Below are 72,089 nucleotides of genomic sequence, written 5' to 3'. Positions count from 1 at the left end.
TGCTCTTCTGAGATGCTCACAAGGGCCTTCAAGTCAGAGAGATGTTTCTGGAAGGATTAGCTAGCTGTATTTACAAATCACACTCCACTTTTAGGACAATCGTTAAATGTCATCCCTATGGACCATGGCTCCTAAGCTCTGGGACCTTCCAGGGACAGACAGCCAATGCAGATTAGTGAAGACCAGTGGAGGAGCACAGGGTGAGGGGAAGTTATGAAAGGGCCCTTCAGAGGCCAGACTCACAGCTATGGTGGTTTGTAGACATTAGGAGGTCTTCTCTACCCTGTGCCCCATCCCCCACACTATAAAACTGATAGAGTGTGGTAAAAGTTAAACAAAAACTCAAAAGCAACCATCCCAGGGCTCTGGACATCAACAAAAGGCAGACACCACATCAAAAAACATTAATCATGAGAAATAGCTAGAACTTGAGGCAGGGGCAGAAGAACCCCCCAGCCGTCTTTGTCAGCTCTGTGCCCGGCTGCACCCTCTTCCTTGGATTTTCAGACACTTTCTTAGCAGGGAGCCCAGCCAGTATAGACACCAGCCTTGCTGCCAAGAAGGTAAATCAATTTTGGGAGAGGGCACCCCTCACCCCAAGACACAGTATTGACAGTAAGCTATAGAACTCACCAGAAAACAATTGAGAGAAAGCCCAGGCTTTGTAAACCAGAGGTTGTGGTCCTGGCTGGGATGGGAGTAACCGGTTGTGAACTGCACAGACATGGTCACAGGGAGACCCAGAGGCTCAGTGGGTTCCACGTATCCAGTGTGCAAGTGATGGTTTTGATGCCCTGCTTAATAAAGCCTCCCATCTCCTGACCACTTCATGTGGAGATGACTATCATTTGCTTTCTTCCTTTTTTGTGGTCCTGAGGATGGAGCCCAGGGTCTTGGGCCTGCTGTACAAGAGCTCTATTACCAAGCCACAGCTCAATGATATTATAGTGATCTTCCTTTCCTTTGGTTTTGTTTTCAAAACCATATTCTTTTTTACTAGGGTGGGGTGTCTCTCTATTATTTATCCCTAGCTATCCTGGAACTCTCTGTGTAGAACAGCCTGACCTAGAACTCACAGAGATCCACCTGCCTCTGCCTCCGGAGTGCTGGGCTTCAAGGTATATGCCACTTTGCCTGGCTTTCAACATCATATTCTGAAAGCAGTCATTGAGATTGTTCAAAAACTTAAATTCCAATGTTCAAACCAATTAGAATTAGTGATGATGAAAATGTACATTTTTATCCCCATCAGTTGGGGGCCAAAGTATTTCTTTAAAATGCAACCAAATAGCATTCAGTATCTATAGATCATGATCTGATCTCACGGCAAGCCTCCCTTGAACTTTGGATCGATGTAGTCAATTGTATAGGGAAGTCTTCCTTTCTCAGTGTCTCTATGTGTCTCTATATCTGTCTCTGTCTCTCTGTCTCTGTCTGTTTCTCTGTCTGTCTGTCTGTCTCTCTCTCTCTGCGTGTGTGTGTGTGTGTGTGTGTGTGTGTGTGTGTGTGTGTGTGTAAGGGAGCATGAATGGATGCAAAGAAATTCTCAGTTTTTTATGATGAAGGATTCTGGTAGCCATTTACCTTGTAAGTTAAGAAACTGGGCATCTTTCTTATCTCCTTAACCCTTTGTCCTACAAAAACACGTTCAAGGTGTGCCTGAAGAACCAGATGCATACTTTGCAATGCCCAGTGCAAAAAAAAAAAAAAAAAAAAAAAAAGATCAAGCTATCAACTGCAGATCTTCAAACTACAAGTGGGGCCCTTCTGACTGGGCAGATCACGTGCTCAGAACGTGCAGGGGTGTCTCCTGAGGTGGCACAGCTCTTAGTGAAAGATCACCCCTTCCCCAGGTGACTTTCTTCATGGGAAGAATTTTCCATCATTCACTCCTCATCATTTTTCTTCTCAGCCATTCTCCGAGGACTTGCCCCAGTTCTCTGGGGTTCTGAACTTTGGCTCCAGTTTCCTGTTTATCCATAGCTGGGAGGTGTGGGTGAGGCTTGCTTCAGTGAGCGTAGTAAACACAGCTCCAGCACGGCCTCTCCCACCTGGCTCCTCCTTCTGTGGTTGACTAACTTCTTGAACTCAGCTGGGTGTGGTAGGAAAATCATAAAGGTCCCATGAAACAGAACAGCGGGCAGGAATTCCTGGCATGCGCTTCCTCTCTAGTCAATCTTTTTGGTTTAGTGGGTTCTGAAGGGTAGATGGAGGTAACTCACCTGCTGGGTAGGGCCAAGTGCCAGCCACTCCTGTGAACCCTGCCTCCCTGGCACTGGCTCAGAAAGACAGAGCACACGACCAGATTAGTTTATTTCTTTATTCTTTCTCATCCTGACTCTTTGCCTGTTTCTGGTCAACCTGGACATTAGGCACTGGCACCATGCTTTGGGGTACACACAGGGTCTCTTGGATGTTAGAAAGCTTCATTTTTCCTAGCCAGGTTCCCTTCAGGTATGCCAAAAGGCAAGGATAAAGATTATTCCCAAACCTTCTTCAGTGGTCTTCCAAGCTGCACCTTAATCCCAAGGTTCAAGCCTCTTCCTCTGAAGTGCTAGGCAATGCTGTGGGGAGGGGCTTTGGAGGTGTATATGTGGGGAGCAGAATGATAAGTGACCACTTTGAGAGGAAGTCCTTTGCTGCTGTGGTTAAGCCTTTAGGATGACCTTGAATCCTGGGTCTCCCAAGAGGATGGTTGAGACAGCTAGGGCTTGAGAGCTGTAGGGATATATATATATCCCCCACCCCCATATCTTAATCCCCCAAGCTTGTGGTTATGCTAATTTACCCAGCAGAAGAAACTTTTTACACCCCATTAAGTGAAAGCTCCTGGGTAGGGAGACTGCCTATGCAGTCTATGTTATGCAGGGACCTAACAGATCAAGATCCTTCTCAAGGGGAGGCAGGCTTGACCATAAGATGTAACCAGGAAACAGAAGCTAGATTGATGCAATTGCCAGCTGATTCCTAAGTCAAAGAATGTTGGCAGTTTCTAGCAGCTGGCCAAGGATGAGGGAAGGAAACGCAATTATTTCTCTTGCATCTTCCAGAAGGAATGCAGCTTTGTCCACACCTTCACAGCTTAGGGAAACCCACTGCAGACTTCTGACCTCTGGAACTGAAAGGCAGTTTTGTATCTCAGTGGTTAAGTCCTTAAGTTTGCAGGTATTTGTCTTAGCAGCAACCAGAAGCTAATACGTTCTACATCTGTGGTTAGGGAGCTTTCTGACTCTTCAGCTAGAGATTTCTTCCCCCTTCTGAGGTGTTTTGCTTTAGCGGGCATTACGCAAGCCTATACAAAACATTTGAAAGAACATCTAAAGTAATGATGTACTTGCTGTTTTCTGCTGGAATCCTATGTGGAAGTCTAACACAAAACAGAAGTGCAGCTTCTTTGTCAGGTTGGGGACCCACAGCAGAGGAGGTGGAGGTGGCAATGATGGAAAGGCAGGCACTGTGTGTGTAAGATTGATTGACAACTTCCCACACAGACACACACGCTTCGTCTAAACTGGGTGAAGCTTAAGGTACCATCATTGTGAACGAGGTGCATAGGTATATTTTATTTGGGGTGCTCAATGCAATATGAAAGAATAGACTTCATCTCCAGGCAATTTCTTTTTCAAGATTCTCATTTCAAATCTCGTTCTATTGGGAAGCTTGAGCAGGAAGGTCATGTCCCTTTCTTCCATGCTGGTTTTAGTCATAACTAGTTTTTCATAGCGATTGAAGTTGGCTTTTGTAGTCTCCTGAGTCCCTGGGGGAAGTCCCTCATCCAGGGCCTTTTCCATCCGATGTTTTCCTGCTCACTTTAGAGTCCAGTTCTGCAGAGAGCAGACGCAGAGATCTCCCTGTAGCCCTCCGTTGTAGCTGTCTAGAGTAGAGGACATCCTGAGACACAGAGATCAAATAACCTCAGGGTGAAGAGGGCAGCAGACACCCAGCTTTTCCTGTCAGCACTGACATTCTCTGGGAGGAGGCCAAGGGCAACATAAATACAGCCGGGCTGTGAAATCAAAGCGCCTTCTAAACATAAGCAAACAAACGGAGTGGGCTGGGATTACTACTCCCTTATTAAAAGCAACCTAGGACAAGACAAAACAAACAGGAAAGTGGAGGAGGGTTATTAAATGTAAATTCATCTCGTAGAGGAAAATTGCTAGCGTGGTCACTTCGTGAATGGACACAGAGAGCAAACTGAAACTCATGTATAAGTAATATTCCCTTCGTGTTGACTTAGTAAGCATCAGTTTAGGGGCATGCTAAGAATGCAAGTTCCTGGGACTGCGGAATGGCTCAGTGGTTAAGGACTTCTGTGATAGTCTGAGGATCCAAGTTCAGATCCCTCAGAACCCACTTAAATGCCGGGTAGGCATGGCCTCCCTCCTGCAGTCCCAGCCTCTGGAGGCAGAGGTAGGGGATGCCAGGAGCCTCTGGCTAGAGCACCGGTTCTCAACCTCCCTGATGTTGTGACACTTTAGTACAGTTCCTCAGGCTATGGTGACGCTAACCAGAAAATTATTTTGTTGCTGCTTCCTAACTGTGATTTTGCTATTGTTATGAATCATATGGTAAATATCTGATATGTGACCCCCAAAGGGGTCGTGACCCACAGGTTGAGAACTGCTGGGCTGGTGCAGGTACTCGTATTACCGGGCTCCAGGGTTGACTGGGAGACCCCGTCTCAGTTCTCTAGCATCCTCCTTTAACCCTCTATCTTACCTGACTTCCACCTGCGGTAACAGCCCTGCTTTCCCTCCGAGCAGGCCAACTGAGGCTCGCAGCCACTGCCGGTCCCCGTTGCTCAGGCCAAACTCAGAGTCCGCAGCAAGTTGCTTACTTCCTGGTAATAACTCTGGTCCCCACGAGGCCTGGAGGCACGATCCTTGCCTTTCAGGCTGGATCTCTTGTTGATTTGTACCCACTCCCTGTGGTTCCTTTAACGGTAAGACTCTGGTCTCCACTCTTTGCCTGGCACCATATGCGGAAGGGTCCGTGTGGGTGTTCAGAACTCACCACCTCTGGGCTGGATCCCCGGGCAAATGGCATACCTTCCTCCAGCAAAGATGGCTGCAGTTTGAGAGGTGATTACAGTAGAAGGCTGGACACCCCCACCCCATGCATACAGAGCAGGGATGTCTGGCCAGTGCAGAAACCACACAGTCCAACCCTTTTCCTTCCTGGCACTTGCCTCCCTGCATCTCATCTGCAGCCTCTCCGCCATTCTGATGTTATTCTGACTTCTGCCTTGCGAAAGCTAAAACTCCCTGGGCAGCCCTCCAGTAACAGGGTCATCCTTCTTCCCCACTTCCAATACATATGTGAGACATATATAGAATAAGGCATGTATGGAGGCTGGGGAGATGGCTCAGAGGCTAAGAGCACTGGCTGCCCTTCCAGAGGTCCTGAGTTCAATTCCCAGCAACCACATGGTGGCTCACAACCATCTACAAGGAGATCTGGTGCCCTCTTCTGGCTTGCAGGTGAACACTGTATATATAATTAGTAAATCTTTTTTAAAAAAGACATTTACGAATACAGGATATTTTCTTCCTTCCTCCCTCCTCCCCCCCCCCCCCCTCCTCCTCCTCCTCCTCCTCCTCCTCCTCCTCCTCCTCCTGTAGATGTGCTTCTGCGGTTCCTCCTCTCCGCAAGAGCCTACTTCTCTGCGTCCTGTCTAAAGACTTTCTGTTCTCCTCCCTCATTGGTTGTAAACCCAGCCACATGACCTCCTCGTCATTGCCTGTTTGTACAGACCTCCAGGTCATCTATGGTTGGTATTGAAATTAAAGGCGTGTGTCTGCTATACTGGCTATGTCCTTGAACACACAGAGATCCGCCTAGCTCTGCCTCTCAAGTGCGGGGATTAAGGGCGTGCCCCACTACTGCTTGGCTTCTGCTCTGGCTTGCTCTGACCTCAAGGCAACTTTATTGACATACAAATAAAATCACATTTCAATACAAATAAAATATCACTATCTCCTCCTCCTCCTCCTCCTCCTCCTCCTCCTCCTCCTTCTTCTCTCTCTCTCTCTCTCTCTCTCTCTCTCTCTCTCTCTCTGTTTTCCAAGACAGGGTTTCTCTGGGTTTTGGCGCCTGTCCTGGATCTTGCTCTGTAGACCAGGCTGGCCTGGAACTCACAGAGATCCACCTGTCTCTGCCTCCCGAGTGCTGGGATTAAAGGCGTGTGCCACCACTGCCTGGCAGAATACAGGATTTTTTCAACAAAATTAATATGATATATACATACATTTGTTTTATATAGATATAGATATATACACACTCTACCATATATGTGGTGTATACACACACACATACACACACTCTACCATATATGTGGTATATACACACACACACACACACACACACTAATATATATGTGGTAAAAAAGAAACATAGGTACATTGTGCCATGTGCAAAAACAATTATTGGAGTTTTGTGAGGGAAATCATGGAGCCGGCAAACTTCCTCCTGCGTCTTTGTTTTCTCAGTCTCTTGTGGAGAATTGTTTTCTCATTGACATTGATTCTTTTCACAATTTTTTTAATGGAAGGTTCTCTCCATGCAGACAGACTGCAGCTTTGTCAACACCTGCTTAGACACCTCCGCCTTCCCGCCTGCCGGCCTCCTTTGATTCTTTCCCTCTCTTCTGCCTTTCCTCCCTCCCTCTCTCCCTGCTTCCCTCCCTCCCTCCCTCCTTCCCTCCTTCCCCTTCCTCTCTCCTTTCTCCCCCTCTCTCCCTCCCTCCACTCCCTCCCCTCCCTTCCCTTCTTCCCTCCCTTTTCCTCTCCTTCCTTCCCTCTTCTCCCTCCCTCCCTCCCTCCTTCCTCCTCCCTCCCTGCCTGCCTTCCTTTCTTCTCCCTCTTTCCTCCCACACAGAGTTGTTGAGCCTTATCTGTACCAGGTTCCTCCATCCTTACAGAGATGCAAAGGATGGAGTGAGTGCTGTTCTCATGCAGTTTATATTCTCGGAAGGTGCCAGGGGGGTGGGGAGGAGGGGTGGGGGGGGGGGAGGGAATGGAGGAAAGATGTGAAGGAATGAACCCTAGAGTTCTAGGTGTCATGAAGAGAATTCAGATAGGATGGTGGGAGGAAGGACGACAGGGCTTCAACCAGGAAGGCCGTCCAAGCTCTGAAATCAAGGAATCATTAATGCTGACAGCGGTGGGGGGTGGGGGTGGGGAGAGGGAGCACATGATGGCATTCAGGCAGAAGGAAAATGAGTTTAGAGGACAGAAATTTAAGATCAGAACAATCAAACCACATAAATGTGTCTGTATACATATATATGAATTTATATGTGTCTGCACACATGTGAATGTATGTATGTATGTATGTATGTATGTATGTATGTATGTATGTATGTATGTATACACACACACATACGGAGTCTGTGGGTGTGTTATTCATATCTCCACTGAAATAGGCTACTGAAAATCGAAGTTGATGGTGGAGAAACAGCAGCAGAGACAACCAAGAAATGTCAAGCGACTTAAGGGAGCAGCCAGTGCTGACTGAGTTTCTCCCTGAACAGTCTCTGTAAAGAAAGCAAAACCAAAACAAAGCTGCTCAAACTCAAATCATGACAGTGACCCAAAGCTAAGCAATCCCACCTCTCCTCCCTCGGAAATGACTGCTCAGCAGCTCCTCCTGCAGCCAAAGAGACTTCCGGCAAGGTGGCCGCTGGTGCATCGGGCACCTCAGCACAGGAAGATAAGAGGTTTGGGAAAGAGTCCTCATGGGACCCCACCGCCCCCCTGACAGTTCAGACAAACCTTGCCATTAAACGCTAAAAAACCCACCAACAGTGCGATGTTTGAGCGGATTACTTGCTATTGACTATTCTGTGGGAACATTTTCATGATTTGGAATAAACCAAAAGTTTAGCGACATTTCTTAAGGTCCCCCCCCCCCCAGGCCAGGATGTTTGACATGTTTGTTCAGTGAGTATATGAAATTATACTGCTGGCCCCACAATAGGCAGGAGTCATAACTGGAATGTTTTTACCTTCTAGTATTAAACTTTCGTTTAACCAAACTACACATATGTCAAGTGGGTACATATCATTACATTCTCACCAGAATAGATTGAGCGGCACCACACAGGTGTCAGAACTGAAGGGTGACCTTAACGGGCCGATGAGGCGTCACCTTCAGGATTTCCTCCCTCCATAAAAATAAAACACATACGTGTTTATTACCAGCTGTAGTAAAGAACGAAACCATGGCTTGTGATACCACAATTAGAATTAGAGATCTTTGTGACTGGCACTAGAGGGTAGGGTAGAAAGACGGTTCTGCAGGCCTCAGAGCGCATGTCTGCACCCCGAACCAAGGACTGTCTGGCCCCACAGGTCCGTGTTGCCGAGGTTGAGAATTCCTCCTGCAGTTCCCATCCCAGGGTGAAAACCAAGGAGATATATTAACAGCAGGCTACACGGGCCGCTGGCTCTACCCCTGAAATCAAAATCAGCAAACAATTGTGTTTATGAGCTTGGTCCTTTCTCCTCTGCGACCATTTAAATAGCTTGACTGTATGACGCACTAAATTGGTTATTTTTATTCTCAAGATTAAAAAGCAAATGGGCAGATAGCTCAGCCGTAGAGGTCTTGCCTAGCGTATGCAAGGTACTAGATCCAATCCCCAGTACCACCAAAGCCCCAACAACAAGAAAAGTGACTTTTCCCATCAAGTAACCTGAAGCAAGTTTTGGTTACGATTTCAATCCAGAGGCAAGCAACTACCGCCCTCTGCTGGAGAATCATGTAACTGCTACATTAAGTGTGGAGCCGTCAAATGAACTTGGATTGCCATTTAGCAAGTTTGGGGGATCGCTCACTTTCACCTTTGAACATATAATTGCCTCCAAGAGTGGAGAGCGTATTGCTTTATACAATCAACTAATATTTTAAATAATATTTTTTCTTTAAAAATTCACATATTTATGCGTAAATCCATCCACTCCTCTTGCCTTCACGTCCTCTGGTTGTTGTTCTAATTTCCTGAGTCCAATTAGTACTGTCCATATGCACACGGGTATGGGGACACCCCTTGGGGACATGAGCAATCTACCAGTGACCATGTCCCCAAAGGACAGTGACCTCTCATCAGCCATCAACTGCCAAGAGCCCTTCTGTGTAGCCAAGTACAGCTACTGTGAGTTGATGCACGCACAGGATGTCCCATCCAGTGACATCCACAGCTCTCCTCTCCTCCACTGGCTCTTACGTACTTCCCTCCCCTCTTCTAGAAGTTTCCTGAGTCTTGGGTAGTGGAGATGGATACTGATAACCTATCCAGAGCTGGACACTTGAAGTGATCTCTACTTGGCTTTTTGACCAGCTAAAGGTCTCTGCATTAGCAACTCCCTGCACCAAAAAGCAGCTTCTCTGACCACAGTTGAGAGCAGCACACACATCTATGGGTAAACAGGAGTATTTAGAAGGCAGTTTGACAATATGACCACTCAGAAAAACAACAGCAGTGGGTCCCCCTTAGGGTCTCTGACCTCCCCAGCTTTGGGCTTCTGACCCGGCTTAGAGGACTGGGCATGACATTTCTCCTCTTGAGCAAGCCCCAAATCCAATCAGAAAGCAGTTTCATACCCTTAGAACTGTCATGCCACAACTACACCAATGAGCATATGCTGCCAGCGGGTCAGTATCATAGCTTTCAGAGTCCAGTGCTGAGTAAGACACTGAGGATTTTCTCCCCAAGAAGCCTCTAAAGCACTTTCGGCGCTGTGTAAGCTAGTTAGCAGGGGCAGGGTTTCCTGGTCAGTGTGAGATTGATTTCTTTATGACTGTGCCCAAAGTGAGGGTATCTTCAGCAAGAATCTTACTATCTAGCTATGGTGGGCAACCAAGAGCAATGGTAATAGCCTGTGTTATTTTGGGAGCCTCTCAGGCCTCCATGACCAGTACTCATAGGGAGGTAACATGTGGTAGGCATTGAGATTTTCCATAACAGCCCAGGTCTTCTGGGAGCAGCGTTATCTTCCCAGGGGAGGTACTTCTGTTTAAATTCTTCTTTTAAAAATATTTTAATTTGCTTACAAACCGGTGGATTTCCATAAAAGTTCTTCACATATCCTTAGTTTGGTCTAACTACCAGCAACCCTCTTTCTTCCCCAGTCCACCTATAGCCACATCAGATTTAACCTTGAATATCTCACTATTTCCTTGGTGTCACGTGTGTTGTGCGATCCCTCTCTGACTTTTGTCTTGGGTTAGAAATCACAGGTTTCCATATAGCCTTTCTATATCTCCCTTCATTTGGTGAAGGCTTCCACTAACATCTCATTTTTTCATTCTCTTTATGTTTTTCTTATATAGGACCCACAAGGTTTATGTGTTATTTGATGATAATGAAATATTCTGTCCCTCTCTAGGAGAGTGGCATTAGTGAATAAAACAGCATGAAAGTTTAATAATAGGACACAGAAGTAGACCCTAGGATGCCTTAAAAAAAAAAAATATATATATATTTTATTTTTGATGGGCTAGAGAGATGGCTTAGTGGATAAAGTGCTTGTCAAATGAGCATGCTCAATTTCCAAAAACCTCATTTAAAAATCCCATGCTTGGTGGTGCAGGCTTATAACCCCAGTGCTGGGGATGTCTTCTGGATTCTTTGGGCTTGCTGGCCAGCCTGCCTGGTCTACTTGAACAGTATCAGGTCAGCCAGAGACTCTCACAAAACATGACAGCCAGCACCTGAGGAACGACACCTGACATTGTCCTTTGGCCTCCACATGCATGTACACACACATGAGTACACACTAACACACACACACACACACACACACACACACACACGCACACACGCACGCACGCACGCACGGCTGGGAGCACATGTAACTTTTTGCTATCCCATGGTAAAATTTATTTACCCTGAAGGGCAGGCCTCCACACCAACACCCTGCATCAGACCCTTCAATCTACAAGACCCACTCCCTACCCCAAATCTACCCATCCCCCTGTGACCTCAACAGTTTCCTAAGACACAGAATCTGCCAGCTCCAATTAGACCAAGAGCTCCAATTGGTCCAAGAGTGGCCACCTGGGACATAAACACAGCAAGCACAGATTGGACCAAGAGCAACTCCCTCAGACCTGAACATCACAATGTAGAAGCAGAAGAAAGCGGCCTTAAAACTAACTCTATGAAGATGATAGAGGCCTTTAAAGAGGAAATGAAAAATTTCCTTAAAGAAATTGAGGAAAAGACAAACAAAAAATTGGAAGAAAACAATAAACCCCTTAAAGAAAGCCAAGAAAACCAAGAAAAAGCAATTAAAAAGGTGAAGGACACAGTTTAAAACCTGAAAATTGAAATAGAAGCAATGAAGAAGACACAAACCAAGGAAATGCTGGAGATAAAATCTGAGTAAACAAACAGGAACTACAGATGCAAGCATAACCAACAGAATACAGGAGATGGAGGAGAGAATCTCTGGTGTGGAAGACACAACAGAGGAAACAAATTTGTCAGTTAAAGAAAACACTAAAGCCAAAAAGGTCATAACACAAAACATCCAGGAAATCTGGGACACCATGAAAAGACCAAACTTAGGAATAACAGGGATAGATGAAGAAGAATTCCAGCTCAAAGGCACAGAAAATATATTCAACAAAATCATAAAAGAAAAATTTCCCAATCTAAAGAAAGAAATTGTTGTGGATGGTTGGTTGGTAAATAAAACACCGATTGGCCAGTAGCCAGGCAGGAAGTATAGGTGGAACTAACAAAGAGGAGAATTGAGAGAACAGGAAGACAGGAAGAGACACAGCAAGCAGCTGCCAGGACAAGGAAGATGTAAGGTTCCAGTAAGCCACGAGCCATGTGGCAAAGTACAGATTAATATAAATGGGCGGAATATAAGAGTAAGAGCTAGACAATGGTAGGCCTGAGCTAATGGCCAAGTAGTTTAAATAATATAAGCATCTGTGTGTTTATTTTATAAGTGGGCTGTCAGACTAACAGGGCTTGGCAGGGGCTGGAAAGAAGGTCTCCAGCTACAAGAAATACCTATGAAGATACAAGAAGCTTACAGAATACCAAATAGGCTGGATTAAAAAAAAAGTCTCCTCACCACATAATAATCAAAACACTAAACATACAGAACAAAGAAAAAATATTAAGAGCTGCAAAGGAAAAAGGCCAAGTAACATATAAAAGCAAACCCATCAGAATAACACCAGACTTCTCAGTAGAGACTATGAAAGCTAGAAGGTCCTGGACAAAGGGTATGCAGACACTAAGAGACCACAGATGCCAACCCAGACTATTATACCCAGCAAAACTCTCATTCACCATAGATGGAGTAAACAAAATGTTCCATGATAAAAACCAAATTTAAATAATAACCATCCACAAATCCAGCCCTACAGCAAAGCAGTAGAAGGAAAAATCCAACCTAAGGAAATTAAGCACACTCATGAAAACTCAGGAAATAGATAATCCCACACTAACAAATACCAAAGGGAAACACAACACTACCACCAAAAAATAACAGGAATTAGCAATCACTGGTCATTAGTATCCGTCAATATCAATGGTCTCAATTCACCTATAAAAAGCACTTACATTACTAAAGCTTAAATCACACATCAAACCCCACACACTAGTAGTGGGAGATTTCAACACACTACTCTCACCCATAACAGATCTACCAGACTAAACTTAACAGAGACATAAAGGACCTAACAGAAGTTATGACTCAAATGGACTTAATAGATATCTACAGAACATTCCACTCTAACACAAAAGAATATACCTTCTTCTCAGCACCCCATGGAACCTTCTTGAAAATTGACCACATGCTTCGTCACAAAGCAAATCTCAACAGATACAAAAAATTGAAATAACCTCCTGTGTCCTATCAGACCACCATGCCTTAAGGTTAGATTTCAATAACAACAAAAACTACAGAAAGCTACAATCTCATGGAAACTGAATAATGCCTTCCTGAAGCACCAATGGGTCAAGGAAGAAATAAAGAAATTAAGGTGGTGGCGGCGCACACCTGTAATTCCAGCACTCGGGAGGCAGAGGCAGGTGGATCTCTGTGAGTTTAAGGCCAGTTTTGTCTACAGAGCTAGTCTAGGACAGGCTCCAAAAGCTACAGATAAACCCTGTCTCGAAAAACAAAAAACAAAAACAAAACAAAAGAAAACAAAAAAGATTTCTTAGAATTCAACGAAAATGAAAGTGCAACATATCCAAATCTATGGGATACTATGTAAGCAGTGCTCAGAGGAAAATTCATAGCACTAAATCCACACATAAAGAAGTTGAAGATATCTCACACTGATGACTTAACAGCACACCTGAAAGCTCTAGAACAAAAAGAAATAAACTCAACCAGGAGGAATAGACACAAGGAAATAATCAAATTGAGGGATGAAATCAATGAAATAGAAACAAAGTGAACAATACAAAGAATCAATGAAACAAAGAGTTGGTTCTTTGAAAAAAATCAACAAGATAGACAAGCCCTTATCCAAATTAACCAAAAAGAGAGAGAGAGCATCCAAATTAGCAAAATCAGAAATGAAAGGGGAGACATCACAACATACAATGAGGAAATCCAGAGAATCATCAGGTCATACTTCAAAAACCTATACTCCACAAAATTGGAAAATCTAAAAGAAATGGACAGTTTTCTGGATAGATACCACATACTAAAGTTAAATCAAGACCAGATAAACAATTTAAATAGACATAACCCCTAAGGAAATAGAAACGGTCATTAAAAGTCTCCCAACCAAAAAAAAAAAAAAAAAAAAAAAAAGCCCAGGACCAGAGGGTTTCAATGCAGAATTCTACCAGAATTTCAAAGAAGAGCTAATATCAATGCTCTTCAAACTGTTCCACACAACAGAAAACAGAAGGAACATTATCAAACTCTTTTTATGAGGCTACAGTTACCCTGATATCCAAACCACACAAAGATGCAACAAAGATAATTATAGACCAATCTCTCTCATGAACATTGATGCAAAAATATTCAATAAAATACTGGCAAACCGAACCCAAGAACACATCAAAAAATTATCCACTATGATCAAATGGGTTTCATCACAGAGATGCAAGGATGGTTCAACATACAAAAATCTGTCGATGTAATACACCATACAAACAAACTGAAAGAAAAAAGAGCCCCACATGATCATCTCATTAGATGCTGAAAAAGCCTTTGACAAAATCCAACACTCCTTCATGATAAAGGTCTTGGAAAGATCAGGAATACAAGGAACACACCTAAACATAATAAAAGCAATTTACAGCAAGCTGACAGCTAGCATCAAATTAAATGGAGAGAAACTCATAGCAATTTCACTAGAATCAGGAACAAGACAAGGCTATCCACTCTCCCCATATCTATTCAATATAGTACTCAAAGTTCTAGCTATAGCAATAAGACAACAAAAGGAGATCAAGGGGATACAAATTGGAAAGGAAGTATTCAAACTTTTGCTATTTGCAGATGACATGATAGTATACATAAGTGACCCCAAAAATTCTACCATGGAACTCCTACAGCTGATAAACACCTTCAGTAAAGTGGCAGGATACAAGATTAACTCAAAAAAATCAGCAGCCCTCCTATATATAAATGATAAAAGGGCTGAGAAAGAAATCAGAGAAGCATCACCCTTTACAATAGCCACAGATAATATAAAATACCTTGGGGTAACACTAACTAAACAAGTGAAGGACTTGTATGATAAGAACTTTAAGTCTCTAAAGAAAGAAATTGAAGAAGATATCAGAAAATGGAAAGATCTCCCATGCTCATGGATAAGCAGGATTAACATAGTAAAAATGGCAATCTTACCAAAAGCAATCTACAGATTCATTGCAATCCCCATCAAAATCCAAACACAATTCTTCACAGACTTGGAAAGAACAATACTTAACTTCATATGGAAAAACAGACAACCCAGGATAGCTAAAACAATCCTGTACAATAAAATAACTTCTGGAGGCATTACCATCCCTGACCTCAAGCTCTACTATAGAGCTATAGTAATAAAAACAGCTTGATATTGGCATAAAAATTAACATGTAGACCAATGGAATTGAATTGAAGACACTGACATTAATCCACACACATATGAACACCTGATTTTTGACAAAGAAGCCAAACTGTACAATGGAAAAAAGAAAGCATCTTCAATAAATGGTGCTGGCATAACTGGATGTCAACATGTAGAAGATTGCAAATAGATCCACATCTATCACCATGCACAAAACTCAAGTCCAAGTGAATCAAAGACCTCAACATAAATCCAGTTACACTGAACCTGAGAGAAGAGAAAGTAGGAAGTAGCCTTGAACAAATTGGCACAGGGGACCACTTCCTAAATATAACACCAGTAGCACAGACACTGAGAGCAACAATTAATAAATTGGACCTCCTGATACTAAGAAGCTTCTGTAAGGCAAAGGACATGGTAAATAAGACAAAATGGCAGCCTACAGAATGGGAAAAGATCTTTACCAACCCCACATCTGACAGAGGACTGATCTGCAAAATATATAAAGAACTCAAACTAGACATCAAAATACCAAACAATCTAATTTAAAAAATGGACTACAGAGCTAAACAGAAAATTCTCAACAGAAGAATCTCAAATGGCTGAAAGACATTTAAGGAACTGATCAACATCCTTAGTCATCATGGAAATGCAAGACAAAATAACTCTGAGATACCATCTTACACCTGTCAGAATGGCTAAGATCAAAAACACTGATGACAGCTTATGGTGGAAAGGATGTGGAGCAAGGGGAGCACTCCTCCACTGTTGGTGGGAGTGCAGACTTGTACAGCCACTTTGAAAATCAGTATGGCAGTTTCTTAAAAAATTGGTAATCAGTCTATCTCAAGACCCAGCTATACCACTCTTGGTCATATACCCAAGCAATGCTCAATCATACCACAAGGGCACTTGCTCAACTATGTTCATAGCAACATTATTCATAATAGCCAGGACCTGGAAACAATCTAGATGCTCCTCAACCAAAGAATGGATAAAGAAAATGTGGTACATATATACAATGGAGTACTACTCAGCAGTAGAAAACAATGACATCATGAAACTTGCAGGCAAATGGATGGGACTAGAAAACATCATCCTGTGTGAGGTAACCTGGACTCAGAAAGACAAACATGAGCCTTCATCAAGTAACTGATGGAAGCAGATGCAGAAATCCACAGCCAAGCATCAGAGTGAGCTCCAGGAGTCCAGTCTAGGAGAGGGAAGAGGGATTCTGTGAGCAAGGGGCATCAAGATCATGATGAGGAAACCTACCGAGACAACTGAACCAAGCTAGTGGGAACTCATAAACTAGACTAACAGCTGTGGAGCCTCAATGGGACTGGACTAGGCCCTCTGCATAAGTGAGACAGTTGTGTAGCTTGGTCTGTTTAAGGGGCCCCTGGCCGTGGGATCAGGATCTATCCCTGGTGCATGAGCTAGTTTTGGGAGCCTATTACCTATGGTGTGACACCTTGTACAGCTTTGATGTAAGGGGAGGGGCTTGGACCTGCCTCAACTGAGTGTACCAGGCTTTGCTGACTCCCCATGGGAGGGCTTGCCTTTTTGGAGGAGGGAATGGGGGGGGGTTGGGAGAGAAGACTGGAGGTGGTGAAAGGAGAGAAAAGAGGGGTGTCTGTGTTTGGTATATAAAGTGAATAAAAAATTTCTTAATAAAAAAAAAGAGTGTACCACCTCTGCCATGCTAAACTCTTTTAATTACAGCATTTCCCGTTCCCTTTCCTCCCTTCAGCCTCTCTCACATACCCTTCCCTGATCTTCAAATTCATGGCCTCTTGTTTTATTAGTTGTATTGCATGCATGTGTGTATTTGTAGATACACAAATATAGCCTGTCACACATATTTTTGGATAATCTAAATCTGATAGGGAATGGGCTGGAGAAGTTGCATGAGCAACTTCCCTGGAGCTGGAGTTACACGTGGTTGTGAGCTACTTGACATGGGTTTTCTTCAAGAACAGTAAATGCTCTTAACCACCGAGCCATCTTTCCACGCCCAGTGCTGCGTGTGTTAGAGACTTTTGAGCAGCATGAAAGGACAACCAATAAAAAGGAAGTCTTCCTCACTCCTGGATCCAGAGGTGGACACCATTATCCATTCTGTGTATCTGTCCAGGGTTAGGCAGTGCACAAACACAGATACTATGATAGTTAATTTTATGTGTGAACTTGACTGGGCCGCAGGATGCCCAGAGAGCTGGTTACACATTGTTTGTGGGTGTGCCTCTGTGTTACTCACTTTCCTTGTCACTCTAACCAAATACCTGACCAGAAGCATCTTGAAGGAGGAAATATCTATTTTGGCTCATGCTTTGAAGAGATACAGCCCACCACAGCAGGGAAGGCATGGGGGCAGGAGCAGGCAGCAGCTTATTTACATCATAGTAGATAGGAAAGTACAGTCATAAGTCAGACATCTAATCCCTTTCTTCTTTTCCTTTTTTATCTCATCCAAACCCCAGCCCATGAGATGGTGTCACCCACATTCAGGAGGTGTCTTCCCCCTCAGTGAATATCTGAAATGTCCTCCCAGACACACTCAATCTTCTAGGTGATTATAAGTCTAGTCAGGTTGGCATGATGAACTATTTCAAGGCTTCCTTTGTCAACCTGACATTCAAATGCATCACTTTAATCCATATTATTTCATACTTGACTCTCATAGGCTCATGGCCATCTTACAATGCAAAATGCATTTAGCCCAATTTCAAATGTCCCCATAGTCTTAACAGTGCCAACACTGTTCAGAAGATCAACGTCCCTTCTGATACTCATGGAAATTTCTTAATTTTCCTCTAAAAATTAAAAAGAAAAGTCACATCTTTCTGACATACAAGGGCACAAAGTGAACACTTCCATGGAAAGGGAGGAGGGAGGAAGAAGGACATCAAACTCCTGCAGGTGTGTGTCCAGCATCAGGGGCTTGGGCAGTCCCACCTCTCCAGCTCACAGTGGAAACATGGAGGCAGGTTTAGGTGGCCAGGAGCATGTGGCCCCTTACATCTTAGCAGACCATGAATGTTGGGACTCAGCTCACTTTTTACATTTTCCTCTTCTCTTCCACCCAAGGCTGCAACCTGTAGGCTGGATTTTTTTCTTGACATGATGGTCTCTGGTTCCATGGATATGGCCATTTTTGAGAATGCTGATTTGAGTCTCTGGTCTCTTTCCTGCAGAGTTGTGCCATTTGATTCAACCTAGAAAAGCATGTGTTCTTCCAATTCCCTTCTTCCTGTCTCCCAGACAACTCACTACAAGGTCAGTGGAAATGGCTGTGAGTTTCTGTTCATTTCTGGGAGACATGTCTTCCTGCTACTGGGGTTGAATGCACTCCAGCCTCCTGCCCTAATTGCTGCCCTGCACTTCCCTCTGGTATCATTTTTGGAGTTCCCATGACCTCTTCTTCTGTTGGTATTTTAGCCTGTGTTTGCCCTGAAGTCAGAGCTTAAGACCCAGGTTTGCATGTAGGTGGTTTATTCTGTAGGGTGATCCCATGGGACAGGAGCAGAAGGTCACACAAGTGGAGGAAGGTATACACCAAGGGTGAGCTATTGAGTTGGCCACTGCAGAAGGCAGGTGGGCTCCATCCTGATGGGGCCATCCAAGGAGCCTACTCCATCCCCTGGCAGTCAATGCTTATAACAATGGGTGGTCAGCCCCTTGTACTTCTGTGATGAGTATGTACTTTGGAGACTCCTGAGTTGCCATCTGTGCAAATGAGTCCAAGATGGCCTGGGAAGAGACGTGGCTTGACAGAGAAGCTATGGGGTTATTTGATTTCTGGTTTCTACATTTTCTTTGTTGGTTTATGCATTTGTTTTGGTGTTAAAAGGGAAATAATGACAACAGTTCTTTGAACTACCTGACTGCTAGTGGACAGGCTGTCTGTCTGTGACAATCATCTTCCTCCTACTTCACCTCCAACACCCTTACCTGGATTCCCTTTTCATCCCAGGTGGGTTGAAATCCTGGTTTCTATACCCCTTCTTCTTCTTTTATATTTGCTCCATTGGGATGGACATTTCTCCTATCCTTTCTGAAAAAGGCAGATGGAGGATGTCATTGACTTTATGATATACATGCCTAGATAACATCCTTATTTTTATTGCCACATTCTATGAGAAGAATGGAAATCATATTTCTTGGTTATTTTGGAGGGATCTACTATCTTGTTTTCTTAGTTCTAGAATTGTTGTGAAGCCCAAAGCTAAAGCCTTTATCCTTAAACTTTTGAAGTATTTTTCTCCCCACTCCATACAGTCTGAAGAATGATTTGTGACAGCCACACTTCCAGTCTTTAGTGACTGGCTTTGTTAAGTATGTAGCAAGCCAAAATAAAATATTAAATAGTAAGTGATAGATAGATGATAGGTAATATATATAGATAGATGATATAGATAGGTAGATAGATGGATGGATGGATGGATGGATGGGTGGGTGGGTGGATGGATGGATAGACAGCAAAACATCATCAAATCTGGTTCTCAAAACATCCAGCAGAAACTGCTTGGGAAGCCCTGTTAGGGCAGTCAGCTGGTGTCCCCATTAGCATCCCAGGCAGAGCTGAGCCCTTGGGTGCAGCTTCCATATAAAGGAATACCAGCAGAAAGGTGGCACCATCAAATTCGGGGCTTACAAACACCCAGTAGAAACCAAATGGGGAAGCTGAGGCAGTCAACTGGAGTCTCCAGTTGAATTTTATCTCCATAGTTGAGTTTCCCATGGCTGAACTTCCCACTGCCAGACTTCAGGCTTCTGGTTTCCACTGCAGGCACTTTTATATCATTGGATTAAACAATAGGAACCTCTGTTGGAAATAGTTCCCAGCTTTTCTCAAGAACACAGTCTTATTAGTCTTGAGCTTGTATTGCTATTCTCTTCCCTCCTGGTCACAAGAGTTGGGGGTGGAGAATTCATCCCGTGACAAGGGGCCTTGGAGGGTATTTCAAAGCAAACAAGATTGAATCTGAAATTGGCTGGGGGTGAGGGACAACCCCACTTCCAGAGCCAGCATCTCCGTGAGCACAAACAACAGACACTGATTTGCCAATATAATGCCCATTGTGATCCATATACTTCTCCCATCAGCTTCCTATATCTTCTCTCTGTTCATGTCCTGAGATTTCTCAATGATTCAACCTTGATGTGGGTCAATTTTACCCATGCTCTGGGCAGACATGTCCTTTTAGCGTGGTTGCTTGGATTACTTCCTCGAAGGCTTCTTTCTCCCTCTCCTCTGTTCTTAACTTGGGAATTGATCCTTTCAAATGTCCCTGCCCCATCCCTAGTGTTTTGAGTTTCAGCTGTTTGCAAGAGATTTCCCTCAGTTCAATATGACAATTTTATTGAATTTATGCCTTTAAAGAGCATTTAGGTTCTTGTATATTTCTTCATATACATATAAAATCACATATGATATATAATATCTAAAACATAGACCTCCCTGTACAAGTGACATGACTCAGTCAATAAATGCTTACCTTGATAACAAAGAGACCCGAGTTTAAGCTCTAGAACACATTTTTTAAAAGTTGGGTATTGTATTAATCAGGGTTCTCTAGAGGAACAGAATTTCCATCCATCCATCCATCTATCTATCTATCTATCTATCTATCTATCTATCTATCTATCATCTATCTGTCTAACTAAAGCAAATTTATTAGAATGGCTTAGAGGCTGTGGTCCAGCTAGTCCAACAATGGCTGTCTACCAATGGAAGGCCCAAGAACCCAGTAGTTGTTCAGTCCATGAGGCTGGATGTCTCAGCAGGTCTTCAGTATATACCAGAATCCTGAAGAAGTAGACTCTAATGCCAGTGAAGAAATGGACTTGCCAGTGAAAGCAAGGGCAAGCAGGCAAAGAGAGCGAGCTTCCTTCTTCCATGTCCTTTATATAGGCTGCCAGTAGAAAGTATGGCCTAGGTTAAAGGCGGATCTTACCACCTCAAAGAATCTAGATTAAAAGTGTATCTTCCCACCAAGAATGATCTGGATTAAAAGTGTGTCTTCCCTCTTCAAATGATTTGACTATGAAAAAAAATCCCAGGGGCTGGAGAGATGGCTCAGTGGTTCAGAGCACTGGCTGTTCTTCCAGAGGACCTAGGTTCAATTCCCAGCACCCACATGGCAGCTCACAACTGTCTGTAACTCCTGTTCCAGGGGATCCAGCATCATCACACAGACATATATATATATATTCAGGCAAAACCCCAATGCACATTAGATAAAAATAAATAAATTATTTAAAAAATCCCTTACAGGCATGTTCAGCTGCTTGGGTTTTAGTTAATTCCAGATGTGGTCAAGTTTATAACGATGAATAGCCATCTCAGATGTGGAGGTGCACAAGTTTTGGGGACTGAACTCAGGCCACGCCCACAGGGCAGATAGCAGGCTGTCATCTCTCTGACCCACTTACTTTTTCCCCCTCTTCTGTGTGCTTTGTTCCTTCCAAATCTCTTTCTTTTAGTATTATCTTCCACGCTCGACTGTCCACAAATGTGGGAACCCCAGTGGTTGACTGCTGTGGTTAAGACTTTGCCTGTCACCGTGGAGTGATCTGGCTGGGTCACGTGTAGGGAGTTTGGATGAGACCATCATCTGTGTGTTTTTCTCCCATATGCTATTTAGGCTCCCTTGAGTGTGTTCTCTCAAACTGTTCACCATAAAGCGTTATCATCCATTTACAAGGGCCCGTGGAGGACGCGGTATTAGACACGTGTTTCCCATCTGCTGCTTGGCTGTTCACAAGCACTTCCTGCAATTTCTCTCTTTCCCTGCATTTAGTCTCCTAATTCCCACATTTCTGTGTCTCTGAGGTTGAGAAAAGTGGTCTTTAAGAGCTTGTGGTAAAACGGTAAGGAAATGTGAAATAGCAACCAGATCACCAAGCTAAACAACTCCAGGTGTTTGTGAAATAATTTATACAAGACAGCCTGGAACTCTGTATCATCAGTGCTGTATAATGATATAATGCATAAGATGCAGACTACAACAACACACTTCATATCTCCAGTGAGGACCAATGAAGTCCTCAGATGCTCCCAGCTCTATGCAGAATCTCTGTGATCTGGAGACAACGGATGCAGTCTGCTCGGATGAGTAGGGACCTGAATACTGTAAGAAGTGCTTGCTGCATGTGAGTTTTCCAGATGGTGAATGACTCTTAGTAAAGTTCTAAACAACAATGAAATGAGTGACTTTTCAACTTACATAGTTAAACTTCTAGCACATTCTGTGTATAGTAAAGCCATGCCAACATATTATAAATTATACTTCTAAATGGAGTTATTTTGGATTTAGACCACTGCACCTGTCTAAATGAGTCCCGTATGGTGTGTAAGATACTTCTTTGGCCTGGGGGACTGCCTCATGTTTTATGAGACATTTTATAGCCCTGGCCTTTGGTTGATGAATGCTTGTAGTGCCTCCTAGTCTCGGGCCATGAAAACCTCTACACTGAAATCACAGTTGCCCTGACCACTGGCAATTCTTCCAGTGAGACTCACTGTAACCCTACTGCATTCTACTGGTCTGGTTCCCTGTAGAGGGCATATCCCAAGATCCTTGGTGAAAATTGCTCCTTTGGAGGACAGTGTTCTCCGAGAGAGCTTACTGTTAAGCTGTACCTGGGAAGTGGTCAGGCATTAGTACCCTCTTATAAAAATTAGTATGTGGGGCTGGAGAGATGGCTCAGAGGTTAAGAGGCCCTACTGCTCTTCCAGAGGTCCTGAGTTCAATTCCCAGCAGCCACATGGTGGCTCACAATTATCTGTAATGAGATCTGGCACCCTCTTCTGTATACATAATAAAAAAATAAAAAAATAAAATAAATAAATAAATAACTTTAAAAAAAATTAAATTGTGGTCCGGGCTTGCTTTGTAAAAGTCCTGGGTATGGGAGAGGTGGGTGGGAGGAGAAGGAAGGCTGGCCATAAATTAATCAATTTTAAAATGTGGTAATGGACCCATGGTAGTGTTTTAAAAATAATTTCTTGGGGCTGGAGAGATGGCTCAGAGGTTAAGAGCACTGGCTGTTCTTCCAGAGGTCCTGAGTTCAATTCCCAGCACCCACATGGTGATTCACAACCACCTGTAATAAGATCTGGCTCCCTCTTCTGGTGGGCAGGGATACATGCAAACAACACTGTATACATAATAAATAAACAAATCTTTTTAAAAAATTTTTTTCTCTTAATTTTTTCCATGTGTTTGGAGTTGTTCACAAAATAAATAAATAAATAAATAAATAAATAAATAAATAAATAAATAAATAAATGATAGATAGATAGATAGATAGATAGATAAAAATAACCGTTTTTGAGATGTGCCATTTCAGGTTAGATCCCTGTGCCTGCGGGTAGGGGTGGTAGAAGAAGCATATTACAATAAATATTGATGCTATGAATGGCAGAAATTCCAGGAAGGCCTTCAGATGCTTTTCTACGTCACAATTATTTCAAGACAGTGCATTTGAGGGCTTAAATAAACAGCCTGTTAGGGACACTGGACACTCTTTCCCAATTCCTGCTAGCTTTCTAGACTTCTCCAAGGTAGACTCCTCGTCTTCTATAAGATCACATCACCCCTCACAAGGAAATTCTGGCAATTATTTCACCACCAAGGTCCCCATAATTTATTTTAAAAAGAAACAGAATCAAAGCTGTAATCAGTCTTTAAAAGGGAGCAGAGGCAAAGTCCTGGAGGATGTGTGATTCATGGCAGCTGGCCTGTTTGTCTCAATTCCCTGTGCATGCTCCAGGACAGCCATCACCACAGCGGGGGTGGGAAGTGCGTTATTGGAACCTTTGCTGCCGCGAAGATGGATGGCTTCTAAGTGGGACCTCTTCTCCTCACAGTGACCAGGCGCGATATTGAGCAAAATAATGGTCAGAACAAACATTGCCAGGCCCCTAATGAGAAGCTGTTGACAGAAAAATTGCTCTAACATTCATCAAAAAGCCAATAAATGCCAAGGAAGGGAGCAGAATGCAGTGGTTGGTAAATTCCTCCTCAAGAGGACTCTGGAAGGGATCTGGGGCAGCACACTGCATTGCCTTCTCAGCATCCCCAAAGATGCCTCCAGAAAGCCTGTAACATCAGCGGGTGGTGTAGTTAGATTTTCCTACCTGGCCCACAGTCAGGACAAATCTCTCTTACCCACCAGTCCCACAGTCGCTCAGACCCAACCAAGAAAGCACACAGAGACTTACATTGTTTAGAAACTGTATGGCCATGGCAGGCTGCTTGTTATCTACTTCTTCTCTCTTAAATTAACCCATTTCTGTTAGTCTATACTTTGCCACATGGCTTGTGGCTTACCAGTGTCTTTACATGTTGCTTTTCATGGCTGCGGCTGGTGGTGTCTCCCTCCAACCTTCTACTTCCCAGAATTCTCTTCTCTCTTGTCCCGCCTATACTTCCTGCCTGGCCACTGGCCAATCAGAACTTTATTTACACAGAGCGATATCCACAGCACTTTCCCTTTTCTTTTTTTTTTTTTTAAGGAAGGTTTTAACTTTTACATAGTGCAATTACATATAAAAAAACAATTATCAAGCAAGAATTACAGTTACAATATTAAAGAAGATATCCTATCTATCTTATATTTGTGAGTCTAAGGTTTTATATCTAATTTATCTTTTATCATAACTGAGGAAATTATAACTATCTAGTCTTCAACCACATCAAAGACCTCAGAAGGATATAATATTACCTGAGAACTGGGAAAAGGATGTAAGCATTTTTTAGGAGTCTTGCAAGAGTAGACAGAGACAGCTGGCAGCCTGGACAGTCACCTAATGTTCCTTTGTAAAGTTGGGGCGTTTGTCTTCAGCCCACAGGGCTAGAGTCTCTCGGTCACTTTTCTCAGTGTCCTGTAGAATGTCTGGCCGTTTCCTCTGCAAAGCAGGAACCTGAAGGACCATTTTGTCAAGCAAAGTTTAGTGGTCACCTTTCTATGGGTCCTGCATGTCCAGTTGATCAAGCAGTCCAGGCAAGAACAATTTCTTGCCCAAATGGCTATTTTTGCCAAGGTGAAGATAAGATATGAAGTGTCTTCAATGCCCATCCTCGTCTCTGAAGTAAATCGGTGCTGCCAGAAGCAGACATGTCTCACTGTCCAGAAAGTCTAAATTTTAAAAATGTTTTAAATGCCATATTCTGTAGGTCTTTGAAGTATTTGAAGATTACCTATCTATCTGAAATATCTCTATGTATATCTAGAAGACTTAACTAACATGGCTATGAGTATGATTATCATAGATGACTAATTATTAATCTATTTTTAATTATCCATTTCAATTTAAAATGAGCTATACAAACATAATACCTTAAACACGAGTAGAAATATACACACAGTATAACAAAATTAACTTTAAGTTTGTATCAATAGACTAAAATCTATACCAATGTAAAACATTTTAAATGAGTTGTTGTTCTTTAGAAGTAAGTTCATTAATCTACCCATTCATCCTATTATATCTATATCATATTCCCCTTTCTTCTTTAGAAAGAGATCGCATTCATAATCAACCCAATTTAAATAAAAATATTGGTTTTTCTCTGTCCCACACCAGAGGGCTCTTCTAATTGGGACATAAGAAGCTCTTAACCTTTTCTTTTAGCAATATGTCTGGGTTTAGAGAAGGAGTGAGCCAATTCCATCTCCAAAGCCAACTTGATAATTTTGGGAATGTGGGCGTAGTTTGTCTTACTACTTCCTGCTGGAGGGGGGCGCTGTATCTTATGGGGACACAAAGAAAATTTTAGGATTATGGAGTAGTCCATTAGGGTGAACCTCTGAGCCAGTTGCCTTGAAAACATTCTGGATGTTGGATCATCTGGGCCATGGTGTCATTGGAGACCTTTCAGGTGGTCTTGGCTGATCAAACCTGATATATCTTAATCTGGAACAAATCCACAGCCTCTGGCTTTCTGTGGAAACAAAAGCAGAGACTCCTTTCCAAAGCAACATATCCTTATATCCAAATTTTGAAGTCAAGGTACCTTTAAAATTTACATACTTGTTTAACTCAACAGCTTTTACGATCAAATCTTTTTCTGCAGTTAAAAATTCCAAAGACAAGACAAACCAGATTCTCTTTGTAATATCCATCTTTATAAGACTGAAGCGCAGCTGTGGCTGCTGGCTCCGCCCACCTCAGCTTCCCAACATGGCAGTGGTACAGTTTACCGCCAGCTCTGAGTCTGGAGCCATGTGTACCATCAACTATCAGAAGCAGTTCTATCAAAGCAGTGCATAACCCAGAAACTTTTTTTATTTTTTTAAACTAGCAAAGGCTAAATCCAGCATGCAGCAGAGTAAAGTGCCGCTTGTAGACTCCTCATTCCCGCCACATTGCAGGTCAGACACACACGCCAGGAACCCGCCATAGTAGCTGAAACCGGCAGGCTGCCGCTAACTTGAGAGAGACAACTAGGAAGCTGTTTGTAGCTCCGTCTTAGAATCTTTTTTCTCAGGTTTTAGGTGGAAATTCTTGCCAACACGTTGGGCGCCATTTGTAGTTAGATTTTCCTACCTGGCCCACAGTCAGGACAAATCTCTCTTACCCACCAGTCCCACAGTCGCTCAGACCCAACCAAGAAAGCACACAGAGACTTACATTGTTTAGAAACTGTATGGCCATGGCAGGCTGCTTGTTATCTACTTCTTCTCTCTTAAATTAACCCATTTCTGTTAGTCTATACTTTGCCACATGGCTTGTGGCTTACCAGTGTCTTTACATGTTGCTTTTCATGGCTGCGGCTGGTGGTGTCTCCCTCCAACCTTCTACTTCCCAGAATTCTCTTCTCTCTTGTCCCGCCTATACTTCCTGCCTGGCCACTGGCCAATCAGAACTTTATTTACACAGAGTGATATCCACAGCAGGGTGGCTTAACTGAGTAGTTTTCATTTGCTTATTTTTGAGGAGAGATTATCAACCAGGAGGGCACTCCAGCCTTTGGTCAGAGGATTCTGTACTGGATACCAACAGTAGCTGGATCTCTAGCTCAGTCACGTGGCAGACTGTGTGAGGCCCCATTTTGGAAGCTTTGTAGGAATGAAGTACTTTGTTGGCTAACAAACCACATGGATTCCTCCACGTTTCTGGCATTCTCATTGCCCACACTACTCACTGTACAGCTAACCCTATTGCTTCATGATAGCACTCCTTCTGTGGTGAATTTTTTTTTTTTTCTAGGAGGGGGGATATTTACTGACTGCCAAGTATGACTTAGCTTCTTGACTTACATTGATTCCTGATGGCCATGCAGAAGGAGGGTCTTGTGTGGGGGAAATTTCTTTGGAAAGTGATCACAGGCAACAAGAGCTTGGGGTCAGAGGAGGCAGGCAGGGATGGGGCAGTCAAGGTTGTAATAACAAACAGATCTCCTAACTAGGCTCAGGGGTGGATGGCTTGAGAAGATCTGGACAGTGAGTGCTGTCAGGTATGAGATTTCACTTGGAGGTGTCATGATTTCAGTGTGAGATGGCCCATATGCTCATGTGTCTGCACACTTGGTCCCCAGCTGGAGGGTCTGACTGGGAAGGTTGTGGAACCTTTAGGAGGTAGAACTCACGGGAGGAAGAGGGTCATGGGAGGTAAGCCTTGAATTTTTCTACGTGGTCCCACTTCCTATGACTGACTACCTCAGAGTTTTGCCATCACATCTTCCCCGCTGTGGTGGAGTATGTCCCCTCGAACTACAAGACAAAATGAACTCTTCCTTCCTTAAGTTTCTTTTTGGGTATTTTGTCACAGCAACAAGAAAAGTGACTAATACAAGGCCTGATAAAAACGCTCAAAAATTGATTGTGTTACACCGTAAGAGGAGAATAAAATTGTATGTCTTATATTTTTGGTTGTGAGCCTAGCCTTTAATGGCTGAGCCATCTCTCCAGCCCTAGAATTGTATGTCTTAAGTGGGTTCATTTTGTAGCATGAGGATCATATCTTTCTAATGCTATTTGTGTGTGTGTGTGTGTGTGTGTGTATGTGTGTGTGTGTACATGTAGGTATATGTACTTGTGTATGCAGTGTGCATATGCAGGTGTGTGTGCATGTGTGCATATGTAGGCTAGAGGTTGACATTGGGTGTCTTAATAGTGTCTACCTTATTTTTTTCTGAGACTTTGTCTCTATGAATCTAGGAATCTGCTTGTACTATGCCATCCACCCCCAACATCCCTATGTGTGCTGGAGCACAGATCCGTGTCACCATGCCCAATTTACATGGGTGCTGGGGACACAGTCTCAGGTCTTCATGTTTATGAATCAGGCATTTTTTCTAACTGAGCCTCCCCCCACCCAGCTCCCTAATGAAATAAATATTATTATTTTTAAAAGCACCAGTAATTCTACTACCCTGAGGAGTCCTAGAAACCTATAATATATGTAATAAAAATGAGGCCTCTTCCCTGAGACACCCTCTACTCTCTTCTAAAAAAATTAATGCTGACAGAATACAATGAGTTACATGTAATATCATATTTTGTAACTGTGTGCCATACTTTCATTCATAAAACACAGCCAGTCTCTGTCTTCACAAGGGATTCTAACTTACCGTTTGCTTTTAAAGATTTTGTAGATGTCACTTTTAAGATGAAGCAGGCCCATGTGTCCTCTATCACGTTGATATACTGTTCTGTCTACAACACTGGTCTGTGTTTTGGGTTTTATTTTTAAATTTTTGTTCCAACAAAATTGAGACTTTATTTCCCTAGATAAGCAACTATGTCACTTAGGTTGTCAAATAAATAACTTTATACTTGCCTCCCCTGATTTTGAGGTAATGGGGATGGAGGCCATGGGCTTGTGCATGTGAGACCCTGATACTGAGCTGTAGTGTCAGCCCTTGGCTTTGCTTTTTTTTCTTTTCTTTTTGATATTATAATATAATTACACCATTTCTCCTTTCCCTTTCCGCCTTCCAAACCCTTCCATGTATTATTGTGTTCTTTCAAATCCATGCCCTCTTTTCATTGATTATTATTACATGCAATATATATATATATAATATTCTTATATATATATTCTTAAATGTAATCTGCCCAGTCTGTATAGTGTATAGTGTTACTTGTTTATCATTCTCAGGGCTGACCATTTTGAACTGGATAATCAGTTTGTGTGCTCTTCCCCAGGGTAGATTCTCTTGCACACTCTGAGCATTCCTTTGTTGCCTGTGGTTCTTTGTGTAGGGTTGAGCCCTCGTGGTTCTGTTCCCACCCCATCCACTTTCAACCCTTGGTTTTGTGAGGTAAGGTCTCCTCATGTAGCCCAGGCTGGGCTTGAGACAGATTGGCTTTGAACTTATGACCGCCATGCCTCTGCTTCCCAGGTGCCAGGAATACATATGTGTGGTACAACACCTGCTCTGTACTTCCTTTTCAGTTATACGTTATGAAGCTGCAAACCTTTGTCTGCTGGGTTGAGGGGAAGCATCCCTCCTCTCAAAACCTGGAACTCCTTGTGTGATGTTGATCAAATGTCTGACAGAGAAAAAATATATGGAAGGCCCTGTGACAAACATCTCTGAGGATAACTGAAAGATGCTTGATATATTAATAAGAGGAGTGTTTTGGAAATTCAAGCTGGCGGTTGTCCATTTTGCTTAAACGGCTTGCTAGTGTCCAGATGGTGGCAGTCTCTTCCTTGAAGGTGTTGAGTCAGCTTTGAGGATAAGTAGACCCATTATCCTCAAAGCTCAGAGACCCCTACAGAGCAGAGCACATGGGGCTGGCTCTTTAGAAGGCAGCTGGATGGAAATTTGGAGAAAGAAGATTATACATAAAATTGATGTTTCACCAAATCATAAATTTAAAATGAACTTCTACAAACCATCAAAAAAAGTTGGAATTTTTCTATTTTGATCCTACTTCTCAATTAGAAATCACACATGGCTCCCCACTGCTTAGCAGGAATAGCTTAAACTCCCTGGCTTTTTATCCTGGGAATCCTGGGACTCTGAGCTAATCCACAGGCCCCCATGGCCTCCTTGAGCAGACATCACATACCTAGCCCTCCAGGGACCTTCCATGCCTTCTGCTGCCTTTTTCCTGGCTCACATTTCCATGGTCCACAGTTACTCATCCAGCCAGCCTTCGTGAGGCTTCTCTAGCTGGCAGGGAACACTTCTTCCTCCAGACTTGGCGCACAGGTCCCTCTGTATCTGAGGGCATCTTCCTTTGGTTTCTTAGATACTTAGGGTTTTGTTATCTCCTCCAGGAGCACATAATAGAGAATGATTTAGGGTGAGTGTACAGAGGACTTGATTCATTCTGACTCTAACAAGGATGTATCACCTCACATAAGAAGACACCGAGAGATAGGGGAATAGGGTCACACCCAAGTTCTCACCTCACTCTGCTACATTTACTGGGGAAGCTTTTACCTCCCAGTTGTTCCCTGTGCAAGATGTTCATAGCCAAAACATGAGAGACAGCGCATTACTTCTATGGAGGACAGACCCAGGATCCCAGTGTGTAATCATCCCTTGTGCCTGTCTTCCCCATGACCTGCTAACTGATAGAATATGACAAAGGTGATGGGACATGCGTGAGTTCATGCATGTGCTCATGTTGCACAAGACTGTAGCATCCATTTTGCTAGGGAACACTGCAAATCACCATCTGTGAAGAGCCACACATGGTCAACAGCCAACAAGAAACAGACCCTCAGCCGAGCAGTGGTGGTGCATGCCTTTAATCCCAGCAATTGGGAGGCAGAGCCAGGAGGATCTCTGTGAGTTCTAGGCCAGCCTGGTCTACCAAGTGAGATCCAGGTCTTGAAAAACCAAAAAAATAAATAAATAAATAAATAAATAAATAAATAAATAAATAAATAAATTTAAAAAAAAAAGAAAGAAAAAAAGAAACAGACCCTCAGTTTAGTAGTCTTTAAGAAACAAAATGTAACCCACAATCACAGGAGATTGGAAGTGATACCTTCCCCTGTCAAATCTCAAATGAGACTGCAGCCCTGGCTGATCCCGCTCTCCTGTATGTGTGTGTGTGTGTGTGTGTGTGTGTGTGTGTGTGTGTGTGTGTATGGAGTATGGGTGCATGTGTGCATGATCTACATGTGGAGATCAGAGAACAACTTCAGAGCTGGTCTTGGGCACCTTTTTAAGATGGCATCTCTCACTGGTCTGGACCTTTGTTAGCTGGCCTGCAAGCTTTCAGGATCCCACCCATGTTCCCCTGTCATCTGGTTAATGCTGAGACTGCAGGTGTGTAACACTGTGCCCTAGATTTATTTTTCTTATGTAGATTCGGGGACCTAATTCAGGTCCTCACACTTCTTTTTTGTTTGTTTTTGTTTCTTATTTTTTGAGACAGAGTCTCTCTGTGTCTCCCTGGTAGTACTGGAACTCACTCTGTAGACCAGGCTAGCCTTGAATTCACAAGATCCTCTTGCCTCTGCCTCCTAAGTACTAGGATTTAAGTTGGTCCTCATACTTGTATGAATATTTGGTTGAATGAGCTACCTCCCTAGTCTCCCGGCTAACACAGACATCTTTGTGAGACAATGAAGCAGAGAAAAACTGAGGTCATTTAGGTTCGAGGTTTACATAAATGCAAGAAGAAATTTAACTATCTTGAACCTTTCAACCCTTCCCTACCAACCACCCATTTTCTTTTCTTTCTTTCTTTTTTTTTTTTTTTTTTTTTTTTTTTTGTTTGTTTTTGAGACAGAATTTCTCTGTGTAGCAGCTCTGGCTGTCCTGGAACTTGCTCTGTAGAGCAGGCTGGCCTCAGACTCTCAGAGATCCGCTGGCCTCTTCCTCCCCAGTGCTGGGATTAAAGGCGTGTGCCACCATTGCCTGGCTACCACCCATTTTCTTAAACCTTTCTGGAGGCTGTTGTATCACTAGAAGCTGAATGTTTGGAGACTAAAATACACATTGGTCCTGCTTTACCAAAACAAGCCCCAACTCCCTGAGTCTGATTTTATCCAAGTGGAGGGGTGCCACTCTCACATGTCACCTTTAATTTAAAGAGAAATACCAACCGACTTTCCTGACTTGAAAAAGAAAACAGCGATTTAATTCATGTTTCACTCTCTAAAGCTGATTCAGAACATGGGGGCTGAATACTGCAGAAAATCTATCTGTGTTGCATTGTGTATGGAAGGAAACTATGCACTGGCAACATTTAACATATAGCAAGGGACTCTGAAGGTCCGTTCTGTGCTAGGCATTGTCATGGATAACAATTCACTGTGCAGCCAGAATGGGCCGACATTCCATCCAAGAGACACAGTACACACAGCCCAGATGGTTTGTCGGCTTTTCATGGGCCATCATCTGGAACATGAAAAATAAACTCTGAGGGCTGAGGAGATGGCTGGGTGGGTTGGTGAAGCTGTGTAAGAATAATGGCCTGACAGGTGGATCTCTGTGAGTTGGAGGCCAGCCTGGTCTACAAAGTGAGTTTCAGGACAGCTAGAGCTGTTACATAGAGAAACCCATCTCAAAAAACAAAAGGCAAAACAAAACAAAACAAAACAAAAGAATAATGGCCTAAGTTTGGGCATGGTGGAACATGTTCTAGTGTTGGCAAGGGGATCCATAGCGCTTGCTGGCTAGCCACTCTCGCCAATAGGCAAGCCCTAGGTCCTAGTGAGAGACTCTGTGTCAAAATACAAGGTAGACAGCTCCAAGGTTGACCTCTGGTTCCATGCACATGTGCACATGTGCATACACACACATACGCACCACACACATGTACACATAAAAAAGAAAAATAAACTTTAAACCTCAAATGATGAAAGAAAAATCTTTGCAAGATAAAAATCTGACAATTCCTTAAATGTTGATAAAATACATGCCAACTTCAGTAATAGAGTTTAGCACATCAATATACTTGATTGCCAAGAAATCAAGACCTTAATTAAGACACACTTGAGTATCAGATTGCTTAATGCTTTCTCCTAAATATAAGAATGAAGAATAGCAGTGGATACATTCTGATATTTAATGGACTGGGCAGGTAAAAGCAGCAATATCTGGGGGCTATGGGAAGATTTTAAGAGGATTCTGAGCTCCCTTAGGTCTCTCTTCATTCCTCCCTGATCAATTGCAACTGCCCATGATTTCATCATGCATACTACCTTGCTTCAACTTTACATTTACTTGTTTATGTACTTACTTGTGTTTGTGTGAACATGAAATCACACAGACACAGACACAGACACACACACACACACACACACACACACACACACACACACACAGATACCATGGAGTGTGTGTGGAAGTCAGAGAACAGCGTGGGGGAGATTGTTCTCTCTTTCTACCATGTGTGTTTTGGGGAATAAACTCAGGCTGCCAGGTTAGGGGGTGCCTTAGTTAGGGTTATACTGCTGTGAAGAGACACCATGACCACAGCAACTGTTATGAAGGAAAACGTAATTGGGGCTGGCTTACAGTTCAGAGGTTGAGTCCATTATCGTCATGGTGGGAAGCATGGCAGCATGCAGGCAGACAGAGTGCTAGAGAGGTAGCCGAGATTCCTACATCTGGATCCACAGACAGCAAAAAGTGACTGTGACACACTGGCCAGGCTTGAGTAGACCTCAAAACTCCATAGAGACACACCTCCTCTAACAAGGCCACACCTCCCCCCCAAAAGGCCACACCCAATAGTGCCACTCCCTCTGGGCCTATGGAGGCCATTTTTATTCAGACCACCATAGAGGACAAGTGCCCTATTTGCTAAGACATCTTGCTGGACCGTGCTGGGAGGGCTTAACTTGATGCTTCCACACCAGTGCAGGTAGTCACAAATTTAGCGTGTGGCAGAATCTGGAAATCCTGTAAGGAGTATTTTTTGAGCAATAGAAATAAGAATGTTCCCTTTACTTGGTCTGGTGTGAAGCCTAAACTTTAGATGTAGGTGAGCCACGGGCCACACTGGCAACACCATTCTTTAATTATATAGTACTATCATTGTTTAATGTATGAGTGCTCTGTCTGCCTGCAGGCCAGAAGAGGGCATCGATCCCAGTACAGGTGGTTGTGAGCCACCATGTGGCTGCTGGGAATTGAACTCAGGACCCCTGGCAGAGCAGCCGGCGCTCTTACCCCCTGAGCCATCTCTCCAGTCCTGACAACACCATTCTTAGAAGAAAGAGAGGGAAGGACATGGGCTGGATGACAGAAAACCTTCTAGAACAGCAAGACAGAACGAAGAGGAAGATCAAGTCCAGTGGGCCTTGGCTGTGTGTGGGGTCCGCTTAGCCACTGACACCTTCACAGATTGTGGTGAGGCCTGAACTCTCATGCCTCTGAGTGGATGTCTGGTTCCCAAATGGAATCATGTTTCTAGTGCTTTTCACTGCTCAGAGTCAAGTTCCTATCTTCTGCAGCGACAGGGAAGAAGTTCACTGGTATTGTAGAATCCAGGATGTAGAAATTGGAAGGACAAATAAGGGTATTTATTGGTGGAGCAGCCATGATTTCTTCCTTCTCCATTTCAGCCCTCCCTCCTCAGGCAGGGCCTTGCTGTGAGGTCCAACCTGGTTTGGAATTCTCAATCCTCTTGCCTTAGTCTCCTGCATGCAGGATTTACACGCATTTCCCAGTATGCCCAGCAGTGGTGGCACCTTTATAGGAGGAAAAACAGTGCTGGTGGAGGCTGCCTGCCCTAACAGGCCCACAGAACTGGGACCAGCAGTCAGTCACTGTTCTTGGTTGCCAAATGGATGCTTCTTCCCAGATGTCCTTTGGAAAGTAGTGTTCCCTTTGCTCTGTCACTTAATCTAGTCTCCTAGGTAGCAGTTCTTGCATATGTTGTGAGGTATATACTACAGCAGTATAACCCTCATAGTCACACAGATTCAAAAAGCACGTGCTGGCTCTTCCAGGGGCAGTACCTTGACTTCTCTGGGCCTTACACATAGCCGGGGGGAGAAGAATGGATTCTAGAGCTGCCTGGGATGGCTTTAGGCTCTCCTGAAGCCTCTAATGTTCTTTCATTAACCTGTTTCTATTTTCCAGGGGCCAAGCCAGCCTTTGAACAATGCCTCACTCGGGGCTAGCAGAAGTGAATGCCCATTTTACTGACTTGATAGCTACTGCCTGCTAGGGTATGGCCTGCTGGGCTCAGCTCAGCTCAGCTCAGCTCCCCAGAGGTAAATGGTACCTAGGGAAAGATGATATAATAGGCTTTTCAAAAACATGTGCGGTTTTCAGAAAGTTTTCATTCAACATCCTGGTAAAAGGGGACAGACATAAATAAACCGAGAATGATGTCAGCCTTGGGATAGATTATCTGATGCTGAGGGTGTGTGGCACATTTCTTGTTGGATTATTTTTTGCCCCAGTGACTACTGATATTTATAGCTAGTCGTCAATTGCTCATCAGCTCACAGGCTGGGGAATCAGCCTAGAGGCCTGAGGAGCTCATAATCTGACGGAGCAGTGGTTGCTCATATGGAAATGGGACATTTCATTTTCATTTGTGGAATGTGTGGGAAGGCTTTGTTAGCCTCACCAAAGCCTGGATAGTGTCTGCATTGTCTCTTTCTCATCAGTATGATCCAGTACCCACCAGGCAGTAATCTGCTCAGTTGGAGCACCAAAGAGGAACAGACAGTGGGTGGCCCATTTCCTTTGGACTAACTGCCATAGTCAGTCCTTAGATGAACTAGGAATGTCAGCCTGCTTGCTGTCCATTGCCTAGTAGTAAAATTCCCACCATTGCCCTGCCAGTTAACAGACCTGTGCCCTGCCAGTTAACAGACTCAACGTATCCTGTGAGCTGGCAAAGCCCCTAAGACAGGACTATGTCTTCCACTCTCTTTGTGAAGACGGTGATGCATAGCAGGCCAGCCATTTGTCCTTGAGCTCAAGCCAGGCTCAGACCATCCCGGGGGACAGTGAGAGAGGAGCACAGCGTGTATCCCACCCAACCAGGGTAATTTCCTGAAGAAACAGTTCCAAACTGTGCTCAGCCTCTGGTAACGAATTCAGACAAGCATCAGGCGAGCGAGCTCCCCAAGAGAGCAAGTGTGTGGATTGGGAACTAAACATTTTCCTTTCTGGATTTTGGTCTAATGATCTGGAACATTTCCCGTGGGGCAGTGCAGCCAGGGGACCGAAAACTATGGTTCTAGCAGGCAGACATGTTGGAATCCTCAAACTTCAGCTCCAATGTTTTTCCATGGACAAAGGAAATGTACCCCCCCCCCCCCCTGTGCCTCAAAGCCTCACCTGAGGTGGGGATCACTGTGGGCCTCACTGAGGGCCACATGAGAGCAGGCAGAGATACTTGGCACATTCTGGGTCTGCAGGAGACAGCGGCTCAGATGGTTTCTGCTCATGGGCACTCTAACAAAAAACTTTTCTGCCATCTAAAACCCGGAGAAGGAAGCAACTGCCCATCCCCAAAGAAGCCTGTAACAGTGATACCTGGGGACATCCGCGCCACAAACCACTTTTACACTGGCAGCCAGAGTAGAAACCACAGGTTAGAACCATGTAAGTCAGCCAGGCTCTGTCTGTGTCTCCCTCCCTCCCGCTCTCTCTTCCACTCTCTTTCCCCCCCTCCCTTCCTCTCCGAAGGGTGTTGGGGATAAAACTCCAGACCTAATACATTCTGGACTCCTCCTGGTGGTCACCACCAAGCTACTTCTTGACCTTTTTAAATTTTTTTTTTTTGTTTTGAGACAATGTCTTGCTAAGTTATGTGGTCTAGCCTTGAACATGTGGCCCTCCCACCTCAGATTACTGAGTAGGTGTGGTTACAGGAATGTGCCATCATACTTTGTTCTATTCCACTCTTAGGTGACAAAAATTGACAACAACAACAACAACAACAAAACAAGACTGGGGTGCAGCTCAGTCGCAGAGTACTTGCCTCGTGTACACAAGGTTCCAAGTTCAATCCCTAGCACTGGAAAGAAGAAAAGAGGGGAGAGAGAGAGAGGAGAGACAGAGATAGACAGACAGACAGACAGACAGATACTGATAGATGATTAAGCTTACTGATAAAGAGATTTTGAACACTTCTTGAGCTGCATTAGACCAGAAGCCAAAAAATATGACTAGGTCTATACATTAGTTTAACTGCAGAACTCGGCGACGGGTGTCAGTCTGGGTTGTTTTTGTTTGTTTGTGTTTTGTTTTGTTTTGTTTATCAGAAGCTGAGTGCAGCACAGTTCAGAACTGTCTAGAGGAAGTGACTCATGGGTACTACCTGTTCTGGGTCCTCTCACTGTTCTGATCTGCTGTCATCCTCTGGCTTAGCAGTAACTGGAGGGCAAAGGACGTTCGTTACAAGACACGTGGCCCTTGCTACGTGCCCATCAGAGTGGGCACACAAAGAGAATGCTCGCTCTTTTCTTAGCTTGCCGTGACTTAGAAAGGAATGACCCAGCTCTATGAACATTTAATTTATTCAGATCACATAAGATTATTCAGATCACATAAGACCACAGGCATTGATTATTTCCTGATAGAATCAAGAAGATTTTCAGTGTGGTGATGATCTCATGGAGGTTTGAAATGTTCAAGTTGTCATGAACAACCAGAACAGACTCCGCCTTAAGGAAAGTACAGGAAGGGGGGTGTGGTATCCCTGCTTCAGGCCTCACTTGACTATCACCCATGTGCAGGTGGCTCTGTCAGGTACCGGGCTTTCTGTCACAGCCAGCATACCCCAGTGCTCACTAACCTGGCCACTGACCCAGCATCACTGACTCCCTGTATTGGTTTCCCACAGAATCGTGGCTTTTAATGTAGACCACCCCCTGGGAAGCCAATTCCAGAGTCAGAAGGCTGGCTGTCTTCTCTTACCACCAAGAGCATGATTGGATAGAGAAAAAGGGCAGGGCGACTTCCTGGCTCTGGCCATCAGCTCAGCGCTTGTCCTGCTGGCTCAGGGTGACCAGATGGGCTTCCTCTTCTGGATGAAGGCCTCGATTCCTTCCTGCGCGTCCTTCAGGCCTAGGTTGTCCACCATGGCCTGGGAAGCGAGGTAGTATGCTGTTCTAAGGTCTTGGGATAGCTGTTTGTAAAAGGTAGCCTTGCCCAATGCCACCACGGAGCGGCTCAAAGAGGCAATCTTCTTAGCTAGTCTCATGGTCTCTTCCTCCAGCTGCTCCTCTGGGACCACTTTGCTGATGAGGCCATGGCGGACGGCCTCCTGAGCAGAAATGGGCTCCCCAGTAAAAAGCATCTCCAGGGCCACCTGAGGGAAGAACAGGCGAGGTCAGTGAAGCACAGTTCATATCCCATGCAGCCCCATCCCTGTTCCCCTGTTCTGAGACAGTCACTCTCCAGACTTACCTACATGCCTCAGCCCAGATAGCTGTTTCCCCAAGTGACATGCCATCCATCACCCCTTGATGTTGTCAAAACCCCTAACTCCCGTCAGGGAGAAGATCAGATGATGCCAAGAGCCAAGAAAATACAAGTGGTCCAGAACGGGTGGAATCTCGTCTGGGTCCTCTTGCTGCACCACAGATTTGATGAGTAGGCCCTGGCAACCCAGGAGATCCCTTCCATCTACCTCTTTAAAGGCCACGCACAGAAGACAGCCCATTTGAGGAGGACCACTGTGAATACCGCCGGAATAAGGCTCAGAATCTCCTGCAAACCAGTACAGGGGCCACTTCCCACAAGAACACATATCCATGGGTCCCATTTCCTCAGCAGGACCCCAAAGAGCAGCTTCCACTCTGGGGGCCTGAACGGCCTTAAATATCCTCAAGGATACAGATACAGAGCCTAGCATGACTGTGATGCTCAAGTGGGCAAGACGGGGCAAAGAGAGGGCATTGTTGCCCTCCCACAAGCCTTCCCCAGAGATCAAGGTTGCAGGAGGATGGGTATGACCTCTCCCCTCTCCATAGGTCATGTATTCTGCATCCTACCATGTGTTGGACCTCATTTAAGAACCCTAAAAAGCAGCATCCATAGTTTCAAGTTTATGTTATAAAGAGGGGCCTGTAGGTGCATGGGGACACTGAGTGAGGATGCTTCCTCTCCCTCTCTGTAAGCCCTGGTGGCCATTTTCAAACACACCAAGTGTGTTCTCACTTCAGGGTCCTCATACTTGCTCCCCCTTCTACCTGCAATGTTCTCCCCCAGGGGTAAGCTCCCTGCTTGCCACCTTATCAGTGAGCCCTTCCATTGATGCCTTGTGAAAATTCTCAGTCAATCCCCATTTCTTGTTACGCTTTCATCCTTTACACATTTCACCATTCAGTATACTGTATACTTTACACACATATTTGTTGATTATATTTGCTAGCAAGTACCTCCAATAAGGGAGTGGGAATTTATGTGTGATTTGTTCATTATCCCTAGCATTAGCAGACTGCTTTGCAAAGTGCAAGCAACCTTTCGTATTTATGAATGAATGAATGAACGAACGAATGAGCCTAGGATGGCAAGCAGAGTGTAGCACAAAGGACGTTATGGTTGATGTACATCTAGGTCAGAGGGTACTGCAGTTTCCATCTGGCTTTTTCTCAGGAGCTCAGTCTTGGAACCTTGCACCACATTGCTGGTAAGGGAAGACTTTCCTGTCTGGTCTTTGGAATCTGGTTCTGGGGCCTCTGCTTGGTCTCCGGGCTGCAGTCAGGTTCTGATCGCCACACTCCCCATCTCACACAAAGTGTATCAAAACACAGATCACTGTGACCCTGCATGTGTCCCAGGATCTCAGCTGTTAAGACAAAGAACCAAGAGAACGGGAAAGAAGCAGGCAGAGGCAAGATGGCTGGCTGTTCGATGCGCCTGGCTGGACACAGTGGGGGAAGGGGACCCAGCAGATCTTTAGGAGTTAAGGCACAGGCTGAAAGAGGTCAGCCCAGAGCACTTTGGGGTGCTGCTCACAAGTTTGAGGACAAAATACTGGACTGTAGAAGGACACATGTCTCAATACGCATCTGTTTCTGCGATCCTGGATTCTCTTCCTTCATCCTGGAAGACTAGGAAAGCATTAATGGGGTTTAACGACTGCACATACTCAAGGAAAACCTGCCTGGAGCAGGTCAAAGGTCAGAAGAGCTGGATGGAGTTCTAGCCTGCCTTTGGGTTCCTAATTCATCCTGCGGAGTCCATCCCCCCTCTAGGGGTCAGTGTCTTTCTCTGCCTGATGAAGCCATATACTTTTACAGCATGTTGACGGACGGACGTTTTGTTCACGAGGTTAGAGGCTGACATTCACTGTGGAAAGCAGGTAGTTTTCCCAGCTAATCAACACCATCTCTTTGTTGTTATTGTTTGTTCTTATTTTTCAAGACAAGATTTCTCTGTAACAGAGCCCTCTGGCTGTCCTGGAACTTGCTTTGTAGACCAGGCTATCTTCTAACTAAGCTGCACAGTCTTAACTTAGGGTCCAAGTTTCTACATTGCGTGTTCCCCAGAAACTTTGGATGAACAAGAAAAAAACACACCCTCACCTTTCCCCCATCAACTCACACTGCCGTCCAGGGCAGCTGCTCTTTGGTCACCCTAAGAAGTTGGCAAGTCAGTAGTTTTTGTTTTGTTTTGTTTTTTTTTGTTTTGTTTTTGTTTTGTTTTGTTTTGTTTTGTTTTGTTTTGTTTTGTGTCCAGTGAGAACCCTGCTTCCAGGTTCAGAGACTGAATATCTCTGTGTCCTACATGGGAAGGAAATGGTGAGTCAGCAACCTGGTGCTTTACTATGGGCATTAATCCCAACGTGAAGGCTCTACCCTTGACCTAACTAATGATCACTTTCCCAGGCCCCACCTCTGATGGCTGCCACGTTGGTGGTTGCATTTCAACACATGAACTTGGGAGAACACCACGTTCGGGCTATGACAACGGTATCTATCTCCCAGAGATGATGAACTGCGAGCTGAGGAGCTGCAGTTCAGGAAGAGAGGAGCTGCAGTGAGGACGAGAAATGGGGTGGGGGAGGGTAGGATACGCTGCAAAGCCCACTAGGTGTGCCACAGGTGGGTGACACATCTCACTGGCCTCATCTCACTGGGAACCTGAGAAAAGTCACTCAGATTCTTAGGTACTTTTCAAGTGCATTTCCTAAGTTATGCTGGGCACACAAATCACTGCTGAACAGTATGTGTCAGGTGTGAGTCTCTGGGGGCTGTGGTCTGAGTGAGGTCTAACTTTCTTTCCAGCTTCTAAATCCCACTCTGTTAGACTGGCAGGTGTGTAAACACACAGTCAAGTGGGCAGGTAAATGGATTCGGGGATTTCTGCTGTGGTGAAGGGACTGGTGTTGGGAAAGGGACTCAGGTTCTCCAGCTCTCCTGGGATACCCACTGCCTGAGGCACTGCCTCTGAGTGCGTGTGGCCAGCCCTGGCTGGGGAAGGAAGCAGCTGGAACCAGCAGGGCATTTATATGGCACAATGAAGATGCATTATTTAATTCATGCAGAAGAGAAAGACTTTAAAAATAAGGTGAATAATTCATGTCCTGGCACAGTAGACTCAACTTTATGACTTTTGCCCAGTAGACAAATAGCCGTCTTTCCTTTCCAACACAATGGAGCAGTTCCCTAGGGTGTCCAGCAGAGGGAACTAGAGCCCAACACATGCTCTCCCAATCCATGGGAAAGGGCAGAGACTTCCTGTCCGGGACAGTTTGCAAAAGCTTCTGCTGCTTGCTTCTTCTCTGTGGATAAATACAGGGACAGTCGCTTATCACCAGCACATGCATGGGCACGTGCACAGTGTGTTTGTTTAAATTCAGTCTTCTTCTGGGGTCAGAACATGAAGAGAGACCAGAGATCTACGTAGGACGTGACCCTGCATGCACATCTGTGGTGTGTGTGTGCGTGTGTGTGTGTGTGTGTGTGTGTGTTCGCATTTGAGTGGGTGCATGTGTGCATGTGTGTTCAGAGGTCAGAAGTCAACCTTGGGTGTTGTTTCTCCGGAGTTGTTCACCTTGTTTTTTGAGGCAGAGCCCTCAGTGGAGAGAAGTTGCTGGTTGCTTGAACTGGCTGGCCCATGAGCCTCACTGCTGCTCCTGTTTCTGCCTCCACAGCTCTGGGATTCCAAGTGTGCACTACCAGGCTTTGATCCCTGGGTTCTGGAATCTAACTCGGGTCCTCATGCTTGAGAGCGGGCTCTTTGCTGACTGGGCCTTCTCCCCAGCCCCAGGTCAGATTGTCCTGACAAAAATATCTTTGGGATGGAAAAAGCAATCCTGGTTCACACAATGTCCCTGCCCCTCATCTGTCACACTGGACATTGTGCAATGCTGTTCTGGGAACTGGGCTTCCATGGAATTTAAGGGATATTTTGACTACATTTCTCCTCCCTGTTTTAAAAAGCAGATGCAAAGTTTGATAAACACAATACAGTATGAAGTTTCTAGGAATTTTGATAAGCCCTGATTTAGAAAGTGTTCCTGATAATAGGAATGATTTAAAGGTTTTAAATGCCTTGACCATGGAACCTTCCAGCAAGTCACATGTTGGAAGAGAATAAACCAGTGCAGCAATTTCTAGCTCTGAAGGGCTTCATGGTTTTATCTGCAGTTACAAGACAGTCTGTGAGTCTAACAAGAGATCTGTAACATATTGTGATTTAATGTCTGGGAACAAAGCAATGACCTAAGAAATAGTCACTAAATAAATATGGATACACTTAAGGCAAATGCCTATCATAGAATTATCACAAACATCCCCCTTGTGGAAGACACTTGAGCGGACGATCACCTGTGGCAGCGTGTACCTGCAGTCAGCACGTTGGCGTGTAGGTAACCACAGAATCTTCCCACAAGCACACGTTTCTGTGGAAAGTAACAAGGTTCCATGGAAGGAAGAAAGCCTCCCTGGAAAGTCTCAGCTCTACCACTAGATTCCCTTTGGGTCTCATTTCTTTTGTGCCTCAGGCATGTGAGCCACTGTTAACTTTTGTAGTTATTTCAAAACCAGAGAATCCATGAGAAGAATCAGGCTACTTCTTTGCTTGCTGCATATATAATTTCGGTCCTCCTTTCCCAGATTTCCCACTGAGAACAGAATGCCTTTTTCCTAGAACAGGCACTGTTGTCTTCCACTTCGGGGAGGCTCACTAAACGTTATTCTGTGAGGTCACGGAAGGAAGAAAGCTTTACAAGGGAAATGGACTTGACCGTCATCTGTAACGACAAGACAGCCCTGAGATACAGCTGCTCCTTGGGCAGATTCACACAGCATGGACAGGACAGTCCTGGTCTAACCATCGTAAACTCAACACCGTAAATCAGCAACTTTAAGTCCTGTCTGGACTGAGGAAGGTTGTCAAGAAGTTATTAGCCAGAGATTCAGTCTCAGCCCCTGGAGGCTGGCGCTGTGTCAGCAGGCTGTTGATTATGTCTCCTGGGCAGCCATTTCGTGTACCAAAACTGCCTCAATTGTATTTCAAATAAGATTACACAAAGCCTATGCTTTCCTAAAAGGAAAAACCTAAAGAGTCCTACTGAGGAGCTTGTGAGATTAAAATGTGGCAAGTTCACAGGCTGACACCTGGTGTTTGATGCTACAGGAACAAGCAGTGAGCTCTCCCCTCCCCAGCACAGAAGGAACATTAGCGGCCTTTGGGCAGAGTGTTTGATATAGAAGATAGATAATGTGAGTGAGTGAGTGAGTGTGTGTGTGTGTGTGTGTGTGTGTGTGTGTGTGTGTGTAAAAGCCAAGGCTAACTTCTGGTAGTGTTTCTCAAGTACAATGTATCTTGTTTGTTTGTGTAGATGGGACAAGGTCTCTTACTGAGCCAGAGCTCACCCAGTTGCCTACGCTGGCTAGCCAGCAAGCTCCAGGGATTGGCCTGTGTCTGCCTTCCCATAGGCAGGATTACAAGTGTTCACCACTACACCTGACTTTTTAATGTGGATTCCGGGGATTGAACTCAGGTCTTCGTGCTCGTGTGGCAAGCATTTCCCCACTCCCTTGGAGAAACTTTTCCTAAGCTGATTCTGCAACCTGAGAGCACTGAAAGGCAGTTCCCTTACCTTTCTGGGCACTGCTCTCCCCAGGGCAACCGCAGGGGTGGAGCAGAAAAGCCCAACGTTCACCCCAGGAGTGGCAAAACAGGACTTGTCACTGGCCACAGCAATGTCACAGCTGGCTACGAGCTGGCAGCCAGCAGCCGTGGCCAAGCCATTGACCATGGCAATGACGGGGACCGGATGGTTCCGTATCAGCATCATGACCTGTAGGACAAATACACCCATTTCAGCCGGGCGGTGGTGGCGCACGCCTGTAATCCCAGCACTCGGGAAGCAGAGACAGGTGGATCTCTGTGAGTTCGAGGCCAGCCTGGTCTACAGAGCTAATCCAGGACAGACTCCAAAGCTACAGAGAAACCCTGTCTCGAAAAACCAAAGAAACAAACAAAAACAAAAAACAAGCAAAAAACCCCACCCATTCCATTTCCATGAAGAGTGAAGAGCTGTGAACCTGCCATCTCACGTGACTGACTCCACAGAGCATGTTTCTCGTGTACTAGTTCATCAGAGTCTGGGGAAGACGCGGAGCCCTGTCCACTTGCGTCGCGTCTCCACAATGAAGGAGACTTGCAGGGTTTGGTGTTTTGGAAACCCATGAACAAAGAGCCCTACTTAGCAACAAGAACATGAAGCTGGGTGGGTGGGGAGCCATTCACCTAAAGCCAGAGAATGATGGGAAGTTGGTGGCAGTGGATCTGAGCCCATTGCCTCCTCACACCTCCTGCCTCCCCAGTACGCTGATGGAGAACCATGGGGCTTTGTTTCTAGGGAGCAAGCAAACCCCTTCACAAACTGTCAGCTCTTCACAGCTCTGGGTGTTAAAAGTCTGAAATTGGCATTTGGTGCTTCCTTGGAAAATGAAGGTGGGAAGGGGACCTGAAGGCAATTTTCCTAGTAATTACTTCTCAAATTCCCATGCTGCAGAGTATACTCTCTCAGTTCCATCAGAGTGGGGAGGGGGATACCCTACTGTCATAAAAATAAGCAAAATTCCTGGGACAGAGCCCTTGGCACAGAGAGGAGAGAGACAGTCATGTTCGCGTGACCCCCACCACCATGAAGGGCCAGAGCTCTAACATATTTGAAGCTTATTTTTTTCTTGACACTCTAAACAGATTGTGTTGCCATGGCAACTTCGATTTCTAAATTATTGCTCTTTGAACCTTGGCAAGTTGGGAGGGGAGATAGGAACTACATCTGGGCTTTTCCCCAAGGCAGCAATTGAAAGAAAACGACCTTCACAGATCTGAAGAGTTTTGCCTGGGAAACTTGTCTTTTATATTCCTAAACATTTGATATTTGTCGGTTATTTCCCCCTAAAATAACCAATTACATAGTCGGGCACTTATAACAATGTTTTTGGTCAAGTACAAACTGTACATATGATGATGGTCTGTAGCATGAATCTTAAAAGTCTTATTAATAAAATCAAACCTGAGGCCAATTATTGGGGTGAATGCTGGAAGATCAGAGACACAGAACAAGCCACAGTTTCCTCACCTCGCCAGTTCCTCAGCTGGTCTTATTTCCTCAAATTGCAAGCTTCTGAGAAAGAGATATAAGGCGTCTGTCACCTTGCCTGGCTGTTTCTAATGTGGCCTTGAACTCAGAGACCCAGAGGTATTTTCTGTCTCTGAAATGCTAGGATTAAAGGCGTGTGCTACCACTGCCTATCCTCATGTTTAATATTGTGGCCGTCCTGTTCTCTGACCCCAGATGAGTTTATTTCGGGCAATACACAATATTTCTGGGAACGCAATAGCACCACAATGGTCCTAGACAATTATGATGGCAAGGGTGGGGAGTTAACTCAGTAGGTAAGTGCTTGGTGTGAGGTCCTTGGTTCAATCCCCCTCCCTCTCTCTCTCTCACACACACACACACACACACACACACACACACACACACACACACACACACACACACACACACACACACACACACACACACACACACACAGAGCCTGGCATGGAGGCCTATGCTTATAACCCCAGCACTAGGGAGGTGGAGACAGGAGGGTTCCTGGGGACCACTGGCCAGATGGCCTAGCCTAATTGGGGAGCACCAGGCCAGAGAGGGACACTGTCTCAAAAGTGGTGGCTGGAGTTCCTGAGAATGGAATCTAGATTACGACGGGACTGAAAATTCCTACCACATAAGTGACCACCCACCCTAACACTACAGTGCAGTGTTGAGTGTTAGTGATGTTAGATTTTGGTTTTGGTGTGCTGAGGACAGAACACAGGACCTTGTGCCTATCACTGCATCACATCCCCGGCCCTTCTGTTATATTCTGAGACAAATTTTCACCCAGTTGCCCAAGTTGGCTTCCAAACTTACTCTATAGCCCAGGGAGGCCTTGGATTTGTGATCTCCCTGCCTCAGCCACCCAAGATTTTATGAATACACATTTTAAAAATAGTCACTGTAGGCCCAGTGGTGGTGGCACACGCCTCTAATCCCAGCTTTCCGGAGGCAGAGGCAGAGGCAGGTGGATCTCTGTGAGTTTGAAGCCAGCCTGGTCTACAGAGTGAATTCCAGAACAACCAGGACTACACAGAGAAACCCTGTCTGGAAAAACAGTCACTCTAGAGGGTATTCCTTCTACTTTTTAAAAAAGTGTCCTGGAAGACTGGCTGCCATATTCTACTACACTGGTGGCTGTCCCATACAGCTCGTGTTCGCCTGGACGTGATTTAACCTCGTATAAAATCTACTTACTGCTGGATGATGGTGGTGCACGCCTTTAATTCTAGCACTTGGGAGGCAGAGGCAGATGGAGTTTGAGGCCAGCCTGGTCTACAGAGTGAGTTCTAGGACTGCCAAGGCTACACAGAGAAACCCTGTCTGGAAAAAACAACAACAAAAATCTATTTGCCATGTGGCCTGGTGTGGAGCTGGCTCTACCATTTATATGTTATTAGTTTAGATGTAGAGTAGGCTTTCCCCTCTATATACCATGTGGCCTTGTGTGGAGCTGGCTCTACCATTTTTTGATGTAGAGTAGGCTTTCGCCTCTATATACCATGTGGCCTGGCATGGAGCAGGCTTTTAGGCTTTACTGTCTATATACCACATATCATAGGTGTGGAACAGACTTTCCATATCTATGTTATATTTTCTAGGTATAAAGCTGGCTTTACCATCTTCAAGGAATGTAACCAAGTTTGCAGAGCTGGCCCATCTATATACCACACACTCTGGAACGTTGTCAAATGGGCTTTATTGTCTGTATGCTATGCTGCCTGAGTGGGGCAGGTTATCTCGTCTGTACCATATGCATGTAGTGTAGACTGTACTGTCAATGTTTGTATAAGGACAGTCTGTTGTTGGCTGAATTATGAAACCATCTACCCATGCCTTTCTCCAAACCCATCCTCATCATTAAAGAGTCATGCTTGTGTATTTAAGGGAATCCCTTAATATTTGATAGTAGCTTTTTTTTTTATGCTTTTGGGAGGGTAAGGGTCATGTTTTAAGACTTTGATAAATGTTAACTACTCTCTTCCCAGAAAAATGCACATATGTATAACTGCATACAGAATTGCCTGTGAACATACTTGGCTCCTGCCTTTCATAGAAGGCAGGTGCGTGATGGGTCTTGTTCCTAGGGAGAATCGGAGTAATGACAGGAAGGACTCAGGAGCACTCGAAAGTCTTGTTGCAAAGAAAAAAAGGTTTTCCTTCATTCTGAGCACTGTTCTCTTATACCTCTGGTCCAGGAATCCTACTTATAAGAACTCGGAAATAGATAGAACTCTATGGTCAAATTGTTCGCCAGATCATTACCTTACAGCAGAAGAAACTAGAAATGATTCAAGTGTACAAAAATGAGTAAACAGGCAGTCAGTGAGACGGCTCAGTGGGTGAAGCGCTTGCCACACTAGCTAGCCTGGTGATTTGAGTTCAAAAGCCACAAACCACATAAAGGTGGAAGAAGAGAAGTGATTCCGTTAGCTGTCTTCTGATTTCCATGTTTGTGTCATGGCATGAGTGCCCACACACACGTACACACACACGTACACACACACACACACCATTCCCCCACACACGTACACACACACACTCTCTCTCTCTCTCTCAATAATAATAATAATGATGATGATGATGATGATGATGATAACAAATCAAACAAATTTACAAGTAAATGCTTACTATGGCTTGGGTGGATGTTCTCCAAAAGACCACACATTAAAGTTTTATCTCAGGGTGGTATCATCAGGATCATTGAGCGAGGGAGAGTGGGTCTTTGGGGAGGTCCTTAGGCCATTGGCACATTCTCTCAAAAGGAATTGGGGTAAAAAGGAGCACTTGCTGCTCTTGCAGAGGACCAGGGTTCACTTGGCAGCACCCGCACAGTGGCTCACAACCATCTCTAACTCCAGTTGCACAGGTACTGATGCCCTCTTCTGACCTCCTTGCACGCTGCACACACACGGTGCACTTAGATACCTGAGGACAGAACACTCATACACAGAAAATAAAAATCAACTTAGGGGCTGGAGAGATGGCTCAGAGGTTGACAGGACTGGCTGCTCTTCCAGAGGTCCTGGGTTCGGTTCCCCGGCAACCACATGGTGGCTCACAACCATCCGTAATGAGATCTGGCGCCCTCTTCTGGCCTGCAGGCAGACATGCAGGCAGAACACTGCACATAATAGATAAATAAATCTTTTAAAAAAAGGAAAAGCTGAAGTAAATTAAAACTTAAAAGTTTTATAAATAGTTAAAAACATAAATCTAAAAAAATGTAAAGGAACGGTGGGCTCTTGATCTCCTTATCTCCCTTTTTCACTGCTTCCTGATTTGGGATTTGCGTAGTTTTTTTTTTTTTTTACATGCATGTCTTCCCCTTGTCATCAACAAGCTCAGAACAACAGAGCGACAGATCTTTGTGTGTTTGAGACGGGGGTTTCTCTGAGTAGCCCTGGCTGGCCTAGAACTTGCCCTGTAGACCAGGCTGGCCTTGAACTCACAGAGATTTTCCTGCCTCTGCCTCCTGAGTGCTGGGATTAAAGGCGTGTGCCTCCATGCCCTGCCTCGAGTTACCATATCTTAAATTTGAATGTCAAAGCCCATTTTTTAAAACGTAGATTCATTGCCTCAGTTATTTCTTTAGAGCAATGTGAAGCTGACAATACAGTAGCTGTGCACACTGAACTACAGCTACTTAATACATGAACAGTGAAATGAACATTTCCAAGGAGGAAAATAAAACATTTGGGTGATTTAGAGCTTATACGGTGATATGGCGCAAGCCCGCTAGGATTTGATGCCCAGTCTGTAACTACTCACTACCTAATAACTCTGAACAAGCCACATGACCCTTCAGTTTTCTCAGCACTAAGATGGGTATAATGTCAGCCCTACCTAACACAACATGGCAGTTACATATGTTAGCAAACCTGGAGTATATTAGAAAACACTACCTGGCTTCCTAGGCATGCAGTTATAATCAGGTAATATACACAGCTGTATACTATAAGCAAAGCCACCTAAGATCATTCAAACAATTATGTGCTTAGGGAAAATCAATAAAAGTGAATATAGCAAAACATTAAACTCTTATGGGTTGGTGTGGTTATAATATAGTAAGAGTATCTTTTGTTTTTTAAATTTTAAAAATCTTCTATAATGCATACTTATTTTCATCAATCAAAATATTTTAAATGAAGCCAGAGGGCAGTTCAGAAAAGACAAAGGGAACTTATATTGAAAAACAAACAAACAAAAAAACAAGCCAGGATAATCAATGCCATGGGAGTCAAGAACTGACACCGCCCTTCTAATGTCCCGGAACTAAGGACTGCTTCCGGTTCTGACCACTCCAAATGGTGGCGTTGCTGAGCTCTGCCCTGGCCTCACAGAACGGCATCACTGAGGGTCCACATTAGTTTCTTTTCCCCCCATTATTTTCTAAAGCAGTCCACTCTCACCTCGTTGGTGAGGATAGGGAGAAAGGAGGGTCTTCAGGGAAAGACACTCCAGCTGTCAGTGCACTGGACCAAGAGAGACAAGAAATGAGTCTTTAGGCCACCCTGTCAGTGCCCAGAAAGTCCCTTAAGCTCTTCCATAACTAGTTCCTCACATTCTCTGTGTTTGTCCTCTTGATTGGTAAATCATTAGCTGCCAAGCAGAATTTGTGGTCATAACAATCGTATTCTGGCTGAGAGAGGCCAAGCCAAGCCAAGGCAGGTGTCTGTTGGCCTTTAGAATCTGACTGTCCTGTGCATGGACGGTGAAGCCTTGGCTCACGCTGCTCTCTGATCACACTAGGAAGCTGGAATTTTACAAAGTTCCTGCTGTCCACATTTGTCCAAGATGGTTTGAGTGTCACAGAATTATCGTTAGAAAACAGCACTCAGGGCCAGAGTGATGGCTCAGCGGCTAAAAGCTTGAGTTGCTCTTCCAGAGTTCAGTTCCCAGCACCCATGCTGGGTGGCCCACACTGCCTGTGACTGCTTCCAGGGGATCCACTGTCTCTGGTTTCTGTGGCACCTGCAATCATGTGTACCTCCACACACATATACATATTAAAAATAACAAAAAGAGCCAGGCAGTGGTGGTGCATGCCTTTAATCCCAGCACTCGGGAGGCATAGCCAGGCAGATCTCTGTGGGTTCGAGGCTAGCCTGGTCTACAGAGCGAGATCCAGGACAGGCACCAAAACTACACAGAGAAAACCTATCTCTAAAAATCCAACCAAAAAAAAAAAAACAAACAAAATAAAACAAAAACAAACAAACAAACAAAAAAGAAATATTCAAAAGAACCAGTATCCTTGAATTTTTGCTTGATGCTTAGGACTAAGTCCTATTTATGCACTGAATCTTTTCTGATGAGCCAGAGGCATGAATGGGCTAGAAGCTTCCAAGAAACCAGGCCTTTACCTCTTGAAGAAGCCTGAACTGCCATATAGCCAGCCCTCTGCTGACCTGTTCAGGTCTCTGTTCATCCAGATATTGCAGCAGACAGATAAAAAGCAGGTGCACTCAGGAGGTTACAAGGCATGTACTGGTTCTTTTAGATATTTTTCTATTTTAGCCAAGTATACTGGGAATTGGTAGAAAATGATTTTTTTTTTTTCAGTGTAGTGGACTGAACTCAGGGCCTTCTATATGATAGGTAGATGCTTTATGACTGACTTCCAGCCCTAGTGGGAAAATGATTTTGAAAGCATCAAACATTGGCAAACCAAATAGGATACTGTGCAAACATTGCTAATGTATGAAACAAGAGATCCAAATCTTTTAGTTCTGCCAAATGAATGAGGCACACTTACAACGCCAGTGCCTGGGTGGCGTAGGCAGGAAGATCAAGAGTTCAAAAGTAGCCTTGGCTATGTAACAACTTCAAGGCCAGCCTGAGCTACTTGAGACCCTGTTTCTATAACAATTGACACCCTGTGTCCACGCTCTGGTTTGTTTCTACTCCTCCATAAAACTGAAAACGAATCACCTTTTTTCTTTTTGTCCCGCCATGAAGTGAGAAAATGATAAGTTGATCTGCTTATGGTTTTTTTGAATGGCAAAAGAAACAGTTTGTGCTCAAGAATGTACCTGAGCCGCCGGGGAGAGGGGTCAGTCCATAAAGTGCTTACTGCGCAAGAGCAAGCGTGAGGACTGAGTTTGTCCCCAATGTACCTGCAATCCCAGCACTGGGGGTGTGGGGTATGGGTGGGGAGGGGATGGATACTGGAGAATCCTGAAGCTCACTGGCCAGCAAGTCTAGCCTAATCCCTGAGTTTACCCTTCAGTGAGAGCCCAACCTCAAAACACAAGCAATTGAGAAAGGCACTTGGTGTCAGCCTTGGACCCCCACATACAGAAAATAAAATTGATGAGGTTAATTTTCTCCTTTGGAGGTGATAATTAGAAGGGTTGGCTAAACTACTGACAATGGTTGAGAGTTAAAGCCCGAACTGACCTAGTCTGGTGATCAGATGGCCAAACACCCTAACGGTTGTGCTGGAACTCTCATCCAATAACTGATGGAAGTGGATACAGAGATCCTCGGCCAGGCCCCAGGTGGAGCTCCAGGAGTCCAATTGGCGAGAAAGAGAAGGGATTGTAAGAGCGTGAATTGTTGAGACCAAGATTGGAAAAAGCACAGGGACAAATAGCCAAATGAATGGAAGCACATGACTATTGAACCAAAGGCTGTGGAGCCCCCAGCTGGATCAGGCCCTCTGGATAAGTGAGACAACTGAATAGCTTGAATTGTTTGGGAGGCAACCAGGCAGTGGGACCAGGACCTGTCCTTAGTGCATGAGCTGGCTGTTTGGAACCTGGGGCTTATGTGGGGACACTTGGCTCAGCCTGGAAGGAGGGGACTGGACCTGCCTGTACTGAATCCACCAGGTTGAAATGAATCCCCAGGGGAGTCTTTGCCCTGGAGGAGATGGGAATGGGGGTGAGGGGCTGAGGGGAAGGCGGGGGCGGGGGCGGGAGGGGGTTGGACAGGGGAACTCATGGCTGATGTGTAAAATTAAAACACAAATATCTGTATTTAAAAAAAATTTAAAAGAATTGTAATTATTTCTATTTATGAATGCCCTCTTTTCCACTGACAATACTGTTTCTCTCTCTCTCTCTCTCTTTCTGTGTGTGTGTGTGTGTGTGTGTGTACCTATGTACACACATGCAGAGGCCAGAGGAGGCTGTCTGGTGTCCTGCTCTATCAGTCTGTACTCCCTTAAGGCAGAGTCACTCACTGAACCCAGAGCTCACTGTTTTGGGGTACTCTGGCAGCAGCAACCTGAGGAGTCTCCTGTACCGTCATCCCTCACAGATGTGTCTGGCCGTGATTAGTTTTCACATCCATGTGGGACTCCAAATGCAGGCTCTCATGATTGCACAGCAAGTGATCTCGCCACTGAGCCATCTCCCTAGCCCCCACAGTCACTTCTTAGAAGTCTAAACCAGTGGTTCTCAACCTTCCCAGTGCTGTGACCCTTTAATACAGTTCCTATGTTGTGGTGACCCCCAACCATACAATTATTTCATTGCTACTTCATCACTGTAATTTTGCTACTGTTATGAATTGTAATGTAAATGTCTGATATGCAGGACATCTGATACGTGACCTCTGTGAAAGAGTCGTTTGACCCTCAAAGGGGTCACAACCCACAGGTTGAGAACTGCTGGTGTAAACCAAATAATCGCTTGGATGAAGAGCTCAGCAATAACTACAGAGAGTCTGATAGCCATTCTCTAAAGCAAGCCCCATGGATAGACTCTTATCTGGAACTAGAAGGCTGCCTTGGTATTTAATATAACAATGGTTTTCATGATCACCATGGGGGCTGTCACCTCAGCTTACCTCAGAACAGGTCTGAAATACTTCGGTGTGGTAATCACGGCCTTGCGCATCTGTCAGCTCCTTCAAATCATGCCCAGAAGAAAACACGGGGCCCTCAGCTGCGCGTGTTTCCAGTTGAAAAAAAGGAAAAACCGTCAACAATCAGAGGTGGCCCAGTGGCAAAGCTCAGTGCCACAAGAAGACTCTGGGATCAGCGCCTTTTAGGAACCTCTGTCTGGTCTGACGATGTCAGCGTTGCACTCGGTCTGGCCTAAGTATATCTACTTGTGCAGGTCCTCTGAAATCTGCCATGCCTTAAGCAATGCCCCTCTCATCCAGCATAGGTCAGAGTGTGAACCTCCAGCTCTTGATTTTACAGAAAGGAGCTGAGGATGTGGCTGCCGCCATCATTATCCTTAACAAAATGACATTCCACTGATAAGTGAGAACATTCCCTCCCATTCCCCTTGTGACAGGCAACATTAGCCTGCTTTTACAAGATGTGAGCTGGCTTTTTGCTGTGCCCAGGTTACACCTCATAGGCCTACTGCAAGCTACTAATTCCAACTTCTTTTCCCCATCACCATACAAAACAGGTGAAAATTCCTATTTGGCCATTGCTAAGAAGGTAGCTCGGAGTATCTCAGGAAACTCTGATGCTCACACCAACAAAGCGTCAGCCAACAGTGTCTGCTGTATTTTTCTCGGGGTGCATGAGGGTGCTGGTGTGGTTTTTATTATACCATCATAATATGCATGGAGTGATTTTATTTTTTTTTAAGAATTTACTTTTAATTATGTGTCTGTGTCTGTGTGTGGGTATGTGCATGTGAGTGCAGGTGCCTTTGGAGGCCAGAGGCCCTGGATCTCCTGGAGCTGGAGTTATGGGGTGGGTGTGAGCTACCCAACATGAGTGCTGGGAACCAAACTCAGGTCCGCTGTAAGAGTAGTAATTGCTTTTCACCTCCGGGCCACCTCTCCAGCTTCAAAATGATCGCTCTATAAAAATTTCTATGAGAGGGGCTAGCGAAATGGCTGAGCAGTTAGGGTCACTGGCTGCTCTACCACAGGCCTTGACTTTGATCTCAGCACCCACACAGCAGCTCACAACTACTTGTCATACCAGTTCCGGGAGATCTGAGACCCTCTTCTGGCCTCTGCAGACACCAGGCATCAAAAGTGGTACACAGACAGACATACACAAAATATCCATCCATACACATTAAAAAAATCTTATTGGAAAAAGGAAGGGAAGAAATGGACAAAACATGGCACACTTTTTGGCACCATTAAAGATGACACTACAGATTGGGACATGAACAAGATCTAGCAAACAGAAGACAAACCAATCGGCTGTCCCAATAGCCAGCCTGCTGGCTGCCAGTGACTTATGAAGGGGGTTAGTGACTGAAGCCATCTTGTAAGGCCCATAAAGAACCTGAGTTTTTTACATTTAAAATTCTATTTTAAACTTGATTTTTGTGTGTGTGGTCTGAGGATTGTCTGTGCTGGCAAGTGCTCTCTCACTGAGCTGCATCCCAACCCTGATTCTTTAATCCTGTGTGCACATGCGTTCATGTGTGGATGGGCACATATGCACATGTACATGTGCAGGCAGAGCACAGCCTTGGGTGTCATGGCTCAGGTGTCTCCCATTTTCCCTTGAGACAGGGTCCCTCATTGGCCTGGAACTTCGCCAAGTATGCTAGGCTACGTTAGCGAGCTCTAGGGAGTCACCTGTCTTACCTTGCATCCCCCCACCCCCCATGTCTGGGATTATAGGCTTGCAAGACCAAGCCCAGCTTTTTATTTGGGCTTGGCACTTGTGAGGCTAAGGGCTTTGCCAGCTGAGCCATCTCCTCAGCTCCCAGACTGTCTGTCTGGTTTTGATGACAAGGAGAAGCCATGCTTTCACTGAGCGAAGGCCTTTGCTGCAGTCCTCACAGTTAACAAGGACCGAGCCCACAGCATGACAGAAGTTTTCAGTTCTTCAAAGGGGGTCAGAGCAGTTCTCCAGTGAAGGGAGGGAGGGAGTCCCAGCTCACCAACATGTGAGAAACCTGATGTGAGCACCACGGACCACTAACAACAGGCTTCAGAGAAATACCTGCGATTATAATGACTTTCAGGTCTTTGCTTTCAGCTTCATGAAGGATGTCACTTCGGAGAGATTGCAGCATGGCCAGTGACAGTGCATTCCTCTTCTTGGGATTGCTTAAGACAATGTTCCTGTGAAAAGCATTAGATAGTCCCTGGGTCATGAACCAGTCAAAACAAGCGAGGACCCCTGCAATTCCTTTCTAATTTAGGAGCAATTTTGAAACCCAAGAATAGAGAACTGCCAGGGCTTAGCGCCAATTTAGAGGGTCTGTCAGCACTCTGGAGTGACAGCCAAGGAAAAACAAGAAAAAAAGATGACCTGAAAGGTAGGCTAGCCTTTTCTCTCTGGTCCCTTGGTTTGTTTTTGCTCTTTTCCCTCCCTCTCCCCACATGTCAAAGACATGACTGCTACCTCCACAGCAAGGTGAGTCACAACAGTCACCAAGAGTGCCCACAGAGGATGTGAGTTTCAGTGACAGTGGCAGGGCTAGGCGAATCTGACAAACAGGCCCTACCGGCAACTTATTTCCAGGCGGTGTCCTTTAGAATGAGGTTAGGAAAGGAGCCAAGGATGGACGTTCCCCCCTCCCCGTCTCCTCCCACCCATCCCAAGGGAAAGGCAGTGGAGGCTGGCTGCCAGTGTGCACGTGCTGCGGCATTTGTAAGGGTTTCTGGTGGGGTAGGTCTGCAGGATAATTTGTGCAGCCTAAGAACAGATGATACACAAAGAGCAGACAGACAAACCCATACAACAGACGTAGCATCTCGCAAAGAGCCGGCACCCAAAGGACCTCTTGGCTATTTTTAAACCTCCCACATTCACAGTGAGACCACCTGTATCGTCATCTTACTGCCTTACATAGAAATGTCTTATTTTTGCTATCCTAAGAAACGGGCAGTGAACCAGACCAGCTTCTCATTACATGCTTTATATTTCCTATCAGTCTCCGCCCACACGTGCTCTAAGCCTTCATTCTTTCCTGAATATGGTAATTTATTGGTACATGGACAATTGGATGCTCCATAAATAACATTTAGGAGATTTAAAAAAAAAAAACAAACAAAAAACAAAAAACAACTTTGACGACTGACTTTATCTCAGCACAGTAAGAATAACCATTCCTTTTGGGATAGCATCTCAGTCTTGCTTCAGCTTCCAGGTAGCTGTAGGCTTGTTTGTTTCTCATAAACAGCCTCTCTCCTAAGTACAGGACTTACATGCAGCTGACCTGCTGATACTCGGCGACCTTTATCTGCACAAGTCGTGGAAACCTTTCAGCTGAGTCATGACTGTGCTCACGGTGGCAAACAGAAAACCCTGTCACCCCAAGGCTGGGGAGATAGCTCAGTCAAGCTCTTGCTTTGCAAGCATGAGAACCTGAGTTCCATTTCTAGAACTATCTTTTTTTTCCTGGTGAGGCATTGTGACATGTACTTTGAATCCTAAAGCTGGTGGAGATGGACAGACTTTGGAACCTGTTTCAGAAGAAAAGGTGGGCAGCCTGGGAGGGATGCCACTCAGTTCGTCTTCTGGCTTCCACATACACATGCAAGTGCACACACACATGAACACGTACATGTGAGAGTAAGGCACACACACAAAAGCTGCCACCCCGGCATTTATGTCAGCTTAAATTAAATTCTAAGGCCTTAAGCAAAATTGCACAGAAATGTTCCAGCCCCAAATGTTCCAGCCCCAGTGGAACCTTGCTGTTGGGTGGTATCTGCTTCCTGTGGATGCCATTCATCTTTCCTGACACACAGTCAGACAGTTCTCACTTGTGACCCCACGTGCACACTTCTTGTCCCACTAGTCCACTGACACCCTTCTCGGTGGGCCATCTGATTGTCAGGACCAGATGCACCGGCCCCCTGCACCCCTCCCTCCTTTGGGAAACAGTCTTCTCAGGGGAGGGGCTCATTCTTCTCTGGCCTCTTCTTGCCTGCTTTTATGGGGGCTCCCGGGTTCTGGCAGGAGACACTCGGTTCCATCCTTTGCCCTCTCTGTGTTCCATGCACACGGCCCAGGCAATGTCAGAGGTGGCCGTACCATCGACTGCTCCCTCCGTGCTGGTGTCTCCCAGTCCCCTGACCCTAGTGCACGCCTCTCTCCAGAGCTCTGCATCTCTGCGTTCACCATGACGTTGGCCGCCTGGCTCCACCAAGGTGTGCACTGGGCACTTTCCTCTCCCAACCCACCCCTCTCTGAGCAGGTTCAGTCCCCCACGCGGGAGCCTGAAAGTCATTTTGCATTGCTATGCAACTCTCCCTTATTTCACAGGACATCACCTCCTCTCGCCAGGCTCTGCCCTCCCAATGGTTATCCTAGTTCCAAGTATGGAATGCCTTAAGCTGAGAGCTTCAGCTATACATACCCCAGCAGGAGAAATTTCCTCCTGATGAGGTTTCTCCCAAGGCAACAACCGTGTACTGGTAAAATCTGGTCCCTATAAATGCTCCAACGAGCTTGAAGATCATCATTGTAAAATACCATTTATTTTTTCATGGCTAATGCTGCTGAATGTGGTGGATGGGAGTTGTCTCATAGGTCCACTCTACTTTGATGGCACCTGAGTGGAAACCACTTGGGAGGCAGAGGAGATCTCTTTTAGGCTGCTGACTCACCTACCTCCTGACAGGCGTCTCTGCACTTGACTGCCTCTGTGAAGAGGGAGGGGTATCACCACCTTGCAGGTCACTGTGTGATTTAGAAATAACGTCGAGTGCCTGACACAGCACTTATTTCCTAGCTGGGCTCTCACGGCATGACAGCGTTTATTGCTCTGTGGCACAGCTTTAAAAGGGGACCACTGAAGTGAGTGAGTTGCACAAGCCCACCTGCTTAGCGCTTAAAATAGAAATGCTCTAATGCTTGACTCAGGGAGAATCTTAATATAGGATTCCTATGATTTACAATCAATTGGTTTCATCATCCCCCCCTTTACGATTCCCAATTCATATTTAATTCTGAAGGACTCAGTCTCCTATCTTTTGCTAGAATTTTTGATCAGATATGACCAGACTTTGTTTTTTGGGGGGCAGAGGTGATTAGTCTTACTATGTAGCTCAGGCTGGCCTTGAACTTGCTATGTAGTCCTGGTGTACTTTGAATTCAGGATCAGCCTTTGAAATAGTGGGATTACAAGTCTCGATTCCACACCCAGATTATGATCATATTTTCAGAAGCAGAGCTGTTCCTTAAACTTGGAAAGAAAGGCCTCTATGTGGGCCCTACACTTCAGAGCTCTCCTCTGGCTTTCTTGGGGGAGTGTCTCTATCTTTGTTGATGAGCAAAGAGTCCATAGGGAATGGATTACCCCTTTTAAGATACACTTTAGTTAACTGAGCCCCTAAAATGCCTCCCTGTGGTGGCCACTCAATGTTGTCTGTGGGGTGTTAGGGGAGCGCCCTGCTCCAGTATCTGCACACCTGTGTGCTAAGCCCGGCTAAGGCAGCAGGGGTAGAGAGGGTAGCTGAAGGGAAGATTTGGGAAAAGCTGAAGGCCAGAGACTGGCTCTCCATCCTTTTGGGGGACCACCTAAGACTTTAGGCGCAGATTAGAAAGTTAGACATGGTCTTCTAGGATTAAGAAAGCCTATTTACTGGAGTTGCAGAATACAAAACTGTAACTCTTGAACATGGAAACCGGTTTCCTTTCATAGCCTTGTCCTGGCCAGGCAAACGGTCAGGCCTGAAAGGGTCGTCATTACTCATGGTCCAGGGTGTGCACTGATTTATCCTTAAGGCTTTTAGGCTTGTTGCACGAAAGGGCAGAGAACAGGATGTTGTGCCCTTTATCCTACTTAGTGACCCGCTCCCACCCTGCACTTCGGTATGCCCTTACTCTGGAGCCTGCCAAAGTTTGTAAAGACCATGGATCTCTTTCGTGGTGGGTTTTCTTGGAGACCATAGCAACAGTGGGTGGGGTGCTTATGCTGCCCACACCAGCAGAAATGTTCAGAAATGACTGGCGACTGGGCACGGTAGCTCTGAGGGCTCAGGGGGCCACCAGGCAGCTGCACTTACAACCCTTAGGCGTGCATTGCACTAGCGTGCACAGGGAAAGGACACCTGTAAACTCTGTGTGCAAGGATTCCTCCACCAAATATTTCTTTTCTTCGAAATGAAATCTAAAAGACGAGCAGTGACTGATAACTCAGGGTTAGTGGCGGCGAGGCCTGTTTATCCCGAGTCCTGGCGCCCAACTCCAGGGGGAGAGCCCTGGCACTGCCCGCAGGCTGACCTGATTCCGTCCAGCTGTCGCATGCTAGTGGGCCGTGGCTCCGACTCCGGCCTCGCGGTTGCTGCTGACCCCGGGCTGCAGAAGCCGGCGGCGGAGAGAGGGGCCCACCGGCTGCGCCAGAGCCAGCTGGTCCCCTTCACCCCAAAGGCCCTTAGGCCTGCGACCATGGCCATTGCAGCCACGAAACAGCGAGGTCGACCGTGCAAACAGCCTAGGCCTCGGGGATTTTCCTTTTCGACCAGACAGCTCAGAGGCTCGCCCCAGGGCCCCGCCCCCAAAGTCCTGCCCACTGTGTCCCTCGCCCCCTGGAGCCCCGCCCTCTCCAACCCTGGGGCGCAGGTCCTGCCCACCCGAGTAGGTCACTGACTTGAAACTCTGGCCGGTTCCAGCGGTTTGTTTGGTTTAGCCAGTCAGGCTGCGAAAGAGTTTAAGGGAGGGGAGAACCGGTTGGCTCGTTTCTTTTTTGTAATGACACCAGGAATGTGCCGGATGTTATGAAACGAGTGTCAGCAGGTGATGAGTGGCAGGAACTGTGTGTGTTACACATTGCTACACCCTTGCCTGCCACAGGAAACACTCTCATGCCTTGTGGGTGATCCTGGATCACAAAGAGTATTTAGCCTACTGGAACTTCGAATGTTTTGCATTTCCTTCCCGTGCAGACACGGGAGACCCATATTTATAACTTGGGCTGTCCACATTCATCCAGGGCAAGCCAGGACTCCTTTTCAGGATCCCAAGTGGCTGGGTGAGAGACACATCCTGCAGTGGAAGGCTTTAATCAGAGGGAGACTACTCTTCTTGCTTTTAAGTAGTTCTTGCAAATGTGGGTATTTGTGGGAGACACAGAATAAGTAATCTCAGCTTTTAAGATTGCATTGTGTATGTGGGCTGGAGAGATGGCTCAGTGGTTAAGAGCACCGACTGCTTTTCCAGAGGTTCTGAGTTCAATTCCGAGCAACCACATGGTGGCTCACAACCACTTATAATGAGATCTGGTGCCCTCTTCTGACCTGTAGGGACACCTGCAGGCAGAACATTGTATACATAATAAATAAATAAATCTTTAAAAAAAAAAAAAAAAAAAGATTGTGTTGTTTTTGGAGGGAGGTGCCATCCTGAGGAGCCTGCACCCTTTACCACAGGGTTCAGGAAGGATAACAGTATACAAAATGCATCTATTAAATCTCAGGAAGTAAACAAAATTTACAAGTATCAGGAAGTTCCTGAAACTTATATGACCCACAAGGCCCCTCTCCATGTTTTCTTAAGTAGTAACAGTTGCTGGACAAGACAGATGGCTTTATAAGCTGATCTACCTGCTTATAAAGACATTCAAGAAGCTCCAGGGACACAGCCTTCTGTGAGTCTTCACCGGTGCTGGTGAGGGATTTTAATCGATACAGCTACCTTTGCATTATCTGTGCTCCTTCAAGTAGCTCCTCGCCCCTGCTTCTGTAGAGAACCCAACAGACTTACCGGTTCCCTAAGCTAGCTAGCCTAGAGTAGAATTGTTTCATTCATGTCTTCCTAGGAAAAGTCACACACAAAGACTATGAATGAAACACAGTAGCTTGACATGAGTGAAGCGCTCACTCTCAGCTTCGTAACTGGACAGAACACTTAATGTACATGAAAATATTTTAAAATATCATTTAAGACTCCTCTACCATCCTTCATCCCTCCACTTTCCTCCCTGACTTTTGCTCTATCCAGAAAGCTGGATAATTCTTTGTTTCCTTGAAGAAACCCAAGATCCAACAGAATCCAGGAGTTTAGAGGGTTGCAATTCTTGGCTTCTGAGTTTTTAAAGCTTGGCTCTTAGGGATGAAAGAATATAAGCAAACATAACAGCCTTGCCTCATTGGACCAGACAAACTGTAGCACTAGCCTAGGAGTTTTGGAATGATCTCCCTTACCATAGGGGTATGGTGTGCGCAGTCCAGCAGTAGGTAGCAACAGGGCCCGGATGTGTGCACCTAGAGTGCCAGGCAGAGTGCCAAAGGTTGCATGCCAGAGGGGGTTGTCTGTGTAGGACCGGGTGATTCAGAACAAAGCTTCCGGCCTGAGACCAAATTAAGATTCGGGGCAGGAGAAGGACAAGTAGATAGAGCCTATCTCAGAGAAGTCACAAGGACCCAGTGGTACAGAATGTCTGGGCAGATAGGCCTCAATACCACATAGAGTTTCTTGTGGCCTACAGAATGGTCCCTGTCTTCTGAGAAGGGCTTGGAAATAGTGTGTAGAATGACATGTTGAAAACAAGGTCTGAACAAGGACACCTTGGCAGCTTCATCAATGATATTATCGCTTGTGCTGAAGTTTAGATTAGAAATGTCTCCCTTCCCCAGACCTATGTATCAAAGGCTTGGTCACCAACCCCTGGTCTACTGGGAGATAGCGGAACCTCTAAGAGATGGGGCCTCGGTAGAGAAAGCTAAGTTGTTGACAACTTGCTTTTGAGAGGGATCCTGCAGTCACCAGGTGATCAGTCTCCCTTTGCTATTCCCTCCAAGATGCCAAAAGGTATAAAGCAAGAGGACCAAACAACCACAGGTCAAAAGCTCTGAAACAGTCAGCCATTGGAACCCTTTTCTCCGGTTAAGGGGGTTAGCTGAGGTTTTGTTATAGCCATGCAGCGTTAACAACCCATATCCTCCAGCCATGCCACGCTATGCTGAGGTAATAAAAGCAATAACAAGGAGGGCCGTAAGTTCAAGGCCAACCTGGGCTGTGTAGTGAGACCCTTCCTCACACAAAACAAAGACAGCAAGAGCACACTCAGTGGTTCAAACAGCATGTCTTCCTGCACGCTGTGAATATGTGTTGCTATGACTGGTTAATAAAGAAGCTGCTCTGGCCTGTGGTGAGTCAGGTTACAGCCAGGCAGGAAATCCAAGAGAGACACAGGAAGAAGAAAGGCAGCGGTGGAGGAGATGACAGTCTGCTGCCCAAGGAGCCACATGCCAGCAGACCGGCCATGCCAGAGCCACATGGCAATACACAAATTAGTAGAAATGGGTTGATTTAAGATGAAAGAGCTGGCTAGCAAGAAGCTGGAGCTATAGGCCATACAGTTTGTAAATAATATGAGCCTCTGTGTGTTTACTTGGGACCAAGCAGCTGCAGGAAGCAGGTGAGAGAGATTCATCCTGAACCCCAGGCCAGCCAGGACTAGAAAAACTTCCGGCTACAGAGACTCATTTCCCACAAGTGCAGTGTCTGCTGCAGATCAGCTGAAGGCTTTGGGTCACATCAGCATTGCCCTCAAGTAGGATCTTGCTGGGAAGTTGTTAGTCCCCTATGGCAGGGGGAGAACAGAGAGAAAGTGAACTCTTCTGCATGGGAAAATTGTGAACAGACATTTAAAATGTCTTTCTGTACATGTCACATGTTCTCATGCTTTATTTCTGAAGTAAGCCATGTGGCTACACTGAACTGCAGGTGTATGGGAAAATTTGGAAGAAGGACCCAGGATCTTTGCAAATAATCCCAGTGACTCACAGAACCATATCAGTACAGTGCCTTGTTACGATAAGCTAACGTATGCCTACTGCTTAAGGTTTGGTAATACAAGTGGAAATGGGTTTGGGTCAAGTTTTTGCTGCCATGTCAAATGGGGTTTGGAAATAACATTACTCTCATAGAGATGGTGCAACGGCTCAGCAGGTAAGGTTGCTTGCCGCCAAGGCTAACTACCTGAGTTTGGTCCCCAGGACCCATATGATGGAAGGATCCTACTGACTCCTGAAAGTTGTTCCCTGACTCCACAAGTGTGCCATGACGTGTGCAGGTGTGCAAGTGTACACAGATGCACACACTAAATGTAATAAAGAATTGTTAAAAATCAAGCTCATAAAGTTATAGATCTATATAGTGATAGATACAGCATTGTGTTTCCTCTCTCTCTTTCTCTAAACTTGAGGACAGTTTTATTAGAGTTTAAGTGGAAAATCCCCGGGCAAGCAAGCTATAAATCTTAGCAACCTGGAGGAGGCCAAGAATAGAGAAAAGAAGAAAAAGGCTAAGCTGTTTGAGTAATGTTGGCGTGGAGGTCAGCCCGTGGTGGCAGGCAGTCACATGGCAGGGAAGGGGCTTTAGGTAGAGCACAGGGGGGTGCAAAGTATCAGAAAATCAAACTTAACAACTGGCCAACATCCAAGAGAGACAGAGAAAAGTGAAAGTTGCAGCTTTTTGACTCAGAAAGGTGGGGCACAACAGAAGTTTGTGGTGGCTTGTAGGGACTGCCATGTCTGTTCAGACTGTCACCCCAGGAGATGCAGAGCACACGGAGCAAAGGCCTGCTCAGCTAATCACATCATAGGCCACAGCCAGTTGAAAGATGTCTCTTAGCTTACACAAGGCAGTTTCCCTGAGAGGACTGGACGGTTGATTTGGGGATAATATAGAGATAAAGAGACTCACCTCAACTGAGTTGGAGAAAAGGAATTGATGTGCAAAGGACCTTGATGTCTGGGCAGCTTGATTCGAAGACTCCCGATAGACATCCAAATCTATGGGTACTCTTTTCTCTTGCATAAAGTGGTGTGATATTTATGTGGAGCCTCTAAAATACTTGAAACAATCTCTGGAGTTCTTACAAACAACTTAATACTATACTCCACTTCGTTCCAGGGATTCATCATAAACACTTAGTGTGGCAAATTCTTTTGTGGAAACTTTTTTTAAAGATGGGTTGCACTGCATAGCCCTCACTGGCCTGGAACTCTCTCTAACCAGGCTGGTGTCAAACTCAGGGCTCTGCCTGCCTCTACCTCCCAAGTGTGCCACCACACCAAGACCTTTTTGTGCATCTTACATTTTTTCCAATTTTGAATCTGTAGTGCAGAATATGTGGATGTGAGCAGGGGCTGGGGGTGGGGGTGTGTGGCTCACACCTATAATGCCAGCACTTGGGAGGCAGAGGCAGGCATACCAGAAGTTCAAGGCAGTCCTTTGCCACATAATGAGTTCAAGTCCAGCCTGGGCACAGATTCTTGCGTTTACTATTTGCCTTAGGCAGAGAAAACTCAGGAGCTTCAGATGAGGGATGAGGAAGAGTGATATAAATATGACAAAGTGTCTGTCTCAAAAAACATACAGCAAAAGCATGGACGAGGGCGGAATATATAAGCCTGAGAAAAGGAATAAATTAGAACTCTCAGAGTATAGACATTGTGGGTGAAATGGAAAGTTTCAGCAATAACTTTCCCACAAAGAAAGATGTGAAGATGGACAGTTATTACAGTATCCAGGCAGGAACCAACACATAACCGGGTGACCATTGCATTATGCAAGCAGGAATTGGCATAAGCGGCTGAAACGCTGGGCTATCCTCAGGCAGGGCAAAGCTCTGTGAATTCAGGCTGCTTCTCAGGCCCTGTCTTCCTCCCATTAATTTTTTCGGGGGCTGTCTGTCTTTATCCTGTCTTGTTCAGAACCCTTCTAATCTATTTTCCACCCTGTCCTTCTCACAGACACAATTTGATTTCTGGGTTGCTAGCAGGCTTCTCTCTGGCTTTGATTTATTCACCGCTTCCTGAGACCCATGTCTGTGCTGGAGGACCTGTCTTTGCTTCCTTGAACATTCCCTTTAAAGACCCACAGGTGCTTGGAGACCGCTGCAGAAACCATGCTGAATAAAAAGAGAGTTCCTGGGAGCCTGGTGTCTCGGGTTTGATGTGGGCATGAAGGGAGATTTAGGCCTCTTCAGGGTGCAGAGAAAGGAAAGTGAAGGGCAGATTTCTTGTTCTTTTGGAGTGATTTTTGAACTTTCTAAAAAATATCTCAGTTCTCTTAGGAAGAAATGGGATAACAAGGTCGGAGGCACAAGGTGCAAGATGTAGGTAGGAACTTAGCTACGGCAATGACCCCTTTGGCACCTAGCTGCCTCTGTCTTTGGACCCCATCTTCTTCCCTGTATCTTCTCCTATCTCCAAGGCCAGTAGGAGGGTCAAGCACTTTTCAACCAGAAAGGCTTCCGATGTTCATGATTCCCTATAGCCAAACATGTTTCTCAATACCCCAACACTATTATTTTATATTTTATTTATAATCCAGCAGCCATCACCCAAATACCTTTTGCAAACTTCAGTCTCTTTACAAGGGCCCATGCCTCAAATTCAGTGAAAGTTAATAAAGAAACTAGGTAAGGGGAAGCGCACATGGGTGAAATTAACTTTTTTTTCCACTTAGCAGAGGTCATTTGTGTTTGACTGGTTTTTTGAGACAGGGTCTCTACACAGCCTTGGCTGGCCTGGAGCTCCCTATTAGAGAAGACAGGCTGTAAACTCACAGAGATCTACGTACCTTGGTGCTGAGATTGAAGGCATGCACACCACACCCAGCCTGTAGCACAAATTCATTTGCTTTAGATAGAACAAACTCAGCACCTTCAGGTGAGGCATGGGGAAAGGTGTTATAAATACAACAAAATGTGTCTTCACAGCATTGTGCTTACAGATCTCTGGAGTCAGCCCCTTTCTAGTGCAGTGTGGAGCACATCGTGCACCTGTTCCTAGATGCTATTTCTAACTGGTAGGGAGATCAAGCTGGTACACTCCCTGTGGTGCTAAAATCCGTGCTCACCGCTATGGCTTATAAAGACAGTGGGGACTAGAATCGGTTCGGTGCTACAGTACCCTGCCGTCCTCCTCCTCTGTTCCTACTCTGCCTTCACACCAATCCCCTCTCCCCCATTTTTTCCTCCCCAGCTTTATTAGGACAATTGACATGTCCTCAGCTGAAATTCAGTCCGTCTTCTTCTATCCATCTCATTATTATTTACAACAATGAAAAGCATCTCCCCACCTTTCTCTTCTAGCCCAGGCTGGCTTTGAACTCACTGTGTAGCCAAAGATGACGTTGACCTCCTGGTCTTCCTTCCTCCACCTCGTAAATGCTGGAGTTACAGCTGGCTCTGTCATTTTTTGTGTGGTTTTTTTTTTTCTCTCCATGTCTGCTCTTCCTTACGACACTAAGGATTTCTCGAGGGCAAGCTCCATTCCCTAACCACGCCTGTATCTGCTACCCTGATGTTCTAGATGTAGCAGGTGTGCAGACAGAAGGAATGTGAAGATTCTGGGCTTCCAACTTAAATAACAGTTCTCTCCAGATACACATGGTGGCGCCCTAACCAAGCAGACTTGCACAGATTCTACCAGCCACATTTAGTTCCTCAGCAATTTTAAAGAGAATGGCGACTCTTGATTGCTGTCTCACCAGTCATATCAAGCAGCTATTGATGATGGGAAAAGAAATATAAAAGACAACTTAATGAGCAAAACAAGACAGGAAACCCCAACACAAAGACACTATCTACAGAGAGACAAGCACCTGCTTTCTCTAAAGAAGGGGCCCTACCACCCCAGCTAAGGACATGACAGAGATTGTGGGCCTCCAGTACAGAAAGGCTGTGCCCTGTGTGCTGGGAGAAGCTGCCTTTCAGATTTCCCCTCTTCCCATGGGAAATTGTTTGTTTATGTAACAGAGCTCAAGTACCCAGGCTGGCCCAGGCCTCCCTATGTAGCTGAGGATAACCTTGACTCTCAGGGCCTGTACCAGGAGGTGCTGAGATGGCATGCACCAGCAAAGCCCCGTATTATTTGGTGTCAGGGAGCAAAGCCAGACCCTCATGAATGCTAGGCAAATGCTCTCCCATGGAGTGCCACCCTACCTGTGAGTTCCTTCCTTTGTTCATGGTGGAATATTGTGCAGAGAATGAGCTGGAACAGCTCTGTTGCCTACGCTAAGTTGAAACTCCTATTTTTCGAAGTGTGCAAAGCAGGATGTGTAAAATAGATACAAGAGTGTATGACCTAGAGTAACCACCTGTCCTCTACATGCCTGTATCTGTCCCGCTGTCGCTTCCTTGACTTTGCCTTTCTTTCTCATGATGCTACCGTAAGACTTCGTTTTCTTTTTAATGGGGTCTCATGTATCTCAGGCTTGCTTTGAACTTGAGGTGTAGCAGGGATGACCTTGACCTTCTCATCCTTCTGCCTGTACTCCCCAAGTCCTGGGCTTCTATGCGTGACCACCACACCTGGTTTATATAGTGTTAGGGGTATTGGAACTCAGGGCTTTGTGACTACTAAGTAAGTACTCTCCCAATTGAGCCACGTGCCTGGCACCACTGTAAGATATTTTTATAGTTTACCTTTTATTTGAATAAACTAGATTGCATATTGAGTAAGCTGAAGTGTAAGAAGCCGAAGAAACCAACAGAATTCAAAGCTGTGTCAGGAAATGGAAGTTAAGATGTGGTTAAAAGCAGCTTATGAATTCAAGCCATCCTTGGCACCATGGTGAGACACTGTCTCAAGACAACTAAATGAATAAATAAAGCTTTCAAAGCTAACATATAAACTCCTCCTTGCCTTTCTCTATCCCTGTACCACCCCCAATGCTTTGTGCTGGTGTATATAGCCTCCCTCCCCAACCCTCTCTTTCTCTGTGCCTAATTATATAGTTGTATAACTCTTAGGGACCGACAGCCTTGGTGTGTGTGGACTGGTATCCCCGTGATTAGTTTACAGGGTCAGCCATGGAGTAGAAGATGCTAGAGAGACAGACACAGGCTGCAGAAAACCCTCACTCATAGTATAGCCTCACAGACAGTGTTGAGAGGATAGCCAACGTTGGATCAACGCAGAAAAGTCATCAAAATGGATGGTCTCTGTCAGCATGCGCCTACCTGAAACAGACAGCTGTGCCTAGTGCATTACTTCCTGTGCTTGCAAAGGAAAGAATCTCCAAATCTCATTGGGTTTCCGCATCTTACCTTTTAAAATATAAGGCAGGGTTCGAAGATCAGAAGTGATTTTCTGGGAAGGAAAGAAACTTTTGGTTGCTACTTTAGATTTACATGATTATGAGGCAGCTTTAACTGCCATGATTCTCCTCCCCATCTGGAAGACTACCAAGTGTCAGGACCACAGAACTTACTTCTTGTGGAAGAGAACACATCCCCAAGTCTGATATAATCATCACTTATTCAGTGAGTATCATCTATGTAATTTTTTCCCTCAGATTGTCTTTTACTTTGTTTTTACAAACAACTTTCAAAATAAACTGTTAAAACACCAATAAATATAAATAAATTGCAAATGAGGTGCGGATGGGATGACGCAGCAGGTACAGGGGCTTGAGGACCACAATTCAGTTTTCAGGACCTACATGTTGGAAGAAGAAAATTGACTTTTGAAGGTTACACACCACACACACACACACACACACACACACACACACACAAACTAGATAGATAAGTAAATGTAATTAAAAATGTAAAAGAAAGTGGGGCTGAGTTTCACACTGAGAGTAACCTGACACCTCCCCCATCCCCATACCTGAAAGTCAGAGGCATCCTGGGAAAGTCTATGAGCTTCCATAGTTCATGGAATTGGAAACCAAATCGAAGTGGTGTTTAAATCAATTATAACTCAACTTTGAGAATTAGAGAGGTCTGTTTTATATTCCTTACCCATATTTTCTAAAAATGTACTTTTTAGATGATGAGATGAGTCATTAGGTAGGAGTTTCTGTTGCCAAACCTGATGACATGAGTTTGATCCCTGGAGCTCACTTGGTGAAAAGAGAAAAGTCTCTCACCTCCATATATGTGCCATGCACCCCCCAAATATATAAATAAATAGATGTAACAAAAACACATTCTATAGTATGTAACATAAACTTAGAATAACATAACATGCTGTTTTATAGTCTCCTCTTTTCCCTAATAAATCATACTTTCCTGATGCAAGACTTTTTTTTTTTTTTTACAAATGGACTTTGTATTTAATAAAATGCACCATGCTATTTTATTATATAGCTTTACCATAATTTGCTTAACCAGTCTCTCTTGGCTGACACTTAAAATTTTAATCCCATAAATACCACATCAAACAACCTTCAGCACAAATCTCTCTGCATATCTCTGATATTCCTCTGAGGTTGAATTCCTGGGTCCAAGGCAATATCCCTGGGGCAGAGATCATGACCTTGAATTGGGCTTGGAAATGACCTCTTGGTGTAGCTGACAATTCTCTACAAATATAAAAATACCTGCTGGATACATTACCTTGGATGTGAGCACTCAGCCTTGTAGAGTGAACAGTTTCTCAGATATTTTGAAGACTTCCTCTATATTCAGTAACTGGAGGAAATGAGCATTAATCAGAGTTCTCTAGAGAAATAGACTAATAGGAGGTGCATGCATTAAGATGTATTAAAATAGACAAGGAGATTTATCATGAGCCTTGGCTCATGTGATTAGCAGGCTGAAAAGTCCCACAGTCTATAAGCTGGGAACCTAGGACATGATGTAATGTGGCCCCAGTCTGAAAAAAACCCAGGGAGCCAGAGTCTGAGGGCAGGAGGAGATGAACTGAGATGTTCCAGCTCAAGCAAGAAGACAGGAAGAAAAAAGAACAGAGACCTCCTTTATTCTTATCAGGCCTTCAGGCTGGATGATGCTCAGCCATTTTGAGAAGGAAAATCTTTACTGAGATTACATATGCAAATGCTAATATCTTCCAGAAACACCCTCCTAGAGAAACACACACTTAGAGATGATATTTAATCTGAACACCCCTTGTCCTAGTCAAGTGGACATGCATTAGCAATCACAGTGGATCTGCAAGTTTCAGGGAGAGAGAAAGAAGGAGACTAAGCCTGGTGTGGGCTTTTGAAACCTCAAAGCCCTCCCCCAGTGACACACCTCCTCCAACCAGGCCACACCTCCTAATCCTTTCCAAGCAGTTTCACTAACTGGAGACCAAGCATTCAGACATGTGAGCCTATGGGGGTCATTCTTATTCAGACTTCTACCATTACTGTCAATGGTTCCTACCATTCTCAGTGCAGTTAAAAAGAAGAATTAAGCAAGCCTGGAATCAAGACGTCTGAGCTGGTGATCCAGCCTCTCTAGATGCGAGAGTCAAGCAAAATGGACACTCGCCGGGAAGCCCTGCACTTCTGAGTAGAAGGTTTAGACCTGTGAGTTGTGAAAGGATGCTACTGAGGCCCAGGTAGCCCATCCCCAGCCACACCTTACTCTGAACAGTTCTACTATTATCTGTCTTAGGTACTGAGTTCTAAACCCAAATTGAATGAATCCTGTGGTTTTGATACAAGCCAGCTTTGAAGACTGTTAAGCCCAAAGATGCATGAGCGTTCTTCAAACATTGTGTATTTATCATTTTGAGTCAGCCTAAAGAATGCAATGGGTTTCCATCCTCACAGACACTCCAGGGACTGGTTGGGTTGTTTGGTTTTGGTTTTGGAATAGGGTCACACTATGTAGGCTAGGCTAACCTTGAACTTGCTTTGTAACTCAGACTCACTCTCTCAGGCCTTCTACTTTAGTCTCTTGTGTGTTCCGGCACTCACTACCACACCCAGATGAGAGGCTTTTTATGAATGACATAAACTTATTATAATCCATCTCTTCTTTTTCTCAGAAGTGGATCCTTCCAGGATGCACTCAATACAGGTCCCCAGACAGCATTCAAGCACTGTGTCCTAATGCGTTTGCCCCACTTCCCAGGGATATCCAATCAGCCCTTCTCCTGACATGGCATTCTAGGACACTTGTTTTCTGTGGGAAGCCCTGATCCATTTCCACCACACGCCTGCTTCGTGGAGGAGGAAAATGGGACAGAGAGGACAAGCCACACTGACCTCGAATGCATGCACCATCTGTCAGGAGGACAGCTTCCCCCCACCCCACTCCATGTTGCCCTGCCTGGGAGAAACCTCATTCTCTTTTCTGATCCCTTGATAGCACACAGCCTGCTTTTCTTGCTTTATATTTTCTTCTTGTAGGAAAGCAGCCTGTCACTGTCTGACTGCTGTGTCTTGCAAAGGAGAGGCCACAGAGTGAAAGGGCACGTCTGCTCAGTCCAAGGAGCAAGGCCATCCTTCCTGTGTGCCTGGAGAATGAGTGACAGGCATTGAAGACTGCCCTTGTGGTCCAACCCTGTCTCATTAGCTCTATTGCCCTATGTTGCCTTGGGGACATGCATATGTCATGCAAAGAGACATCCCAGAATAACCCAGATGGAACAAAGCAGTTGGTTGTTTCAAAGAACACTGGGATTCACAGCAGAGTTCATGGTTTCAGAGCCCAGACCTATTTCATTTAGGAGAACCGAGCTGTTGTGAAAGGGACAGGATTTTAGTGTTTCAGAAGCTTCCCTTCTGAAGGCTAAGAGGAGAGGCCAAGGGAATCAACCCTTTTGGCTTCCTTAGCGCGTCCTTTTTGTAGCACACATGGGAAATGATGACACTCTGTTCACAGAGCATGCTAACTGGCTACTAATGCAGGGAAACTGTTGGCTCTTAGCCCTAACTGGCCGCCTGAGAGCTGTGGGGCTGGGTATCTTAAACCATTCCTTCTTGTTGATGCCCTGCCTGGAAACTGCCAAGTAAACCACAGACATGGAAG

General features: G+C 45.1%; 1 protein-coding gene across 1 annotated transcript; it reads right to left on the bottom strand.

Annotated features, from left to right (window-relative positions):
• Positions 1-37,471: 37,471 nt before the first annotated feature.
• Positions 37,472-59,904, bottom strand: Echdc3 (enoyl-CoA hydratase domain containing 3). The gene is made up of 5 exons (XM_036188291.1): positions 59,645-59,904; positions 55,409-55,530; positions 53,323-53,420; positions 44,005-44,205; positions 37,472-38,259 (listed from the first exon to the last, which is right to left on the bottom strand). The coding sequence occupies exons 1-5, from the start codon at positions 59,815-59,817 to the stop codon at positions 37,948-37,950; spliced, it is 906 nt and encodes a 301-aa protein (XP_036044184.1). The 5' UTR covers positions 59,818-59,904; the 3' UTR covers positions 37,472-37,947.
• Between the last annotated feature and the right edge of the window lie 12,185 nt (positions 59,905-72,089).

Source organism: Onychomys torridus, chromosome 5 (genome assembly GCF_903995425.1).
Source record: "Onychomys torridus chromosome 5, mOncTor1.1, whole genome shotgun sequence".
Classification (NCBI taxonomy): Eukaryota; Metazoa; Chordata; class Mammalia; order Rodentia; family Cricetidae; genus Onychomys; species Onychomys torridus.
This window is presented reverse-complemented; position numbering and strand designations above follow the sequence as displayed.

What these genes read in the sequence shown, in the direction of transcription:
- Echdc3 (XM_036188291.1), bottom strand. Translation starts at nt 59,817, where the DNA reads ATGGCCATGGTCGCAGGCCTAAGGGCCTTTGGGGTGAAGGGGACCAGC. An exon ending in CGACAGCTGGACGGAATCAG is followed by an intron (nt 55,531 to 59,644) that starts GTCAGCCTGCGG and finishes TGCTTTTCACAG; the next exon opens with GAACATTGTCTTAAGCAATC. An exon ending in TATTTCAGACCTGTTCTGAG is followed by an intron (nt 44,206 to 53,322) that starts GTAAGCTGAGGT and finishes TTTGTCCTACAG; the next exon opens with GTCATGATGCTGATACGGAA.